Source organism: Saccopteryx bilineata, chromosome X, assembly GCF_036850765.1.
Source record: "Saccopteryx bilineata isolate mSacBil1 chromosome X, mSacBil1_pri_phased_curated, whole genome shotgun sequence".
Lineage (NCBI taxonomy): Eukaryota > Metazoa > Chordata > Mammalia > Chiroptera > Emballonuridae > Saccopteryx > Saccopteryx bilineata.
In genome coordinates this window covers 4,314,216-4,386,304 of record NC_089502.1, presented here as the reverse complement: position 1 = coordinate 4,386,304, position 72,089 = coordinate 4,314,216, and positions in this window count along the sequence as shown.

Here is a 72,089-nt window from a genome sequence, read left to right as displayed (position 1 = left end):
AAATGCTTGATCATGAATTTTTGCCCACTAAGGCAGTGGTTCTCCAACTTTTTGAAGTCGGGGCACATTTAAAATCCTACAAATAATTGTAGGCACACTATATATAATTTTTTTAGAAATATATTATAATAATTAAGTCAAATATTAAAGAAAAAATATAAAGTCCAAGCCTGCTTTTATGGTAATTAAACAAAATAAATATGACAAAATTAAATTTATTCAGACATTAAAAATCATTTTTATGTTACATTTTTTGAGATATACTTTCTAAAATTTGTAAAAAATAGGGGATAAAATAAAAAATGACAAAAAAGTATCTTTATATATATATATATATATATATATATATATAGATACAATATAAGTAAGATTTAGTAAATTCGGCAGGTCCCGGTGTGAATGTGTTTTGTTTTTTTATTATTCTTGTGTTTATGTGAGACATAACCTGATGTGTCCTAGCAATTTCTTCAATGTTTGGGCATATATTTGAAAGGCAAACTGTCATTTCCTCATCAATACATTGAAGAATTTCTCTCTTTTTAATCTTAATTGTTTTGAGTGCAGAAAACCCTCACCATACATACTATCTATTTTTTAATAATTTTATTTTTTTAATGGGGCGACATCAATAAATCAGGATACATCTATTCAAAGATCAACAAGTCCAGGTTATCTTGTCTTTCAATTATGTTGCATACCCATCATCCAAAGTCAGATGGTCCTCTGTCATCTTCTATCTAGTTTTCTTTGTGCCCCTCCCCCTCCCCCTTTCCCTCTCCCTTTCCCCTCTCCCCCCTCCCCCCATAACGACCACACTCTTATCAATGTCTCTTAGTTTCACTTTTTATGTTCCACCTACGTATGGAAAAATGCAGTTCCTGTTTTTTTCTGATTTACTTATTTCACTTCGTATAATGTTATCAAGATCCCACTGTTTTGCTGTAAATGATCAGATGTCATCATTTCTTATGGCTGAGTAGTATTCCATAGTGTATATGTGCCACATCTTCTTTATCTAGTCATCTATTGATGGGCTTCTTGGTTGTTTCCATGTCCTGGTCACTGTGAACAATGCTGCAATGAACATGGGGCAGCATGTGTCTTTACGTATCAATGTTTCTGAGTTTTTGGGGCATATACCCAGTAGAGGGACTGCTGGGTCATAAGGTAGTTCTATTTTCATTTTTTTGAGGAACCACCACACTTTCTTCCATAATGGTTGTACTACTTTACATTTCCACCAACAGTGGATGAGGGTTCCTTTTTCTCCACAGCCTCTCCAACATTTGCTATTACCTGTCTTGTTAATAATAGCTAATCTAACAGGTGTGAGGTGGTATCTCATTGCAGTATTGGTTTGCATTTCTCTAATAACTAAAGAAGATGAGCATCTTTTCATATATCTGTTGGCCATTTGTACTTCCCCCTGGGAGAAGTGTCTGTTCATGTCCTCTTCCCATTTTTTTATTGGATTGTTGTTTGTTTGTTGTTGAGTTTTATGAGTTCTTTGTATATTTTGGATATTAGGCCCTTATCTGAGCTGTTGTTTGAAAATATCATTTCCCATTTAGTTGGCTTTCTGTTTATTTTGTTATCAGTTTCTCTTGCTGAGCAAAAACTTCTTAGTCTGATGTAGTCCCATTCATCAATTTTTGCCTTCACTTCTCTTGCCTGTGGAGTCAAATTCATAAAATGCTCTTTAAAACCCAGGTCCATGAGTTGAGTACCTATGTCTTCTTCTATGTACTTTATTGTTTCAGGTCTTATGTTTATATCTTTGATCCATTTTGAGTTAATTTTAGTACAGGGGGACAAACTGAAGTCCAGTTTCATTCTTTTGCATGTGGCTTTCCAGTTTTTCCAGCACCGTTTATTGAAGAGGCGTTCTTTTTTCCATTGTGTGTTCTTGGCCCCTTTATCAAAAATTATTTGACTATATATATGTGGTTTTATTTCTGGACTTTCTATTCTGTTCTATTGGTTTGAGTGTCTACTTTTCTGCCAATATCATGCTGTTTTGATTGTCGTGGCCCTATAACGTAGTTTGAAGTCAGGTATTGTAATGTCCCAGCTTCATTCTTTTTTTTTAGGATTGTTTTGGCTATTCGGGTTTTTTTATAGTTCCATATAAATCTGATGATTTTTTGCTCTATTTCTTTAAAAAATGTCATTGGAATTTTGATGGGAATTGCATTAAATTTGTATATTGCTTTGGGTAATATAGCCATCTTGATTATATTTATTCTTTCTAACCAAGAACAAGGAATATTCTTCCAACTCATTATATCTTTTTTGATTTCTCTTAACAATGGTCTATAGTTTTCATTATATAAGTCCTTTACATTCTTCGTTATATTTATTCCTAAGTATTTTATTTTGTTTTGTTGCAATCGTGAAGGGGATTATTCTTTTGAGTATGTTCTCAGTTGTTTCGTTGTTGGCATATAGAAAGGCTATTGACTTCTGTATGTTAATTTTGTATCCTGTGACCTTACTGTATTGGCTTATTGTTTCTAGTAGTCTTTTTGTGTAGTCTTTGGGGTTTTTGATGCATAGGATCATATCATCTGCAAAAAGTGATACCTTTACTTCCTCTTTTCCGATATGGATGCATTTTATTTCTTTGTCTTGTCTGATTGCTCTGGCTAGAACCTCTAGTACCACATTAAATAAGAGTGGAGAGAGTGGACAACCCTGTCTTGTTCCTGATTTAAGGGGGAAAGCCTTCAGTTTTGTGCCATTTAATATGATGTTAGCTGATGGTTTATCATATATGGCCTTTATCATGTTGAGATATTTTCCTTCTATACTCATTTTGTGGAGAGTCTTAAACATAAAATTGTGTTGTATTTTATCAAAAGCCTTTTCTGCGTCTATTGATAAGATCATGTGTTTTTTGTTCTTTGTTTTGTTGATATGGTGTATTACGTTAACTGTTTTACGTATGTCGAACCATCCTTGAGATTCTGAGATAAATCCCAATTAATCATGATGTATTATTTTTTTAATGTTGTTGTATTCGATTTGCTAGTATTTTGTTTAGTATTTTAGCATTTGTATTCATTAGAGATATTGGTCTATAGTTTTCTTTTTTTGTGCCATCCTTGCCTGGTTCTGGTATGAGGGTTATGTTGGCCTCATAAAATGTGTTTGGAAGTATTGCTTCTTCTTCAATTTTTTGGAAGACTTTGAGTAGAATAGGAACCAAGTCTTCTTTGAAGGTTTGATAAAATTCGCTGGTATAGCTGTCAGGGCCTGGACTTTTATTTTTGGGGAGGTTTTTAATGGTTTTTTCTATTTCTTCTCTACTAATAGGTCTGTAAGGCTTTCTGCTTCTTCTTGACTCAGTCTAGGAAGGTTGTATTGTTCTAAGAATTTATCCATTTCTTGTAGATTGTTGAATTTAGTGGCATAAATTTTTTCGTAGTATTCTACAATAATTCTTTGTATATCTACGGTGTCTGTGGTAATTTCTCCTCTTTCATTTTGGATTTTGTTTATATGAGTTCTTTCTCTTTTTTCCTTGGTAAGTCTTGCCAAGGGTTTGTCAATTTTGTTGATCTTTTCAAGGAACCAGCTCTTTGTTCTATTAATTTTTTCTATAGTTTTACTGTTTTTTATTTCATTTATTTCTGCTCTGATTTTTATTATCTCCTTTCTTCGGCTGGTTTTGGGTTGTCTTTGCTCTTCTTTTTCTCGTTCCTTAAGGTGTGAAGTTAAGTGGTTCACTTGTGCTCTCTCTTGTTTGTTTATTATTTTTTTTTCCATTTTTCTGAAGCTGGAAACAGGGAGAGACAGTCAGACAGACTCCCGCATGCGCCCGACCGGGATCCACCTGGCACGCCCACCAGAGGCGACGCTCTGCCCACCAGGGGGCGATGCTCTGCCCATCCTGGGCGTCGCCATATTGCGACCAGAGCCACTCTAGCGCCTGAGGCAGAGGCCACAGAGCCATCCCCAGCGCCCGGGCCATCTTTGCTGCAATGGAGCCTTGGCTGCGGGAGGAGAAGAGAGAGACAGAGAGGAAAGCGCGGTGGAGGGGTGGAGAAGCAAATGGGCGCTTCTCCTGTGTGCCCTGGCCGGGAATCGAACCCGGGTCCTCCACACGCTAGGCTGACGCTCTACCGCTGAGCCAACCGGCCAGGGCCTTCTTGTTTGTTTATATATGGCTGAAGTGATATGAACTTCCTTCTTATCACTGCTTTTGCTGCATCCCATAGATTCTGATATGTCGTTTTGTCATTTTCATTGGTCTGTATATATCTTTTGCTCTCTGCACTTATTTCTTCTTTGACCCATTCATGTTTTAAAAGTATGTTGTTTTGTTTCCGCATTTTGTGGGATTTTTTTCCTCTTTTTTGCAATTGAATTTTAGTTTCAAGGCTTCATGATCAGAAAATATGCTTGGTACAACTTTGATTTTTCTGAATTTGCTGATGTTGTTTTTGTGGCCCAACATATGGTCAATTCTTGAGAATGATTCATGTACACTGGAGAAAAATGTATACTCAGTCACTTTGGGATGAAATGTCCTGTAGATGTCTATCATATCCAGGTGCTCTAGTGTTTTGTTTAAGGCCACTATATCTTTGTTGATTCTCTGTATTGATGACCGATCTAGAGCTGTCAGTGGTATATTGAGGTCTGCAAGTATGATTGTATTTTTGTCAGTTTTTGTTTTAAGGTCAATAAGTAGCTGTCTTATATATTTTGGTGCACCTTAGTTTGGTGCATATATATTAAGAATTGTTATGTCTTCTTGACTCAGTGTCCCATTAGCCATTAAGAAATGCCCATTTTTGTCTCTGAGTACTTTTGTTATCTTTTAGTCAGCATTATCAGATATGAGTATCGCTACGCCTGCTTTTTTTTGGATGTTATTTGCTTGGAGTATTGTTTTCTAGCCTTACACTTTGGATTTGTTTTTATTCTTGTTACTTAATTGAGTTTCCTGTAGGCAGCGTACCGTTGGATTTTCTTTTTTAATCCATTCTGCTACTCTGTGTCTTTTTATTGGTGAGTTTAATCCGTTTACATTTAGTGTAATTATTGACACTTGTGAGTTCCCTATTGCCATTTTATAGATTACTTTCTGTTAGTTTTGTGTCTTGTTTGATCTTTCTCTTTCGTTTTTCTATCTTTTGTTTTTATTTGGTTGTATTCCATACATCTTTCCTCTGTTGCTATCTTTTTTATCTCATGTGCTTCTGTGGTGGTTTTTTCAATGGTGGTTACCTTTAAGTAATGAAAAGGGTTCCTACCCTGTTTATTGTAGCACACTATTTTGTGAGTACTTTTGCACTCCATTGTCCTTTGCTACTGTTAATCTCCATCTTCTCCCCCCTTTCTTTTTGTTGTTGTTACAGTTTAAATTTGGTTTTATTGTGTTATTTTTGGAGCTTTTACTTGTGGCTTTAATTTTTTTTTTTGTTCTTTGTATGTGATTGGAGAACCCCCTTTAGGAATTCCTGGAGTGGGGGTTTTCTGATGATAAATTCCCTCATCTTTTCTGTATCTGTGAATGTTTTTATTTCTCCTTCATATTTGAAGGATAGCTTTGGTGGGTATAGTATTCATGGATGAAAGTTCCTCTCTTTCAGGATTTTAAATATTGGGGTCCACTCTCTTCTAGCTTGTAGAGTTTCTGCTGAGAAATCTGATGACAATCTAATGGGCCTTCCTTTATATGTTGTATTATTCTTTTCCCTGGCTGCCTTGAGAATTTTTTCTTAGCCATTGGTTTGTGCCAATTTCATTATGATGTGCCTTGGAGTAGGTTTGTTAGGGTTAAGAAAACTCGGAGTTCTGTTTGCTTCATGAATTTGAGGCTTTAGTTCTTTCCACAGGCTTGGGAAGTTCTCATCTATTATTTGTTTGAGTATGTTCTTCATTCCATTTTCTCTCTCTTCTCCCTCTGATATACCTATTATTATTATGTTATTCTTTCTGATTGAGTTAGATAATTCTTGTAGGGCTATCTCATTTTTTTTAATTTTTGAGTCTATTTCTTCTTCTCTCTGTTTTGCCTCAAGTTGCTTGTCTTCTATTTCATTAATCCTCTCTTCTATCTGGCCTGTTCTATTAGCTAAGCTTGTTACCTCGTTTTTCAGCTCGTGAATTGAGTTTTTCATCTGTGTTTGATTTGTTTTTATAGTTTCAATTTTCTTGGACATATATTCTTTGTGTTTATTGAGTTGTTTTCTGAGCTCCCTAAATTGCCTTTCTGTGTTTTCTTGTATATCTCTGAGAATTTTTAGGATTTCTATCTTGAATTCTCTGTCATTTAGCTCCAAGGTTTCCAATATATTAAATTTTTTCTCCATCGATTTTTCCTCATCTATCTGTGTTACCTCTCTTTCTTTTGTATCCATGATATTCGATTTTCTCTTCCTTAATGGCATCTGAGGGTGGTTTTTTTGATAGTATTAATGAGATTTAATAAAGAATAAGAAGTTAAAAAAATTAAAAATTGAAAAAAGTGTTTTTTTAAATTAATAATGAAATAAAGAAAAATAAAATAAAATAAAAATTTAAAAAAAGGAAATTATTCCCCCCATCCTTTTTTCCTCTTCTCTCCTCTCTCCTCTTTCTTGAGAAAATCCTGTGGTGAACTGTGAATTATATTGTATTTATTAGAACAAACAATGCCTGTAATGGAGGGCCTGAATTGGGCAAAAGTAATAAAGGGGCAAGAAAGAATGAAAGAAAAAGGGTGGGGTATGCATCCACAAAATGCAAATAATGAAAAAATTTGGATCAAGAATAAAATTATTTGCATTTAATTGTTGGTTGTCTAAGAGTTATGATGAGAGGAATAAGACGGAAACAGGAAAATGGGGGGGACAAATTAATAAATTACTATTGTATTTAGTGGAACAAGAGCTTGATAAAATGGAGAGTCAGGGATGGGAACACTGCTAGTGAGTTAAAAAGGTGAAGTAAACCCCCCCCCCAAAATGCCACAAACATAAGTTTGAATCCCAGATAAAATAATTTGTTCGTTATTGAGGTTTGAGTGAGAGGAGACATAAAGGAGAAAGGAAGAAACTATTATAGAGGGATAAAAGAAAGAGAGAGTGAAAAAAAAGAGGGAACCACTAAAAGAAGAAAAAAGAAAACAGAAGGGAGAGAGAGAGAGAGAGAGTTAAAGCTTTTGGAGTGCAACCCTCATAGAGAGAAAGGAAGAGGAAAGAAAAGATAATGGAGATGTAACACTTATGGGTAGTGTAGTTCATGGAGAGAATAGAGTAAGACCAGTAGAGTTAAACAACCAAATTGGAGGAGGAAAAAAAAAATCAAGGATGAAGATAAGAGAAACAAACGAACAAATATAATAAAATGGGATCTGTTATAAAGTCTGTGGATTATTCTTGATTTTGAGAGGTTATCTTCTTGCTTTTTCTTTTCTCTCCCTCTTCCTGGTTGGTGACTCTGTACCCCGGGTTCTGCCTTTTTGGCATGCTCAGGTAGAGGTTTGCAATTGATAATTCTCTATGGTGATGTCATGTTTTGTACTTCAGTCTTATTGGCAGTTGAGGCTCATTAGCATTTATAGGCTCCGACAGTGAGAGAGTCTGTGTTCCTGGAGCCTCTCTTCTAGTCTTTCCTTCCTCTATTAGTAGCCTGATAATCCTGCTATGGGGTTGCTGCTGCCTCTGCCTGGATAGTAAGAGGCTCAAAGAGCTGGCAACTCCCTACTCTATTCTTACTAAGTGCAGGGCTCTGGGTAAGGCTCAGTCAGTCAGAGCTGCTAGCATAATCAGGCGGAGCTTCCACCCACTCAAAGACCTCTGGCTCTGCCACTCTATCCGGTAACATGGGTGGGCACCCACTCCTGGGGCGCTTGGAGTAAACTCTCGCTCACTATCTGTGCGAGCAGACCAGGATGTCAGGCCGGAAGTCTCGCCCTCTGGGTGAAACCACCCGCCCGTACTGAAAAGTTCCAGCATTGGAATTGGCTCTCGCTCCGTCCCCGTGTGTGGCTTTTTCAAGGCACTGGGGCAGCCTGAGATTCCGCTTTCAACCCACACAAAGCCCCCTGACTCTGCCCCTCTGTAGGATAGCACGGGCTGCCACTCCTGAAGTGCTGGGAGGAGTCTCTTGCCCACTCTCCATGCGCGCAGACCAGGATGTCAGGCCGGAAGTCTCGCCCTCTGAGTGAAACCCCCCGCCCACACTGAAAAGTTCCAGCATTGGAATTGGCTCTCGCTCCCTTCCTGTGCGCGGCTCCCTCAGGGCGCTGGGGCGGCCCGAGATTCCGCTTTTTGGCCCACACAAAGGCCCCTGACTCTGCCCCTTTGTGGGATAACACGGGCAGGCACTGCCGAGGCACTCGGAGGAATCTCTCGTTCACTATCTGCACGCGCAGACCAGGATATCAGACCAGCGGCCTCACCCTCTGAGTAAAACCCCCTCCTGCACAGAAAAGTTCCAGCGTTGGAATTAGTTCTCACTCCCTCCCCGTTTGCAGCTCTCCCAGGGTGCTGGGGCTGCCCAGAGATTTTGCTTTTGGCCCACACAAAGGCCTCTGACTCTGCCTCTCTGTGGGATAACACGGGCGCACCCTCCTGGGGCTTTGGAAGGAATCTCTTGCCCACTATCTACGTGCGCTGACCAGGAGATCAGGTAAAATGGCTGCCCCCTGCTTGTCTTTCTTTGTCTGGGTTTGGCACAAGTGTTAGCTGTATTGCCCGGGTTGTCACAGGAACAGTTTTTCCTCGGCTTGGATCTCCGTGCCACAGCCTGGTTCGGCCGTTTGTACCACGGCCTGGATCTATTCACCCCCTTTGCTCGCCTTAGCTTCTATATTCTCAGTTTCTAGTGAAAGCCGTCCTGTTTAGGTTAGTGAGGAAAGCGGAGCATTTCTTAATCCCTATTTCCTTCAGGGTTTGGTTATATATTTAGCCAATTTTTTGCTCGTTCATACCTTTGGGTGTATTACAAAACATCTGGAGGCTCCAAGGATAGGTTTTTCTGTTTCTGGTTGAAGATGTTTTTGAGTTTTGGGGAAGATTTATTGGTATTGCTTCCTACCCCGCCATTACTCTGACATCATCCACATATTATCTTAACTGGACACCAAACAAAAGGTAGATGAATCTTGCCTCCAGTCTTTCCAGGGAACATGGGGGTAGTGTAAACAATCCAGTACCACAGCTTAACAGCCCTTTGCAACCTAATCAGGCAAGTGAGATAGGGGTTTGGGCAGACTGTCAGCTTATAGCCAATTCCCCACATGTCTGTTCCCCAGAAATCTAAACTCTAAATACCCTGTTGCTTTTTTTTGTCCCCAACAGGCACACATTTCTCTGGAATACCATAGGGTGTACCTGGAAATCTTCTAGGGTGCACCAGTGCACCCTGGCACACACTCTGAGAACCACTGCTCTAAGGGATTAGGAAAAGAGCAACAGGGGATTCTTATCCCAATAGAATTGACACCTAGTATCAGGAGGCATTGATTTGGTTATTAAAATTTAGCATAGGGGCTTTGGTAGAGAAATCAGATGATCCTGTTTGGTAGAGAAATCAGATGATCCTGGCCTCTCTGTCAGAGTATCTATAGGCAGATGCTCAATTGATACATGAGCAGTTAGAGCTCGGGCACATTGAACATTCTAATAGCTCCTGGAATATGCCTATATTTGTCAATAAAAAGAAATAGAGAAATTGGAGGCTATTTCAGGATTTGAGAGCAATAAAGAAGACTATAAACATTACGTGTCCACTCCACCCAGGTCTCCTCACCCCTACTGCCATTCCATCTAATTTTCAACTTCTTATTATTGAATTAAAGGATTGCTTTTTTACTATTCCATTAAGCACTCATAATTGCAAGCATTTTGCATTTAGTGTTTCTTCATTAATTTTTAGGCTCCCATAGAGCAATACTAGGTAGAGTTTTGACTCAAAGTATAGCTAAGAGTACTACCTTGTGCCATAAATATGTTGCTCAAGCCATCTTTCCGGTAAAATGGCAGCACACTAAGGCATACATAATTCATTATATGGATGATATTCTTATTGCTCATCCAGATAAAGACATTGTGCTGAGCATTTTGCAACAATTAGAATATTATTTGAAAGAATCAGGACTTTATATAGCTCCTGAAAAGGTACAGCAGTTCTTACCTTTCTCTCATTTAGGACAAATTATTCAGGAATGACAAATTTATCCACAAAATTTAAAAACCAGGACGGATTACTTGCAAACTTTAAATGATTTCCAGATATTATTAGGAGACATTAATTGGCTTGGACCTTCCTTAAAATTAAGTACAGGGGAATTGAAACTACATTTTGACATTCTTAGAGGCTCTGCTAAACTAACTTCTGCTCATTTGGAGTTAACTCTCAAGGACTCCTACCAGGACAACTTTGGCAAATGAATGTTACTTATATACCCTCATTTGACAAAGAATTTTCTGTCCATGTTACAGTGGACACTTACTCTAAATTTATGATATTCTCTTCCAGAACTGGTGAGGCTGCTAAGCATGTTATATCTCACTATTTATATGCATTCTCTATTTTAAGACTCCCTAAGCTGATTAAAACTGATAATGCTCCTGCTTATGTAGGAAAAGAATTTACTACATTTTGTCAGACTTTTCAAATTGAGCTGAGGACTAGTATTTCTTACAACCCTCAGGACCAAGACTATAGAGTGCATGCCCATCAAATGATTAATGGTCAATTAAAAAATAAAAAGGTGGGAGTCATGCCCTATAACTCCAGAAAATCTTCTTTATCATGCTTTATACTTTAAAAGTGTTTTGAATACTGTTATACAGGGCCATTCAGTGGCTGAGAGACTCTATAATCCAACAAGAAAATACTTCTCTAAAGTGCGATAGAAGGACCCATTTACAAGAATTTTGCAAGGACCAGACCCTGTTCTCTTGTGGTGCTGAAGATATATGTGTGTGTTTTACCTAGGTCTGCTGAGGCTCCTCAGTGAGTTCCTGAATGTCTGTTGAGACACCTTGAGCCAGGAGGAGAGACTCACTTCACAAGAGCAACTGTATAAGGCTTACTTTACTATGCTCTTGTCTCTCTCTCTCTCTGTCAAACTTGTCCCACTTATCAAATCCTATTAACACACTCTAAACCTCTTTCCTCATCAAGTTCCAACTGATAATGCTGTCCTTCTGTCTTTTTTCAATCAGCAACATATATACAGACAAAGTTTGGAAAGGCAGAGGGGAGCCCTCAAACCATTCAATGAGATCTCCTGAGCATGGCTTTTAAGTTCTATAATGACTAAGAGGAAGAGGAGAAGGCAGACAGAGCTCAAAGAGATCAGGCAAAGGACCAGGTGTTGGCACATGCCCTTAAAAGCTCCAATGCCCCTAATGGGCTTCATAAGACTCCCATCAGAACCCTGCTTCAAGTGTGGATAGGAAAGTCATTGGGCTTGTAGCCATTTCTGGGTTTTGGTCAGGATTCGCCTTTGCTCTTCAGTGTTGAACAGGGTGAGAAGCAGCTGTCAGAAGTCATCCCAAGTAAGGTGGTGAGCTTGGAAGGTAGACTGTAGGGGGTCAACGAGAACCTGAGGCTTCTTAAAATAGGAAGGTGTGTGGCGCTTCCAGTTCAAAAGATCCCTGGTAGTGAAAGGTTGATAACATAAGATGTGCTGTCCTGGCTGAATACTGCCATCTGTACTTAGTTGCTGAGGTCCTCAGGTCTCCCAGAAAGGATGTCTGCTGGGTCAACCACAAGCATTTCCCAATATGATCTGAGTCTGGCTTTTCGGGCTCAGGCTCACGAGATAGGGAGACTAATGTTGTTGGACTCTTGCAAAAGGTAGCTGGTGCAGGCAGGGATGTTGGAACATAAGGTGAAAGTGTGGGGTACTCTTCTGAGTCTCCATGATAAATGGGTTTCTTTCACCTGGATCCCCCTGGAACTGAGTTTGGGTTGCAAGAATTCTACTCTGTTCTTTTTTATTAATGCAGAATAGAACTCACAGGGGAAGAATCTTGTTCTTTATAGCCAAGAATCTATATAAGGGACCTAATCTGGGTGACCAAGATTTCCCATCACTACTAAGTAGACCACCATGAGTGATGACAAGTTTGAGATTTTTTCTGGGGCAACCTCACCTGAAAGGTGGTCCTTTCAAGTTTACAGAGGGTGCAGAGTTTTGTGGGGGTCAGCTTCATGCCATAGTCATCAAAAAACCTCTTTTTAAAATCTCTAAGAATATAGTCCAAGATGGTGGGTGTGAACTGACCATATCCCATTTCAAATCTAAATATGTCCTTCTGATAACCCCTCTTATGTGCAGAGCCATGAAACCGACAATGGGTGGGAGCCTGTTTTTCAGAGGTCACTCAGTTGCCCACCTGACCACATCTCTCTGAAGAATTTAAGGTGCATCTTGGCTAAGGTGCACCTGTATAAACCTTAACCCTGGGTCTGGTTGTCTGCCAGAAGGAAAGGAGTCACCATTATGCTACATGAGGTTACCACAGAACCACAGGTTAGGGCACAGTCAAACTCCATAGTTAGTGCCATGGAGCCACAAATAATCACTTAGACAATCTTTCACTCAGAAGTTATTATTTTCCCCCTTTTTTCCAGAAACCCTTGTCTGAGGTCTCAATCTTCAGACCCTCGGAGGTGATCTAGCTCCCCTTCTGTCTGGAGATGATTCTGACTCATGAACTGGTCCCGGGATCTTACCTTGTCCTGATGCACATCCCCAAAAGGTTAGTCCCTCTCTCCATTGAGTTCATTCTGGTCCAGTTAATTTCCAGTCATGGCGGTGCTTTGTGGAAGGAGGTCCCGTGGAAAATGTTGGATGGTACCAAGTTTTTTACATGAAATGTCCCCACTGTCTGGTGGTTCTTTTTGCTTGACTGGTGGTGCAAGGCACCAGCACAGTTGGCTTTCTGGTCAAGGAACCAAATGTTCCAGCAGAACAAAATGTCCAAGAAGCCACGTTAGGAGAGTTGAAGAGTTGGTTTATTGTGCAGGCAGGCTCAGAGGAGTCAATTCTCCAAAGTCCGAGCCCTAACTATCAAGGTCTTTAGGGTCTTATGGTCACACCGTTGGGCAGGGTTACAAGGTATGCGGAATGCAGATGCAGGTTTACAGAAGCTAAAAAGGTAGAATTAGTAAAAACACAACAAAGAAGCAATAAGAACCATATTAAGGTGAAGAATTTTGCTTTGTCATCATGGAGTCATAGCCATTCCCAGTCTGAACTCAATACCCACTACTCTTTGTAAACAAATTTTTAAGATGTTTTATTGTTGCATAGGATATGTTTTTCACTTTGATGCTGAATTAAACTGGTTGGGCTGACATACAAAATATTATAGACCAGGCTACTTAAGAAACATATTTTTTTCTCACAGTTTTGGAGGCTAGAAATTTGAGATCAGAGTGCCAACATTTTTGGGTTCTGGTGAATAATGCTTTCCTGTCATGCAGACAGCCAACTTCTCATGTGGAAATATTTGAAGCATGAGAAAGACTTCATGTGCCTTTTTTGGCTTTATAGTTGGAAGGAACCATGTACCAAGGAATGCAGATAGTCTCTAATTATCCCAGGATGACAGCTAAGAATAAAATGAGGACTTAAGACCTACAAACTCAAAAAGCTGGATTCTGTCAATAATCTGAATAAGTTTGGGAAAAGACTATTCTTAAAGATTCCCAATAACACCTCAGCCAATTCACAATATTTCCTTGTTCTTTTGGTTATGAGAAAAATGATACTTGATGATGCTTGTGTTTAGCATGGTTTCTCAGACAACAGACAAAAATAAAATATGTAAGTGAATGGCAACTCATTAAATGACACAAAGTTTTTAACTATGTAAGCATTTCTGATAGGATTGGATCCCCTTTGAGAGACTGTTTCTGTCTCTTGCCTGTGATTTCAAATCTTTCTGTCTGCCAAGTTGAAAGACATAAGAAAAAAGAGTTAGGAGTTGCTTATGGTTTATTAGGGGTAAAACACAAAAAGGAGTTGATTGTGTCCATAAATCATGTGTTCATATACTGCTAGGTACAGTCAAGCACAAATTTGACTGACACATTTTTTGAGGATGCTATTGAATATACATTAAAAATAAGAATCTGTCTGTCCTTAACATGTTCATTGAGTCCAAATTGGCCCCATAACCATGCCAAATCCCTAAAAAATGCAACCAAACCACAGTTCAGTCTGTTAGGAGCTGTCACAGGGAGCAGGAGTCCAGGAAAAGTCCACACAGGAAAAGTCCGCATGGCACTGGAATTGTTGTCACCATTCTATACTTTGTAGCTCATGTCCAAGTCCAAATGACCACTACTTCTAGCTGGTTATGATTCAGGTAGACTGGAAAAGCCATTTGCAGCATGCGTGGATATGGAGCTTCTGTTCTCCTCTGCCTGGAGAGTTGAGACCAGGTTGCTTTTCCATGGAGCTCTGTGACTGTGGCATGGTAAAGAGAACCTTGGGATACACTAAGCTGGGTGACAAAAATAAATTCATAATACAAGTTGGCAAAAGGGGGAAAGAAAGCTCTAAATTAGGAGTAGGTCCCAGCCTGAAATATGAGTGGGACATTGAGGTAGAAGGGATAAAGGAAACACTATATATTAAGCAAAGCAGCAGAAATAGGACTATCAACACCCACAACAGAGATCTTTGAGGGAAGAATAAAAAACCTGACTATTCAGGCAAAACATAGTTAAGTGGTCCTTGTGCGAATGAGATTAGTTTACCTGCTTCTTGGAAGAAATACCCTAGGCTCGTCCACAGTGTCATAGATGAGGCCGATGGCCCTGGGCCCCTTCAGCCTTCAGTGGCAAACCCCAGCTTTCTGGGCAAGGTTAGGTCATAGGTGGCTGGAGCAGGGCTGGAAGAGACTGAACCCTCCCTTAGAGGAGCGAGGTGGAAGCCTACCTTCCAGTGTCCCTGTTTCCTCACAGCAGAGGCATGTAAGCCTGGCAGGCTTTAGCTCAATGACCTTTCTTTCCATTATTAAAGCAGGACCCAGATGGCATCCTATGAGACCCCTTTGGGGCATTGGAGCCTTTAAGGGTGTATCCTAAAAGCTGGTAGTTCCCTTGATCTCTTTTGGGCTTTTTCTGCCTCTAGGTATCTTAAAAACCATGCTTAGAAGATCTCGCTGAGGGGTTTGAGGATTCTCATCTGCCTATATTAATCTTTTCCATATATCTGGAGCTATTTGGAAAAAGACAAAACAGTGTTATTAGCTGGATATAATAAAGAAGGTAGTAGTTTGCAGGCAAAAAAGATTGGCCAAGAGTTTGCTTAAATGCTTTTAATCACTGTAAAAAAAAATAGAAGACTGGATAAAGAAGATGGGGCACATATACACCATGGTATACTATTCAGCTAGAAGAAACGATGACATTGGATCACTTACAGCAAAATGGTGGAACCTTGATAACATTATGTGGAGTGAAATAAGCGAATCAGAAAAAAACAAGAGCTGCAGGAGTCCATACATTGGTGGGACATAAAAGCGAGACTATGAGACATGGACAGGAGTGTGGTGTTTACGGGGGGTAGGGAGAGGGAAGGGGGTAGAGGGGGAGGGGGAGGGGTACAAAGAAAACTGGATAGAGGGTGACGGAAGACGATCTCTCTTTGGGTAATGTGTATCCAACAGAAGTAAATGACAAGATATCCTGGAAATGTTTTCTTTGAATATATGTACCCTGATTTATTGACGTCACCCCATTAAAATAAAAATTTATTTATAATAAAAAAATAAGAATCTTTCTTCTATTCCAGTTTTGATCTTTCATCTTACATCTGCAATTTCTTCTTATGGTTATATCTCATTGACAACTTTCTTACTTAATATTTGCACATTCTTTGAATTTGTCTTGAGAAAAATAAAACAATATCAAGATACAAAGGAAGAGAATACTTAAAGAAAAAAGGGGGATCAGTGACATCAAACTACTCAAAGTTTGAGGAGGATGGATTTGAGAAAAATTAGTACCAAATATGGTGATATAGAACATTGGGAGAGCTTGGTGATTTTTTTCCCAGAAGTTTCTTAGGTCAGAAGTCTATAATGCAGAAGACTGAGAAGTAAATGACACATGGAGAGACTTAAGAAGGGTCCTAAAGTAAAATAGAAAGAAAAGGGAGGAGGGGTCAATTATTCTCCCTCAAAAATAGGGATAGTTAGATGATGGTTGTCAGCAGAGAACTAAAAAGCTAGTAGAGGGAGAAATAAGGTATGTGTAGAAGAGTAATTGAACATGAAAAAGAGAAAAAATAATCTTTTTCTGCTTTAAAATTTGATGGTTTGCCTCATATTTTTGTCTTTAATCTTTTTTTGTATCTACACACTTCTAAATTATTTCAGTCATCCTCAGTTCTAATATTCTTCTTTTTAATTAACAGCTCTACTTTATTAGCTCCACCTTATGCCTTGCTTCAACATTTTAGATTACCTGTTGGGTATGTCCTGACAGTCCTCAAACCCAGTCTCAAAGTACATTTTGCCACATTTAAGCCTGTTTTTTTTCTTTTTACTTCTTTCTTTTTGTGAAATATTCATTTTTTGTTGCAACTGAGAAAAAATTGAGAATAAGTTTTGCCTCATTTATTTTCCTCATTTTCCATATTTAGTCACAAACCAGATGCTGCTAAAACTTCCTTCACAATGATTTTTGAAAATACTTAATTTTTTTAGCTTTATTTCCACTCTCCCTTCCCTAGAACAGCTTCTCATAATATCTCACAGGGATTATTGGTGTTCTGACTCTAATCTCATCTTCCTTAATTTTACCCTCCAAACAACTGTAAGTGCCTTCTTATTTATATACCTTTCTGATCATGCCACTCTTATTTAAAACCAATCAGTTAACCAATCAACCCACCTACCCATCCACTATAAATATCTTCTCTGGTTCCTCAAACCTTGAACAAGTAAAAGTCAATTACTTATCCTGCCAATTAAAGTCCTGTAAAATCTTGTCCTTATTTATTTATTTATTTTTATTTTTGTTACAGACAGAGATAGAAAGACAGAGAGAGGGACAGATGGGGCAGACAGACAAGAAAGGAGAGAGATGAGAAGAATCAATACTTTGTTGTGGCACCCTAGTTGCTCATTGGTTGATTTCTCATATATGCCTCTACTGGGCGGCTACAGCAGAGTAAATGACTCCTTGTTCAAGCCAGTGACCTTGGGCTCAAGCTGGTGAGCCTAGTTCAAACCATATGAGCCCATGCTCAAGTTTTGACCTGGGAGTTTGAAACCTGGGTGCTCCAAGTCCCAGTCCGACACTCTATCCACAGCACCACCACTTGGTTAGGCAACTATGTCCTTTATACTGTGTTTCTCTCCAAAGGAATCTTTGATTCCAAAGAAATGGTCCATTTTTCATCCTTCTACTAATGCTCTTTAGGTGACCTGAAATATAATTCTTGAACTTATTTTTACTATTTACTAACATTACTTACATCTCTTAAGACCCAATTTGACTCCCACTTACTCCAACTACTCTTCTTCCCAGGAATAATGCTGGACATATCATGCTGAAATCAATAAGCCTTTTTATTCATATCTACCAAAATGATCTTATATCTTTCAAAATTCCATAATGCCAACATTGAAAATTCCGTCAAAAAATATGTCAACCAATTTTCTCACTATTCATAAAAGTGGGACCCAGTGAGGATAAGTGTCCTGCAATGGTGACAGTGAGTTTCACAAACCAAAGCATTGACAACTACCCTAGCTGATTTTTTTAACTATTAACCTCTGGTCCTATACATTCCTGTCTCAGAATATAGATGTGCATTTGGTTCCCACATCTTTCGATTGTGCTGTGTTCCAGGAAGGTAAGTAGATGTTATTTCTCTTCTCTGAATTTCCCACAACACGTAATGTATTACTTTGGACAGAGTAGACATTAAGAAAATATGTATTGATTAAATAAGAAATGATACATCATAACTAGATATAAGCCAATTTTTTTATTTTCTCAGAATATTCTATCAAAAAATTAGTAGTTACCTTAGATGTTGAATCATTACAATGACAAAGCGTGATATTCCAAAATAGTCAGGTAAACTTGAAGCCTTAATGTATATTTCTAAAGCCTTTGAAGGGTAAATCTGGAATTGCCCTTTAAAGTCATTTCACATAAAAGTCCTCTCTCTTCCTCCACTTTATTGATAGGAAAATTGAGATTCACAAAGAAACAAGTGTTCACACATTAAGTAAATGGAATAGTCAAGACCAGAGACTGTCTCCAAATTGAGCTAAAGTGTTCCATAACCCAAGAGAGTGGGGTACACACGTTGGTGGTTAAACTGTTAAGAACATGTGATTTGAAGTCTGACTCACTTGACTCTGTTACCTAAGCAAGTTTATTAACCCCAGTGAACCTCAGTTTCTTCATGACCAATAAGCCTGCTTGGAGAGTTCTGAGATCAGGAGAGAACACAATACTCTCTAGAGACTGTAGTGCCTCTTGCATTAGGTTAAAAAGATCCATCCACCAGCTTAGAATCAAAGCCACTGAGGTTTCTGAAGATACCTCTGTCTTATCTGAAGATAAGGGGAGACCATAACCTAGCATACCTATAGACGTGCCTTAGATTTTGTCCATAGGCCTGAGATCAAACAGAGTGCTTCCATGCCTGCTTGGCATAGAGACAAAGATGAGGAGCATTTGGAAGATTAGATGATTACATACTGTGAGACACCAAAAAGTTACCATAGCAGTAATAGGACAACACCCTCAGGAGCTGTCACTCCTCCATGACAGGCCCATTATGAAACTTAACAATAGCAGTTCAGAATCACTGAGTGGAGTAAGACATTTTATTCCCAAAGTATTCAGTTAGATGTGTTTGGGGCTAAGAAAGCCAGAGAGATTCTCAGGTCTTACAAAATTTTCCAACTAAAGTAAGATCTAGGAAATACATAGAGGAATCTTCCAATGATAAGTAGCACTAACCCCTTGAGTAGCTGGGGTTACAGAAAAAGAAATGTAGGGTGAATGTTATGACCTACAGATAGTTCAGAGAGGGCAAGGCTGGGATTATTGGTACTTGGGATACTTAAGAAAAGTCATGGGAGAACAGGTCTGATGGAAATTAAAAAGAGAAACCTATTTGTTGGGCAAATAAAATGTATTATGCTCTCTTTGTTAAAGTGGAGCTGCCCACGTGGAGGCCATTGCCCAGGTGATATTAATGTGTTTGTAGCCTGGGGCTTGGTTTTGGGAATAAGCCTTTCCCACCCATTTTGATGTGGGGTGGTACAATCCAATCATGCCTCAGAGAAGTGACTTTGTATTAGAGACTTCCCTATTTTTTATATTAGATTAAAGGTTGTGAAGCTACACTATAAAATGGGGGCAGAATGGGAGCTGGTGCTCTTGGTTCCTGGGATGATTTAGAGGAGTGAGCAGAGCAGAGAGCGAAGGAGGCCACGTGGAGGAGGCCATGAAAAGCAGCCAAGATGGTGGAGTGCTGAGTGAGATGTCAGTTTGTACAGAGTTTGTATCTGGGATAAGAAAGGAGATGGGGAACTGAGGAGAATAAGGCTGGTGAGCTAGAAACCTTTGATTCTAGGAAACTTGGATAAGTCAGTGGCTTTGTGAGCACTGAATGTGATTGGATTTTGGAGCCCAGTGTGTGTTTTTACTTGCCCGCTGGGTGCAAGCTAGGATTAAAGACTATGGCTCACCAGTTTGTGGCTCCGTTGTTTCTTTACAGACTGTCCGAATCCAATGCGAACCTGCATGGACCAGGCGGCTGCTGTGATGGTGGCCCTGGCTCCTGGCTTTACACTATTCATGACATGGATTCCAGACCTAATAACTATCAAGCACTCAGGTGTCCAAATAAGTGGTAGAAGGAAACTGTCATCCACTAAGTACATAATGGATAGCAAATTATCACAAATGTAGAGACTAAAAAATATTACTCATTTATTATTTCACAGTTCTGTGTTTTGTTTAACTGAGTCCTTTGTTTACAACTTCGTAGGTTAACCAGGGCTGCAGTATTATCTGAAGCTTTGAATCCTTTTCCAAACGTATATGTGGTTGTTGGCAAAATTCATTTTCTTGCAGCTTGCTTCTTCAAGGTCAGCAGGAGGGAGACTTCTGACTCTGATCTCTACATCTTTCCTGATTATAACAGGTATATCTAGAAAAATCTCCTCTTTGATTATCTCAAACTCAAACTGATTAAGAACCTTAATTACATTTTTAAAGTTTCTTTATCTTTACCATGCAAAGTACCTTATTTCCTCATGCATATTTTTTAGAAAAATTTGGGGTCTCAAAACTAGGTGTGTCTTATACAGTGGTTCTAGTTTTTAACTTGCATTTCCTGCTTTTTTGCACTCGTTTTTGCACTCATTGTTGAAGACAGTGATTTGTCATCATACACAGATGAGGACAAGCTAAGGAATGGGGGTTTTGACCATGATGAGAAGTTGTATGAATTTTGTGATGAATAAAACTTGAGTTCAATAACTTTATGTAATGCATTGTTTTTCAAATTTCAGGCCCCAAAATTATGGTGCGTCATACATAGCAGCATCTTATACATGGGGAAAAAGGGTAATCTAAGCACATATATAACATCACCATATTCATAGATTCTATCCACATTCAAAGGAAGGGGTTATTCACTGGGGAATAAAATTATCAGTGGTTATTTTAGAATTTTACTTACCAGCCTGCCCTCTGCTCTCCAATGACAAATCTCTTCAAAGTGCAAAATATGTTTGCAATGTTCCCAAAAGTCTCATCCCATTATAATCTCATCAATTTAAAACAAAGATCTCATTTATATCTCATCAGCTAAAAATTATAATCTCATCACCAAAATTATCTACATATGTCAGGTACAAATAAGGTTTTTTGTTCATAAACTCTTTACATGCATTGTTACATTTAATTCTAAAGACAATCCTGTGAATAAATTTCCATCATCTTCATTTTATAGATAAATGAGACATTGAGAAGTTTGATTTCCCTTGAATAATTTAGAGATTTTCAGCTTAAATTTGAACTCAGGTATGAAAAAATTTGTTACCTACTGTCACTGTCTCTAGAGAAGCATGTTCTGAAACTTTCTTGGCAAGCTGGAAGTCTTAAATGGTCATCAGTGTCTCCAGTAGCTAAACTTTGGTGGCTAGTAAGATTCTCAGACTGAAGAACTAAATGTCAGACAGCTTCATTAACATATTAATGTGGATGAAATTTACTTCTAGTTTCTATGGTGAGAATTAGGTTGAGAAAATAGTATAAATTAATAAAAGGAATGAAACAAATATTAGTAGCTTCAATTTTACAATTTAGGGACCAAAAAAAGAAGAAGGAGACATAAGGATACCAGCTCCAAGGTCATAATTTGATATATAACCTTTGCCAAATAGCTTTTTACTACTTTTGATCCTCAGTTTCTTTTTTTTCTTTTTTTTTTGTATTTTTCTGAAACTGGAAACAGGGAGAGACAGTCAGACAGACTCCCGCATGAGCCCGACCTGGATCCACCCGGCACGCCCACCAGGGGGCGACGCTTTGCCCACCAGGGGGCGATGCTCTGCCCCTCCGGGGCGTCGCTCTGTTGCGACCAGAGCCACTCCAGCGCCTGGGGAAGAGGCCAAGCAGCCATCCCCAGTGCCAGGGCCAACTTTGCTCCAATGGAGCCTCGGCTGTGGGAGGGGAAGAGAGAGACAGAGAGAAAGGAGAGGGGGAGGAGTGGAGAAGCAGATGGGCGCTTCTCCTGTGTGCCCTGGTCAGGAATTGAACCTGGGACTTCTGCACTCCAGGCTGACGCTCTACCATTGAGCAAACTGGCCAGGACTTCAGTTCCTTTTTCTTTGTAAAAGAAGGAGATATGTGTGAATGTTAGATGATGTCCAGGCCATTATCAAAATCTTGCAATTCAAACAAGAGGAACAACCAGCAACGCAGACAAAATGTGATGATTTGGCATTCATGAAAGAAAAGAGATTTGTTTATTTGAATTCCATTACATTGCTTGTTCTAAATCATAAAATACTTACCCATATGAACATGGTGTTACCCTCAGAACCTGTGATACAACCTTATAAAATATTGTGAGAGAAAAGCCCAAGACCTTTAAGAAACAAAGGTGATAGTCACAACATTGATGACCTCTATTCAGGCCATTAAATTTCTGAAAAACAGGGTTCTGGTAAGTGTCAAAGTAAATGGAAAACCATGAGAAGTGGATATATCTGGTTGGAGAAGACCAGAGGGCCTGAATACCTAGTCTGAGGAGATGGAGTTATCTGCATGGAAATGATATAGTCTAGAGCAGTGTTTCCCAACCTTTTTGTGCCATGCCCCACCTTAACCTTTCTAAAATTTTATGTTCCCCCCCTATGTAACATACATAATTTTTAACATTAAAAAATTGATTTGTTCACTTAATAAACATAAATGATAGGTTCTAGGAAAAAATCACTATGAAATTGTTAACAAAACACAGTAAGTAAAATTTCAAAACATATAATGAAAAACAGAAATATAAATTCCAAATAATTTTAATACAGATTTTTCTATATTAATTTATTATTTTAATTTAGTGTGATCCTTGCGCTTGATGCTTGCTGCACAGAGATTTTATATTAGGTTCCAATTTGGTTAGCTTTAGTCTCAAGTCTCCACGTTGTGTTATATCCAGCCGATTTCTTTTTTTTACCAGTAAATCATTTACAGCACTAAATCCACATTCAGCTAAAAATGAAGATGGAAATGGTAGCAATAGTTTTCTCGCACATTTGGTTGAATTTGGGTATTTGATTTATTTTTCCTCACAAAACCATGCCATCGCTCCTTTGATATTAAATAAAGCTTTAACTGACCCATCATTTTGCAGTTCTGCGAGTTTTTCTTGATAATGCATATTTGATATATCAGACAAATCCACTAACATTGGCTGCATCATCCATGTTGGGAAATCAATTTGTTTTAAATCAGAAAATCTTTCTTTTAAATCAGCCGATAGAATATTCAAATGATTGACAATAACAAGTAAAGCAGTATCAGTTACTTCACATTTTTGGAGCCAATGAAACTGTTTAAAGTTTTTGTTGTTAATATGTTTCTGACATAACTCAATCTTGGTAATGAAACCAAATATCTTTGCTTTTGCATCCACAAGAGTTTTATTTGTTCCTTGAAGTTGCTTATTTAATATATTTAGTTTTTCAAAGATATCGGCTAAATAACTCACAAATGCTTTACCATCTATTGTTAACAGATACTTCATTTCAGGTTTGTCACTTAAAAAATCACTAAGAGTATCAAACAGTTCCATAAATCTTTTCAAACAGTTTCCTTTAGATAGCCATCTTACTTCAGTATGAAGTAAAAGTCTCACATGGTCTTCATTTTGTTCTGCACAAAATAGCTTGAAAAGACGCTCACATTTGGCACTAGCTTTAAAAGCATTAACACACTTTATTGCTGTCTGTAATACTTCATTCAGAACAGGCGAGATGTTTTTAGCTACCAAGTTTTCCCTATGAATAACACAATGCACAAGAATCATTTCTGGATTTGCATCTTTCATCAATTTTAAGCAGCCATTTTTCTTGCCCATCATATTGGGAGCACCATCTGCAGCACAAGATGTTATATTTTTCATTGGTATATCATTGACATCTAAGTAGTTTTTTACCTTATTATATATATATATCTTTGGAGGTAATGGTGCTTTCTAATCTTTTACAGAACAACATTTCTTCAGCAAAATGTCCTTTTTCAATATATCTTATGTAAGTTATCAATACTGCCTCACTGTCTCTCAAAGTTGATTCATCCATTTGCAAGGAGAATTTTCTTGTTTTCAGCTTTTCAATAAGTTGTTTTTCAATATCCTCACTCATTTTGGCTATTCTTCTGCTAACAGAATTGTTACTGAGTGGCATAGCTTTTACATCTTTGTCATCTTTTTCAAGAACCGTTTTAAGAAATACTGATATTGACGGTTTTATTAAATTCTCTCCTATAGTGTGATTTTCTCCAGTTTTAGCGATGAATAAAGAAATTTGATAACTAGCCTTAAGAACACGATTATTAGTTGAAGTATGAGTAGTAAATAGAGACTTTAATATTGTTCTTTTTGCAAAATTTTTCTTTAAAGTTTTAATGGAACTCAAATCTGAATTAATATGAGCACTATGTTTTGCCTTCAAATGCACCTCAAAACGACCTTGTTTTATTGATTCGTTGGCCAAGCATTGCTGGCATAAAAGACAAAAAGGAATCCACTCATTGTGAACAACGGGTATGAACCCAAATTTTAAATATTCCTCCGAATATTGATGAGTTTTTTCTTGCTTGCACCACTAATTTTACTATGGGCTATAAGAAATAAAAATAAGATCAATTAAAAACTAATATTAAAATATGTGTTAAAATATATTCAATGTGACATAGAGTAAACATATACTAAAAATTTATATTTATTTAAATATATATAAAACATTTACTACACTACCACCACAAATCAAAAGGTATCTATATTTTTTCCACTTGACAAAATTTTCTGGAAAGTTATGCTTCTAAAATTAAAATTGTCGTGTATGCACTATTATAGCCCCAATAATATTTATAAAATATTATTGCTTTCTAGCCCCGATGCAAGCAGTACTTAATAAAGAGTTTAATATTGATAAAAATAAAATCAAAATCAAATACTTACCAATTATATATATACTATATATATATGTATATTTATTAAATCAACGAGCTTTTACAACAGTTTTGACTGACACTTATTTCAAATTAACACCAACAGAATGATGTGAAACACTACAGAAGTTGCGATGGGCCAATTAGGTGAGAATAACTGCGTTGTTTAGCGAGTATTTAAAACGTCCGGGGTTCCCCATGGCAGATGGCACGCTCCGCGGTGAACCCAGGACGATGTTTACTTGACGACGCCAATCACCCAGTTGATATTTTGGTCTCATCAAACAAAATTATACTTAATAATTATTTACCACAATTATTTTAGAATTGCATTTTTTGTTAAATTTGGCACTGATATCTAGCATTGCATTTAAATGGCCCAGGGCGAAAGAGTTAAAGTCGTGTCGAGTCCATTTTCAAATTGCCCCCCTTAACTATTGAATTGCCCCCCTGTGGGGTGTGGGCCCCACATTGGGAAACAGCGGTCTAGAGTCATTCCTCAATTTTCTACAAAGTATCTGAAACTATTGTATTAATCTTTCAAGGCTTAGGTCCACAACTACATCTTTCATAAAATTTTCTCTGGTAGGTAGTGCTTGCTTCCTTTACTCTTCTCTCCCTTTTTCTGCTATAGGTAAAACTGTGGGGGGGGGCTAGTTTTCATGACAGTTTCCATGAAAACCTACGTCTTCTTTATTTTCAAAAATCTTAAAATGCTATGATAATCTACCTCCTATAGAAACCAGTATTGCACTTTCTGTGGCTATTATAAATACAGTTTTAGTTAGAAGGTAGCTCTTTTCAGCTTTGCTTAGTTCAAGACAGTACTGATGTATTAGCTAAGCCCACACCAACTTTTAGTTTGGGTAAGGAGTAAGTGGAGAGAAAGAAAGTAAGAGGAAAGCAATCTGGAGTCTTAGCAAACCAGGGTAGATTATTCTCCAGAACCCTTGTATTATTGGGATACAATGAGAAATTATCTTAAAGTAAGATATAGGAAGAAAACAGCCAAACAGAATGATTGCACTTGGCTTAGCAACAGGTTTAGGATTGCCAAGTGCTTACTTGGAAATTGTTTTCGGAAAGAGCAGAAGACAGAAGAAACCTTAACCAATATATTCCATTTCCTTGACTACAAAGGACATATCAAACGTACCCAATTCTTTAAACCCACCCTCACTGACCTTTCCCCCCCCTCTCTCTCTCTTCTTTACGTGAGAGGGAGATAGAGGGATAGACTTCCACCTCTGTCCTGACTGGGATACACCCAACAACCCCCAACTTAGGCTAATGCTCAAATCAACTGAGCTATCCTCAGCACCTGGGGTTGATGTTCAAGCCAATCAAGCCACTATCTGTGAGAGAGATAGAAGGGGGAGAGAAAGTGGGAAAGAAGCAGATGTCACTTCTCATGCGTGTCCTGGCCGAAGATCGAACCTAGGACCTCTGCATGCCAGGCCTGCACTTTATCCATTAAGCCAACCAGAGAGGGATGCAATAACTTTCTAACTGGTGTTCTGTTTCCATCCTTGCCCTCTCTGCTAAAAATATGTTCTCAAAAAGACATAGTAATCCTGTTAAACAATTTTCCCAGGTCGTTAGTACACGTTAGAATCACTTGAGAAAAAAACCTAAAAGACCCTATCCAAAAAGTTAAATCAGAATCTCTAGTGTTATATTTTGTTCCAGTGCTCAAATACTTTAGTGTTTTCTTCTCAGAGTAACAGATAACTTCTTACCATAGTCCATATGGTTAGGTGGCTATTGTTGTTGTTGTTTTTTTTGTTTGTTTGTTTTTTGTTTTTTTTTTTGGTATTTTTCCGAAGTTAGAAGCGGGGAGGTAGACAGACAGATTACCACATGCACCCGACCAGGATCCACCGGGCATGCCCACCAGGAGGCGATGCTCTGCCCTTCTGGGGCATTGCTCCATTGAGGCAGGAGCCATTTAGCACCTGAGGCAGAGGCATGGAGCCATCTTCAATGCCCGGGATAACTTTGCGTGAATGGAGCCTTGGTTGCAAGAGGGAAAGAGAGAGATAGAGAGAAAGGAAAGGGAGAAGGGTGGCAAAGCAAATGAGTATTTCTCCTGTGTGCCCTGACTGGAATCGAACCCGGGACTTCCACACACAGGGCTGATGCTCTACTGCTAAGCCAACTGGCCAGGACTGCTGTTTGTTTTATTTTTAATTTTTAATTACAGTTTAGCTTCAATATTATTTTGTATATATTTCAGATGTACATCACTGGTTAGACAATTATGTACTCTACAAGTAATCACCAAGATATTTCCAGTACCTACCTGGTACTATTCATAGTTTTTACAATATTATTGATTATATTCTCCATGTTGTATTTCACATTCCTGTGACTATTTTTTAATTTACAGTTCTCAATCCCTTCCCCTTTTCCACCCAGTCCCCCAACACCCCACCCCTTTGGCCACTATAAGTGTATTTTCTTTATCTATGATTCTATTTTTTGTTTCTTTGGCATTTTAGATTCCATGTATACAGTGAATGAAATTATATAGTATTTGTCTTTCTCTGACTGACATTTCACTTAACATAATATCTTGTAGGTTCATCCATGCTGTCAAAAATTATACTACTTTCTTCTTTTCTATGACTGAATAATATTCCATTGTATATATGCACCACTTCTTTACCCTACTTGTCTGCTGATGAACACTTGGGTTATGTCTGTAGCTTGGTTATTATAAATAATGCTGCAATGAACATAAGGGTGCATATTGCTTTTAAATTAATGTTTTGGATTTCTTTAAATACATACCCCAAAGTGGAATAAGACAGTACCAATTTTAATTTTTTGGGACCTTCTATACTTTTTTCCATAGTGGCTGCACTGATCTGCACTCTTGCCAACAGTGCACAAGTGTTTCATTTTCTTCCCATCATCTCCAGCACTCGTTCACTGATGTTTTGATGATAGCCATTGTAACAAGTATAAGGTAATATTTCATTATAATTTTAATTTGCATTTCTGTGATGATTAGTTGAGTGTCTTTTATTTATTTATTTATTTTCAGAGAGAGAGAGTCAGAGAGAGGAATAGACAGACAAGAATGGAGAGAGATGAGAAGCATCAATCATCAGTTTTTCCTTGTGACACGTTAGTTGTTCATTGATTGCTTTCTCATATGTGCCTTGACCATGGGCCTTCAGCAGACTGAGTAACCCCTTGCTCAAGCCAATAATCTTGGGTCCAAGCTAATGAGCTTTTGCTCAAACCAGGTGAGCCTGTGCTCAACCTGGTGACCTCAGGGTCTCAAACCTGGGTTATCTGCATCCCAGTCCGACACTCTATCCACTGCACCACTGCCTGGTCAGGCCTAGTTGAATGTCTTTTAGTGTTTATTGGCCACCTGAATAAATTTGGATACTTGCTGTTCTACCACTTAAGCTCTTTCTTCACTATATTTCAGGCACACTTTCCAATTTGTTGTTTTTTGAATATGCTTGGCAATCTTCTCTTTCAGATACTTTTCACGTATGTTTCCCTCTGTCTGGACCTCGGTGCAGAGGATCCATGTTTAAAACTCTGAGGTCACTAGTTTGAGGACAGGCTCAGTGGTTTGAGTGCAGGGCTACTGGCTTGAGCTTGGGATCATAGACATGACTTCATGGTCACTGGATTGAGACCAAGGTTGCTGGCTTGAGCAAGGTGTCACTCACCCTGATGTAGTCCCTGGTCAAGGAACATATGTGAAAACAATCAATGAGCAATTAAGGTGACTAAGGAGCTGCAACGAAGAATTGATACTTCTCATCTCTTTCCCTTTCTGTCTGTCTGTTCCTAACAGTTCTTCTCTCTGTCCAACTCTCTGTCTCTGTTATAAAAAATATATATCTGCCTTAAAAAGTTTTCATTAAAAGAAGACTATAAAATGTAGGTACCCAGTATGGTAACTTTTAAAATATCCATCAGCCAATCAAAAATTAATAGACCTACATAATCAGGAAGATATAATGTGTAACTGAGAGAAAAGTTAGTCAAAAAATTAAACCCAAAATAACATAGATGGAAATATCATATAAAGGTTTTTTAAAAGGCTATTATAAATATGTTAAAGATTTTTTAAAAGCATACACATATTAAAAAGGGACTGAATTTCTATAAAAGAACTAAATGAAACTTCAAAAGCTAAAATATACAATGCTCTAATAAAATGTGCAGTATAAAGTTTTAGATTAAACCTTGTAGAAGAAAATATCATTGAACTACATAAACTGAAGCATAGAAAAATAATGACAAAAAAGAAAAGAACTATAGTGATCTGTAAAACAATATCAAGAAATAAAGTAAGTGTTTCATCACATTCCAGAAGCGGGAAAGGAATATATAAAATATTTAAAGAAATAATGAACAAATATTTTCAAAATTTGTTGAAGAATATAAACCTACAGGTATAAGAAATTCAGCATACACAGGCAGGAAAATAAAGCACAAAATAAACCACATCATGGCACATCATAACAAAATTGCTGAAAACCAGCAACAAAAGGAAAATATTAAACTCAGTTAAAAAATAAATTTTTAAATGTTTGACCAGGCAATAGTGCAGTGTATAGAGCGTTGGAGTGGACCCAGGTTCAAAACCCCCAAGGTCGCTGGCTTGAGAACAGTCTTATCTGGTTTGAACAAAGCTCAAAAGCTTGAGCCCAAGTTCGTTAGCTTGAGCAAGGGGTCACTCAGTCTGCTGTAGCTCCCCAGTCAAGGCACATATGAGAAAGCAATCACTGAACAACTTAGGTGTCACATGAAGAATTGATGCTTCCTATCTCTCTCCCTTCCTGTCTGTCTTTCCCTACCTGTCTCTCTCTCTTTGTGTGTCTCTTCAAAAAAATAAAAATAATAAAAATAAATAAATAAAAATAAATGTTAAAATGTACAGAGAGAAAGACAAAAATAAACACTGATTCTCCATTAGAAGCAATGCTGGAAAAAAAGAACCTGTCAATCATCACCGAAAGACCTGTACTGCAAGAAATATTTTACATAATAAGTGAAAAGAATAATCATAAGGTAACATTGTCTACACACATAAATGAAGAGAACTGTAAATTATAAAACTTTTCCCCCTTATAAAAAATGATAATCATTTAAAAAATAATTTATTGTGATATGGATAGCATGTATAAGAAGCAGAATGTACGAAAATAGTGACATAATTTGGAGGGTTATCACAAGTTTCTAACACTATACATGAAGTCATATGTTAATATTCAATGTAGATTCTGAAAATTTAAAGTGCATATTGCACATCCTAGAATAAGAATTAAAAAGTGAAATATTAAAAAAACTCAATAAGCTAAAAAAGGGAAAATATCAGTATATCTATTCTAAATACAAAACAAAAAACCAAACCATAAAACATCCATTTCATAGAATTAAAATAAAATTGAAAAAAAGTAGAAGGGTGGGAATATACAGGTAGAATAAATGCAAAAAAATACATTGATATAGAAAATTTATACCCAGCCATACAAATAATTATACCACACGTAAACAATCTAAGCCATAAATTAAAAATTGACTATTGTGCTCTATCAAGTTGGCTCAGTGGTAGAGCATTGGCCTGGCTGTGGAAGACCTGGGTTCGATTTTTGGTCCAGGCACACAGGGAAAGTAATCAACTGCTTTTCCACACTCTGCCTCTTCTCTCTCTCTCTCTCTCTCTTTCTTTTTCTCCCACAACCAAATCTTGATTGGCTTGAGCATGCTGGCCTTTGATACTGAGTATGGCTCCATAGCCTCTGCCTCTGGCACTAAAATATGGCTCTAGTTGCAACAGAGAAATGGCCCCAGATGGGCCGAGCATCACCCTCTAGTGGGCTTGCCAGGTGGATCATTGTTGGGGTGCGTATGGGAGTCTGTTTCTCTGCCTCCCCTCCTCTCACTAAAAACTAACAAAACAACAACAAAAATTGAATGTTGTATCACTAAAAATAAAAGACAGATCTGACCATATGTTCTCTGTAACAGACATGCTTTCAATATGCTGACATAGACTAAAAGTAGAAGAATAAGGAAAAGTTATATCTCATAAATACTAATCATATTAATATCAGACAAAGTACACTTCAAAACAAGGAATATTGTCAGTGATAAAGAGGGAATTTTAGTAATTATAAAGTGATAAACATATCAGAAAGAATAATAATCATAAGTGTTAATGTATTTAATTTTATAACAAACTTTACAGAACTGAAATAAAAATTAGATGATAGCACAACCTTAGTTGGATTTCAACTTTGTGGAAGACTTCATCATTTTTCTCTCAGTAACTGGTTAAGCAAGTAAAAAAGAATCAGTGATTTCACTCATATGTGAAATCTAATGAACAAAATAAACCAGCAAGCAAATTAGAGACAGAGCCTTAGTAAGAGAGCAGGCTGACAGCTTTTGTGGGAGAAGAAACTATCTGAGGGAGGTGGAAGAAGAGAGAAAAAAAAGACAGAAAACAAAAACAACTCATGGACACAAACAACAGTGTGACAATTGCCGGGAGGAGGAAAGTTGAGGAGAGTATGTGGGTATAAATGGTAATGAAGACTTAACTGGATGAGAGGGGGTGGTGAACACACAATACAGTGTACAGAATTATGCTGTAGATCTGGGCACCAAAACCTGTATAATTGTCACCCTAATATATTCAATTTAAAAGATAAATGAATCAGTGAGGACATAGAAAACTTGAGCACAATCAAATAACTTGACCTTACTAAAATATATAGACCACTATAAGCATTAGCAAAAGTATAATACATTCCTTTCAAGGGCATATAGAATATTCATTAATGGACCATAGTTTAGTTTATGAAGCAAAGCTAAATAATTTTTAAAATACTAAAACAATACAAAGTATGGTTTTTTCCACAAATTAAAAATCAATAAAAAATATTTGGAAACAAATAATACATGTTTAAAAAACCGTAAGTCAAAGAAGAAATCACATGGAAAATTTGAAATATTTGAAATGAATAAAAATAAAATCACAACTTATCACTCTTTGTGGGATGCAGCTAAAGCAGTTTCTAGAAAGAAGTGTATAACCTGAATGCAATATTTTAGAAAACAGTAAAGTTTCCAAGTCAGTGATCTAAGTTTCCATCTTTTGGAAGCTAGAAAAGAAAAGTACATTAAACACAAAGTGAATAGCAGGAGGGAAAATAAGGGGGAAGGCAATAAAATAAAAAAAAAGGATGAATAATTAAGAAAATTGATGAAATCAAGAGTTATTTTTCTGAAAAGATTATTAAAGTGACAAACTTTTAGTTGTCCTGATAAAAAAATAAAAAAAAGATACCTTAGATTCCCAATATCAGAAATAAATACAGAAACTCACAAAAGAGTCTGCACATATTAAAAAGGAAAATGAGAATATATTAAGAACAAATATATACCAACAATTTTAGCTTGGATGAAATGGAAAAACTTTGTAAAGGATACAAATAACAAAATCTGACACAAGAAGAAAGAGAAAATGTGAATATCACTATGTCCATTATTTGTAATTTAAAACCTTCCAACAAAGAAACTGTAGCCTGCTGGTTTCATTGATGAATTACATTAATTTTAATGAATAAATAATACTAATCATTTAAATTATTTCGGAACATAAAAGAGTGAACATTTTCCATGTATTTGTGAGGGCAGAATTGCCTTTATAAATAATAAAATTAGATAAAGACATTAGAAGAAAAGGAAACTACAGACCAATATCTGCTCTATACAGATGAAATCATCCCTTCTCTAAAGAATTTTCAATACAGGTATAGTGGTTAAATATATACACAGAGGAGCCTGATGAAGTGGTGGGACAGTGAATAAAGCATTGGCCTGGGATGCAGAAGACCCAGGTTCAAAACCTCAAGGTCGCAGGCCTGAGCACAGGCTCATCTGATTTTAGTGCATGGTCACTGCCTTGAGCGTGGGATCATACACATGACCCCATGGTCACTGGCTTGAATGCAAAGGTTGCTAGCTTGAGGCCCAAGGTCACTGGCTTGATCCCAAGCTCTCTGTCTTGAGCACATCATCACAGGTTTGGCTGTAGCTCCCCTGTCAAGGCACATATGAGGAAGCAATCAATGAGCAACTCAGGAGCTGCAACAAAGAATTGATATTTCTCATCTTTCTCCCTCCCTGTATGTTCCTATTTGTCACTCTCACTTAAATACACACACACACACACACACACACAGAAAGAGAGAGAGAGAGAGAGAGAGAGAGAGAGAGAGAGAGAGAGATGAGTATATAACAAAGTAGAATGAAATTATCACTGTAAAAACCTCCCTAAGCAAGGTGAAGTTGTTTGACGGTTTTTAATTTCTCTATATTCTCACTCATTTCAAACAGGCACATAAAGGAGGAAGCTAAGAGATCATTAACCCAAAGTCTGGAGAATTGAGCAATTATTTCTGTCCACATCTAGGCTTTCTAGTTTTATAGTATTCTCAAAAAAAGACAGAGAAACTCTCTTTTTCAACTCTGTCTACCCAGTGTTCATCATAAGGCTGACACATAGTAGGTACTCTAATAACTTAATACTTTAGAACAAGAATCAGCAAACTTTTTTTAAGTAAAAGAGCCAGATAGCAATTATTTTAGGTTTTACTGACTATATTTTCTGTTGCAATTACTGAACCCTGCTGCTGCAGAGCAAAAACATCCATAAACAATATATAAATGAATGAACTTAGACATATTTTGATAAGTATATACTTACAAAAACAGCTGGAGGGCAAGATTGAAATCACAAGCAAAATCTACTGTTTTAAGACATGATACAGAATATGCCCAAGACTGATCCTGTATCACAAAGCTAGTGATACAATCCAAAAGATATCTCCCAATTATTGATATTACTGGTACTTATACTATTATAACAGCAAACTATTGGAAATAGTCTATATATCCAACAATACAATAATAATTGAGTGCTGTAGACATAAAATGGAATGCTGAGCTTCTTTTAAAATGGTAAAGATTTATAAGTGTTTGACATGAACATGTGTTCTGTGCACATTAAGGGAAAAGGCAGACTGTAAGTTTTGCCTATATTATTACCATATGCTTTTAACTGGTTTCCTTAACTCCAAACAATCATACATCATTTAGCCCTTTGACTGATATTTTAAACATCAATATCAACAAATATATGGTAACAGAGAATGATTTAATTTTCAGTGATGGGTACACAACAAAATCAACAGTTCAAATGCTATAGAAATGTTTACATAAACCCTGTATACTATTATAGATCAATGTCACCCCTTTAAATTTAATTTTGTAATAAAATTAAAAATGATATCAAACTGTTCACTCTCCTTTTTCAAACCCTTGGATGACTTTCTGTCATATTTGCTAAAATTTTTATGTGATCTGCCCTTCATCTATCTCTCTCATATCATCCTTAATGACTATTTCCACTGCCACTGATAATCTACCATATTTCTCCATGTATAGGATGTAACACTTTTCAAAAACTTTGGGATCTTTTAGTTTTTCTAGGTGCATTTTATACATTGGTTCTAGTTCTTTTTTTGTTGTTGTTGTTGTTGTTATTTTTTGTTTTGTTTTTACTTGCATTTCCTGTTCTTTTATGCTTGTTATTTTTGCGCTGTTTTGCACTTTTAACAGGTATATTACAATAAGTTACTTTTTGCCACATTCTGCCCAGAAATCACTCAGAAAAAAATTCTTGTACAGTGCTGAATTCCAGTTATAAGTGATGCAGTTTGCAAAAGTAAATGGAAATTGTGCTTTTGAACATAAGTCTGGTCCTCCTCCAACTGAGAAATCAATCTGAGACTGGCTGTGGGAAGAAGAAACCCTACTGAAAACGCTACAGCAGAAGAAGGTCATGAGAGGCTAGTCAGCAAAATGGCCTGATTTAGAGAGGGAATTGAAGATATGGATTGAAGAGCAAATGACAGTTGGAATTCCTGTGTCCAAAAAGATGGTTCAGCATGAAACAAGAATTGCTGATGAAAGAAAAAATACTGATTTTAAAGGAGGACACAATTGGTGCTTTAGGTTTATGAAATGGAATGGACTAAGCATGTGTACATGCACCAGAGATGCCTAAAAGATGCCTGAAAGCTATGAGCACAAGGTCCTTGAATTTCATCATTTTGTCTTTCAATGTCAGAAGACACATGAGTTTGAGTGGGGACAGATTGCAAATATGGATGAAGTCCCCCTTCAATTTGATGTCCCAAGTAAAAGAACTATTGTTAAGAATGGGGTGAAAACTATAACTGTGAAGATAGGTGGACATGAAAAGATTCAATATGCAGTTATTCTAGCTTGTGCCAATGGAACCAAGCTGCCTCCTATGCTGATTTTCAAACACAGAACAATGCCAAAAAAAGACATTCCTCAAGGAGTGATTGTCCATGTTCATGACAAGGGTTGGATGAATCAGGATGGGATGAATATCTGGTTTGAGTAAGTTTGGAGAAGAAGACCAGCTGTGGTCTTATGAAAACTTGCCCTATTGGTGCTTGATCAGTTCAGGGCACACATAACAAAAAACACAAAAAAGATTGCTGCAGAGCATAAAACAAATCTCACCATCATGCCTGGAGTCTTGACATCCCAGCTCCAACCACTTGATGTCAGCATTAGAAACCCTTCAAAGCTGCCATGAGAGATGAATGAAACCAATAGATGAAGTTTTCTGGGGACAATTTGACACCAGCAAGAAGAGTGCAGAAATTAACTATAGGAGAAGTTTGTACCTGGGTGAAAAGATCCTGGGATTATATCAAAATTGAGATCATTGTCAAGTCATTTAAGAAGTGTGGCATTTCAAATGCCATAGATGGAACTGAGGATGAGGCAATATATGAAGACAGTGATTAATCGTCAGACAAAGATGAGGACAAGCTAATGGATGGGAGTTTTGACAGTGATGAGGAGTTGTATGAATTTTACGATAATGAAACTTGAGTTCAATAATTTTATGTCATACATTCTTTTTTCTAATTTTGGGCCCCAAAATTAAGGTGTGTCATATATACATGGGGTCATCTTGTACAAGGGGAAATATGGTATCTAGTTCCATCAATTTTATTTATGTTCCTTGATATCATTCTCTAGCTCAAGATATTTGTGCTTGCAATTTTCTTTACCTAGAATACCTTCGTTATTTATATCTGTTTTATTTTTTTTATTTTTTTGTGACAGAGACGGAGACAGACAGAGGGACAGACAGGGGCAGACAGACAGGAAGGGAGAGAGATGAAAAACATCAATTCTTTGTTGCAACACCTTAGTTGTTCATTGATTGTTTCTCATATGTGCCTTGACCGGGGGGGGGGCTACAACAGAGTGAGTGACTCCTTGCTCAAGCCAGTTTCAAACCTGGATCTTCCGTGTCCTGGTCCAATGCTCTATCCACTGCACCACCACCATGTCAGGCTATATCTCAGTTTTAAAAGCACCTTCCCTTTTCATTATTTATTATTAAATTATAGTTGACATAAAATATTATATGAGTTTCATGTGTACAACATAGTGATTAAATATACTTTGCAAAGTGATCACTATCTAACAAACATCATCCCTATGCATTCTTTCTCAAGTTAGCTTCCCAAATTGCTTGTTTATGTATTTTTGAGCTTTTTAAAAATACTTTAATTATTCTGTTTATTTATGTGTTTATTGCATGCCTTCTGAATTAGTATGTAACATAAGCACCAAGAGAATAGGTGTTGTAGTCTAGCATAGTCGACACATTGTTTGCTGAATAAAAGAAACACATTTATTGTGCAGAACAGAATATGAAAATAGCACAGACTGGAAGGATGTTAGAACATGCAAATACTACCAGAGTTCTTATCTTTCTCCTCCTCCTTTCTCCTTTTCTCATCCTTCCTTTCACCATTTCTATCCCCTCCCATTCTCTGTATCTCTTATAAATGGCACACAGTCAAATTACATCTTGATTATAGCTTCAGCAAACTTTCACTTAATTATTTAATGCTTAAATGTTTTTAAATGTACCGAGTGCACTTTAAAGATATTCAGGATTTTTTGAGAATGTAAATAATGAGCCATTTATTTTTTCCTCCTTTTCACAAAACAGATCAGTTATTTTCCACTGGTAAACAGGAAAAAAAGCTTTTCATTAAATTTTTAGAACTTTTACCCCCAAAATGATAACCTCTTTGCTGAAAGTGAAGTTTGTGGTATTTAAAATTTATTTAGAAAATTAAATTCAATGGAATGACATTGAACAATAAAAGTACATAGATGTCAGTTGAAAATATATGTACAGCATTTGAACTGTTGGTTATGTTGTATACCCATCATCCAAAGTCAAATCATTTTCATCACCTTATATTTGTTTCTCTTTAAACCTTCCTCTAAACCCCATTTCCCACAACTTCCTCCTCCTGGGAAACAGTTCATTGTTATCTATGTCTATGAGTCTAATTTTTATATCTAAATATGTGTTAAATCATATAGTTCTTTGCTTTTTCTGATTTGCTTATTTCACTCAGTATAATGTTAACAAGGTCCATCCATGTTGTAAATGATCCCATACATCATTTCTTATGGCTGAGTAGTATTCCATAGTGTATATGTGCCACATCTTCTTTATCCAGTCATCTATTGAAGGGCTTTTTGGTTGTTTCCACTGTGAACAATGCTGCAATAAACATGTCACTGCATGTGTCTTTATGTACTAATGTTTTCGAGATTTGGTGGTAGATATCCAGAGGAGAGGGATCGCAGGGTTATAGGTGGTTCTATTTTTCATTTTTTGAGGGACAACCATATTTTCTTTTTGTAAATTTTATTCTAAAAATTTAATTTAAAAGGATGACATTGATCAATAAGAGTATATAGGTTTCAGGAAAACGTTTCTATAGCATTTGAACAGTTGAATAAGTTACATGCCCATCACCAAAAATCAAATCATTTTCTATAAATATATATATATTTTTACCCACACAACATTTTTCTGACTCCATTTCACACATCCACCTCCCCCTGGTAAGGACTTCACTTTTATCTATGTCTATGAGTCTCAGTTTTATATCCCACTTATGTGTAAAATTCTCACATCTTTTTTATCCAATTCTCTTTCAAAGGACATGTGGGTTGTTTCCATGTCTTGGCCATGTGAATAACACTATGATGAACATGAGGGGTGCACATGTCTTTATGTCCAATGTTCTAGAATTTTGAGGGTAGTTGACCAGAAGAGATTGCTGGGTTATATGGTAGTTCTATTTTTAATTTGCTGAAGAACTACCATAATTTCTTCCATAAACATTGTATTAATTTACATTTCCACCAGCAATGAACAAGGGCTCCTTTTAGTCCACAACCTCTCCAACACTTATTACCTGTCTTATGGATAATAGCTAATCTAACAGGTGTGAGGTGGTATCTCATTGTAGTTTAAATTTGTATCTCTTGAATAGCTAGAAAACCTCAGCATCTTGTCATATATCCGTTGGCTATTTGTATGTCCTCTTGACAAAAGTGTCTGTTCAGGTCCCCCCCTCATTTTTTAATTGGATTGTTTGCTTGTTTTTGCTGAGCTTTGTGAGTTCTTTGTATATTTTGGATATTAACTCCTTATCAGAGCTCTTGTCTGTTAATATGATCTTCCATTTGGTTCGCTGCCTGTTTTGTCAGTTAATTTTTGCTGTAAACGAGCTTTTTAAATTTGATATTGTACTATTTATTGATTGTTGCCTTTACTTCTCTTGCGTTTGGGTTCAAATTCATAAACTGTTCATTACAGCCAAGATCCAAAGGTTTAGTACCTATTTTTACTTCTATGTTATTTATTGTTTCAGATATTATATTTAGGTCTTTGATCTATTTTGAATTAATTTTTGTGCAGGAGGACAAACTATAATTAAATTTTATTCTTTTGCATGTAGTTTTCCAATTCTTCCAGCACCATTTATTGAAAAACTTCCTTTTCCCATTGTGTTCTTGGCTCCTTTGTTGAAGATTATTTGTTCATATATATGTACTTTTATTTCTTGGCTCTTGGTCTTCCATAGGTCTATATGTCTGTTTTTCTGACAATACTACACTGTTTTGATAAAAAAAAAAAAGTCATTTTGATTTGGCTGGAGATTACATTAATTTATATATTGCTTTGGGTAATATAGCCATTTTAACTAGGTTGATTTTATTTATTTATTTATTTATTTATTTATTTATTTATTTATTTATTTAAAGAGAAAGAGAGTCAGAGAGAGGGATAGACAGGGACCGACAAACAGGAATGGAGAGAAATGAGAAGCATCAATCATTAGTTTTTTGTTGCGACTCCTTAGTTGTTCATTGATTGCTTTCTCATATGTGCCTTGACCACGGGCCTTCAGCAGATCCAGTAACCCCTTGCACGAGCCAGCGATTTTGGGTTCAAGCTGGTGAGCTTTTGCTCAAACCAGATAAGCCCACACTCAAGCTGGCAACCTCAGGGTCTCAAACCTGGGTCCTCCACATCCCAGTCCAACGCTCTATCCACTGCACCACCTCCTGCTCAGGCAACTAGGTTGATTTTTTAAATCTATTAACATAGAATATCTTTCCATTTCATTGTGTCTTTTTCAATTTCTTTCAATAATGTTTTGCAGTTTTCAGTACAGAAGTCCTTCACATCTTTTGTTTTGTTTATTATTAAGTATCGTATTATTTATATTGCAACAGTAAAAGAGAGCTTCTTTTTAGTTCATTTTCTGAAATTTTATCATTAGTGTTTATGAAAACAATAGACTTCTGTATGTTGACACTGTATCCAAAGACTTCATTGGTTTATTGTATCTAATAGCTTTACAGTGGAGTCTTTGGGGTCTTCCATTGGGGTCTTCTATATTCAGTATTATGTCATCTGCAAAAAGTGATACATTTACTTCTTTCCTGATAAGGATGCCTTTTATTTATTTGTTTGTTTGCTGATTTATTTATTATTTATTTATTTATTTATTTTTTATTTATTGCCTGATTGCTTTGTCTAAAACGCCTAGAACTCTGTAAGAGTTGAGAGAGTGGGAAGTCTTGTCTTTTTCCTGATTTTAGAGGAAAAGCCATGTATTTTTCACCATTTAGTATGATAATAAGTGATGGTCTGTCATAGTTGGCCTTTATTATGTTGTGGTATTTTTCTTCTTTTTTTATTTTATTGACTTTTAAAAATAAAGGGATGTTGCCTGGTCTATAGTGGTGCAGTGGATAAAGTGTTGACCTGGAATGCTGAGTTCACCAGTTCAAAACCCTGGGCATGCCTGGTCAAGGCACATATGGGGAGTTGATGCTTCCTGTTTCTCCTCCCAACCTTCTCTCTCTCTCTCTCTCTCTCTCTCTCTCTTTCTCTCTTTCTGTCTCTCTTCTCTAAAATGAATAAATAAATAAAAATAATTAAAAATAAAATAAAATAAAGGGATGTTGTATCTTATTGAATGCCCTTTCTGCATCTATTGAGATGATCAAATGATTTTTGTTCTTTGTTTTGTTGATGTGTGGTGTGTTAAGTTCATTGATTTGCATATGTTGAACCATCCTTTGCTGCTGGAATGAATCTTACTGTATCGTGATGTATTATTTTTAATGTGTTTTTGTATGTGCTTTTTTACTATTTTGCTTAGGATCTTTGCATATATGTATTAATTACAGATATCGGTCTGTAGTTTTCTTTTTTTGTGTTGTCTTTTTCAGGTTTTGATAAGAGGTTTATGTTATTCTCATAAAATGTGATGGGGAGTATTGCTTTTTCTTCTATATTTTGGAAGACTTTGAGAATGATAGGTACCAAATCTTTGAATGTGTATTAGAATGCACTATAGTAGCCATCTGGTTCCTGGACCTTTTTTTTGAGGGGGAATTTGATAGTTGTTTCTCTTGCCTTCCTGTTTATAACCCTATTTAAGTTTTCTACTTCCTTGTGACTCAGTCTAAAAAGATTATATAGTTCTAAGAATTTATCCATTTCATCTAGGTTGTTGTATTTGGTGGCATATAGTCTTTCAAAATATCCCACTGTGATCCTTTGTATATCTATAAATTCTGTGGTAATTTCTACTCTTCATTTTGGATTTTTTATATGAGTACTTTTTATTTTTACTTTAGTGAATCTAGCCAGTGGTTTGATGGTCTTATTGATCTTTTCAAAGAATAAGGTATTTCTTATATTATTTTTTTTAGATATTTTGTTCTCTATTTAATTTGGTTTTACTTTAATTTTTACTATTTCTTTTCTTCTCTTGATTTTGTGTTGACTTTATTCTTATTTTTCTAGTTCCTTAAGGTGAGATGTTAGGTTTTTTACTTGGGAGCTCTCTTGTTTCCTGAGGTAAGCTTGTAGTAATATAAATTTTCTTCTTATTACTGCTGAATCCTAGAAATTACTCACTGAATCCTAGAAATTTTGATATGTCATATTATTATTTTTCTGTGTGTATCTTTTAATCTCTGCTTTTGTTTCTTCTTTGACCCAGTCATATTTTGGAAGTATGTTGTTTAATTTCCACATTTTTGTGGATTTATTTACTTTTCAAAGTTGAATTTTAATTTAAAAGCCTTATGGTAAGAAAATATACTTGGTATAATTTCAATCTTTCTGAAATTGTTTATGTTGGTTCTGTGGCCCAACATATGGTCTATCCTTGAGAATTTTCTATGCTCACTGGAGAATAATGTATAATACTATCTTTTGGGATAAAATGTCTTATAAATGTCTTTTATGTTCATTTGGTCCATTGTGTCATTAAATCTGATGTTTCTTTATTGAATTTCTGTTTGGATGATCTATCTAAAGGTCTTAATGTTATGTTGAAATCTCCAAGTATGATTGTGTTTTTGTCTGCTTCTATTTTAAGATCAGTTAGTAGATGTCTTATATATTATATTTTGGTGCTCCCTGTTTTGGTGCATATATATTAAGTAGTATTACGTCTTCTTGATTCAGTGTCCCCTTTATTACTATAAAATGTCTATTTTTTTATCTTGTTACTTTTGTTGTCTTGAAGTCAGCATTGTCAGATATGACTATGGCTACAGTTGCTTTACTTTGGATATCATTTTCTTGGATAACAGATTTTCAATCTTTCACTTTGAATCCACTTTTGTCTTTGCAGCTTGTCTTTGTCTCTTGAAGGCAACATATGTTTGGGTTTTGCTTTTTGATCCAATCTACTACTTTGTGCCTCTTTATTGGTGAGTTATGTCTATTTATATTTAGATTAATTATTGACACATGAAGATTTCAAATAATCATTTTATGTTTTGTTTTCTGGTAGCTTTCTGTTTTGCTTGCTTCTTTTATTTTTTGTTTCAGTTGTTTTTGTTTGGTGGTATTCCATACTTTTTCCCCATGTTTCTTCTTTTTTTAATCTGTGTGTTTCAGTAGTGGATTTTTTATTGGTGGTTACCATTAGCTCATTAAAAGACAATTGTTCATATGTACAAGAGCACTTTGTCTTATGTGTGCTCTTGTACTCCAATCTCTTTTGCTACTTCAGATTTTTTTTCTTCTACCCTTTTATATTTTTATTGTCATAGATTATCCCTGTTTTTATTGTAACCTTGTTGAAGATTTTACCTGGAGTTTTGGTTTGTTTTGTTGTTTGTGTCTAGTGAGTAGAAGTTTCAGGTGATGCATTTCTTCAACTTCTTTTATGTTTGTAAGTCATTTCATTTTTTATTTATATTTAAAGGAAGTCTTTGATGGATGTATTATTTGGGACTGGTATTTTGAATATTTGTATCTTCTCTCCTTTGTCTGGTAGAGTGTCTGCTGTTGAGAAATCTGATGTTAACCTAATGGCTTTTCTTTACATATTATGTTCTTCTTTTCTCTAGTTGCCTTGAATATTTTCCTTGTAATTGATGTTTTATTATAATGTGTCTTGGAGTAAGTCTGTTTGAGTTGAGGTAACTTGGCTTTCTGTTTGCTTATTGAATTTGAGGCTCTAATTCATTCCATAGGCCTAGGAAGTTCTCATCAATTATTTATTTGAATGGCTCTCCATTCTCTTCTCTCTCTCTTTTTCTTCTGATATGCCCATTATTCTTATATTGCACATACTGATGGGGTCAGACAATTCTTGTAGAGCTCTCTGTTTTTTGAAATTCCTGAGTCTCTCTCCTGTTCTCTCTGTATGATTTTTAGTTGCCTGTCATTGATGTCACTAATTCTTTTCTATATTTGGCTTTTACTATTGATCAAACTTGCTACCTCATTTTTTCAGTTTGTGTAGAGTCCTTCTTCTCTGTATTTAAAATGTAAACCTCCTTGATTAGGTGTTCATTTTATTTTCTGAGTTCATGAAGTTGCTTATTTGTGTCTTTTCACATCTCATTGAGTATCTTCAGAACTTCAATTGAATTCTCTATTATTTAACCCTAAGGTTCCAAGTTATGTAGATTTTTTTCTTGAGATTTTTAATTTTCTATATGAAATACATCTCTGTTTTGTGTAGCTATGTTATTTAATTTATTTTTCCTCAATGGCATTTGGGAGTGGTATAATTAAAAACCCCAACAAAAAAACTAAAAAATATTTTAAAATACAGCAAAAATTTAAAAATTATGCCAAGTAAAAAAGACAAAGCACAGGGAAAAAAAAGCAAAAGATCCAGAAAAAATAATAAAATATATTAAAATTAAAGAAAATAAAAATCAGAAAAGAAAAAAGTATAAGAAAGAAAAAATGAAAAAAAAGGAAAAGAAATTTTGGTTTTGAGGGTTTTCTTCCAATAGGTGTCACTGTATTATAAGTCAAAAAAGCTCTGTGGAGTTCTTGGGCAGTGTTCTGCTGAGATGTTGCTGTCACAAAGTTGCAGGAAGAACTGTAGTTGTCTGGTTGGTGGAAGATGTTGTGAAGGCTTTAAGACTTCAGTTTACTGGCTTGACAGCTTTAGCAATGGCTATATAAGGTTTCTGTGTATTTATTTCCATATATCAACACACCTAGGGACCAGATGTGGAGCCTGTGCTTTCTTCCTCCCCATAGTCCAACAGAGAAAAAAAAAAACACAATGCTGGCTTGCCTCCTCCCCAGAGCTGGCCATGAATGGGTTTTATCTTCCATCCCCCTTTTAACTCATCCCATGTTTAACTCATTTTATGTGTGAATCTTTCAGGCAGACCTGCAAACCCAGCGAGAATTCTTTCTCTGTGTTATAGTTGTTCAATTTGTTGAAATTTCAGAGGAAGAGATTAGGAATGTCTCTGAAACTGCCATTACTCTGACATATAAATAACTTTTATTTTTAATTATTGTGTTGTCATGATTTTAAGTGTTCCACTAAATATAACACCATCAACCCCCCACATAATGTCCCCCATGACTCATGCAAAGTCTCTTTCCATTCCAATTTCACTTCTTTTGCACTATCCTCCATCTCCTCTGACAACTGTCCAGGTGTTCCCTGTGACCTTAACTCTGTTTCTTTTTTTGTTTTTCCAGTTTATTATGTTCATTGGATTCTACAAAAAGAGTGAGATTATATAATATTTGACTTTCTCCATCTGGATTATTTCCTTTGGCATAATAATCTCCAGGTCCATCCACACTGTTGTAAAAGATAATATTTGTTTCTTATTCACTGTTGTGTGGTATTCCATTGTGTAAATGTACAACAGCTTTTACTATTATTATCCAATGAGAGGAGGGGAGACAGAGACAGACTCCTGCATGTGCCCTGACTTGAATCATCCAGCATACCCACCAGGGGGCAGTGCTCTGCCCATCTGGGGTGTTTTTTTGTTGTTCAGCAACTGAGATATTCTTAGCACCTGAGGCAGAGGCCATGGAGCCATCCTCAGCACCCAGGGTCAACTTGCTCCAATCAAGCCAAGGCTGCAGGTGGGAAAGAGAAAAAAGCATGGGAGAGAAGCAAGAGGGAAAGAGATGGAGACACAGAATGGTGCTTCTCCTGTGTTTTCTGACTGTAAAACAAATCCAGGACATCCTCATGCTGGGCCAACACTCTACCACTGAGCTAACTGGCCACAGCCTAGATCACTGCTTTTCAATTTTCTCATTCACTGGCAGACATATGGGCTGTTTCCAGGTCTTCACTACTGTGAATAATGCTACAATAAACATGGGGGGCATTTCTTCTTTTCAATCAGTGATTTGTTATTTTTAGGATATATTTCTCTGGGTGGAGCTCAGAGCACATTCCTAGCAGCTGTGGCTGATGCAATGCTGTGAGAATACTCCAGCTCCCAGAATCCTCCTGGGCATACCCAGAAAGGGAGCTTGCCCACAGTAAGGAAGTGACTTAGCGCCGACCACGCAGCTTCCTGATCTTTTCAACCATTGGCTTTGAGGAACACACTGTAACACCCTATAGGCTGAACCTGTGTGTATAAGCTAGCTTACTTCCTGAATAAAGCAGATCTGTGTCACTGAACAAGGTCCCCGGAGTCAGGTCTTTGCATCTCCATCACCCTCACCTCTGTTAGGACTTGTCCACATCTGGTGCCCAACATCAGGCAGGGACCTAACTGGCATCCAAAGGATGGGTGAGTGACCCTATGCAATGGGAAACCTTCTCCCCTACTCTGGAGCCCTGCAGGCTCAAGCCCTGCATGCCCTATTGCAGAGTAGGTAAATTAAAGTTTGTGAAAAGGATCCCTGTACTTACTGGGAGATCCTCTCTGGTTTCAATCTCTGGATTAGGTATGTGCCTCTCTGGAACCTGGATACTTGAGCCCGAGCTCTCCAATGCGTTTGTTTGGCCAAGATGCATGGGTGGCAAATGTTCCATCTCAGCCTCACTCCTGCCTCATTGGTAATACACACCTGCTTGACTGGTGCTCCCACTGGGGACACTCCGCTGGTCTCTAAGGTTCTACAGGCTACTCCTCTTTCAGAAGAACCCATATCTTCCTATTCACCTCCCACCACTGAGGAGGAAAGTAGTTTAGCCTCCAAGTTTGACAAAATTATGGCTGAGCACGCTGAAACAAAACCAACCAAATTGCTAATTGCACCATCAGCTCTGCCTCCAGAAAAAATGGAAGTCGCTACTTGCGCATTCCCTGCCAGGACTCAAAGCCCCACCCCAGCCTCTCAGATTTCATTTCCTACCCCAGATTTAACTCCAACACATGTTCCTGCTGCAGACCCATGGGCCAGGATATACTCTCCCATGTGTCTTTTTTCTTTCTATCTGTCTGCCTTGTCTATTTTTCTGTATCTTTCACTCTCTCTCTCTTGCCCCTCTCTCTGAAATGATGCTGGAAGGACCCAGCCACAGCTCAGTGGCAGGGACTGAACCCTCTTATAACACAAGGCAGAGGTTATGCTTGTGTTTTTCAGCCAATTTGGATCCCAGAAACCCCCCAACCTGCTTCACAGGGTTTCTTGGGCACCCACTAAGTGATTCAGTCTTCACTCATCCAAAACCACAGCCCTGGCCTTTTTCACACCAACTATGCCTGAGGGAAAGAGGTCCTCAGCACTCCAGAAGAAGACCTCACAGCCAGCATGCACATCCTATCACCTGGGAAGATGTGGAGGCTTTGGTGGGGTGGGCCCATAGAATTGCCCTGATGGGCCCCCAGGCCCTAGTGCTCTGTTTTTGCTTATATGTGCTATAGTAAGCACTGACTCCCAGACACAGGCGGTGGCAGTCCGGGGCTGAAGCCTGGCAGTGCAAGCTGTTGTTTTCAGTTCATCTTTGGAGCATGAGGAGAATTGGGCTGGAATTGCGATTCACAGACTCCAGAAGGTAAACAGCGGCAGCTGTGGTAGGAGGGTGAACTGAAGCCAGGTTTGCATTGCCGAGTGGCTGCTGGAATGGCAGGGACTGCCTAAGCTGCTGGTGGGTTCACTGACATTTTGGGATATAGGGGTGGATGCCATCATGCTTTCCAGAGCAGAGATGGAAATGCTGACTGCCATTGCCATGTGCTCCTCCTTGGGACAGTGTAAGACTTGCCAGAATGGCAGGAATGAGGGAGGTGGCTGACACCTCGTGTGCATGGACTGATTTCCTGGACTACGACCCGAGTGAGCACTAGCTCCTTTGTTGGATAGACTTACAGATTTTGGACTGTGTGAAGTACCTGATGGGGTGGGGGGCGGCTTTGTTAGAGGCCCTTTCCCTGCCCTGGGAAGCTTTTCCCATGTCTAGGAAGAAGGCCGAGGACATTATGTGCTTTTGGCAAAGTGCTGAGAGACTGGTGAAAGGTACCTTTGTAATTGTTGAAATTGTATGATTTGTCATGTTGTTGTAATTTGTGTAATGTGCCTTGTAACCATATGCAGTACGCAGCCTGCGGCAAGCCATTTGTTTCATGTTTGGATGCTGGGACCTGTGTGGGAAGGGGACATGCATGGACCTACATCCATTTTTTACAATAAAAATAGAACTGTGTTTAATGGCACCTAGAAGGTCTCTGTAACACAATGGGAGAGAAATGACATCTGAACCCTAGGAGGAATCCCCTGTTTAAGACTCCTGTTCTATTTCCTAACTAGTCAAACATTACAGAAGCTTGCCTCATTGTTTAATCCAGATAATCTATTAGCAAGTAGTATAATAGGTATTATAGTTGTTTTAGTTCTACTAGGGTTCCTTTGCATAATGTGTAGCATTCAGAAGCTACAACAGCAAGTTGTCATTCATCAAGTCCAATTGCCTTTATTAAAAGAGAAGGGGGAGATGTGGGTGGAGCACAGAGCGCATTCCTAGCAGCTGTGGCCGATGCAATGCTGTGAGAATACTCCAGCTCCCAGAATCCTTTTGAGCATATCCAGTAAGGGAGCTCGCCTGCATTAAGGAAGTGACTTAGCGCCAGGCACGCAGCTCCCTGATCTTTTCGGCCATTGGCTTTGAGGAACATGCTATAACACCCTATAGGCTGAATCTGTGTACATAAGCTAGCTTAATTCCTGAATAAAGTGGATCTGCATCACTGAACCTGGTCCCTGGAGTTGGGTCTTTGCATGTCCATTGTCCTCACCCGCAGCAGGACTTGTACACATATTTCTAGAATACTTGGTTATAAAAATACCATTTTTAATTTTTGGAGGAAATATTATACAGTGTTCCAGAGTAGTGCAGAAGGATTCCATTTTCTCTAAAGCTTTGCCACACTTGTTGTTTGTTGATGTGTTAATGAAAGACATTTTAGTCACTAATGATTAGTGATGCTGAGTAATTTTTCAATTGCCTATTGGCCACATGCATGCCCTGTTTGGAGCAGTATCTTTTTAGGTTCTTTGCTCATTTTTTAATTGGATTGTTTACCTTCTTGTTGTTGAGCTTTAGTAGTTCTTTTTGAATTTTGGTTATTAACCACTTATCAGACTTGTCAGCAAATATTTTCTTCCATGGAGTGGGTTGTCTTCTATTTTATTAATGATATTTATCACTGTGTAAAGCTTTTTAATTTGATATAGTCCCATTTGTTTATTTTGTCTTTTATTTCACTTGCCCATGGAGATATATTGGCAAGAACATTGCTATGAGAAATATCTGGGAATCTACTGCCTGTTTTCTTTCCAGATACTTATGGTTTCACAGCTGACATTTAAGTTTTGTATCCACTTTGATTTTGTTTCTGTGAATGATATAAGTTGGAAAGCTACTTTCATTTCTTTTAGGTACCTGTCCAATTTACCCAACACCATTTTTCGAAGAAACTGTCTTTACTTCATTGTATACTTTTGTCTCCATTGTCAAATATCAATTGACCAAAAAGAAGACATGGGTTCATTTCTGGGTTATCTGTTCTATTCCATTGATCTGTATGTCTGTTCTTATACCAGTATTAAGCTCTTTTTATTACAATGGCCTTGTAGTATAACTTGATATTAGCAAGTCTGGAAGCTTTCACTTTGTTCTTCATTTTCAAATTTGCTGAGACTACTCAGGTTTGTTTCTGGTTCCATATAAATTCATGAAGTATTTGTTTGATATGTGAAATATGCCATTGGTATTTTAATAGAATTTAATTAATTCCAAAGAGTATTTTGAGTAGTATGGATATTTTAGTGATATTAATTCTTCCTATCCATGAACACGGTATATACTTTCACTTGTTTCTATCTTCCTTGATTTTTTTTTAGTGTCATAATTTTCCAAGCACAAGTCTTTTACCCCCTTGGTTAAATTTATACCTAGGTAATTCATTATTGTGAGTGTGTGTGTGTGTGTGTGTGTGTGTGTGTGAGAGAGAGAGAGAGAGAGAGAGAGAGAGAGAGAACACAGGAGGATTCAGAATCATCAACTCCCATATGTGCCTTGAACAGAAAGTCAGAGATTTTGAACTGGTGAACTCAGTGTTCCAAGTCAACACTTTATCCACTTCATTACCATAGCTCAATCATTATTTTCCTTTCTTATAGAAGGCACTTTAACATTTCTTGTAGTACTAGTTTGTTGGCAATAAACTCCTTAAGCTTTATTATTTTTTCATTCAAGGGAACTTTATATTATCCTATTTTAAATGTCAGTTTTGTTGGATAGGGTAGTCTAATTGCTTTAAAGAAGTTTTTAATTATTATTATATTGATTTTAGTGAGAGAGAGAGAGAGAGAAGAACATCAGTTTTCTCTTGTATGTGATTTACTGAAGATTGAACAAGCAACCTCTCTTTTTCAGAACGATGTCTTAACCAACTGAAATATCTGGCCAGCTTTGGATATAGTAACATTGGTTGTTAGTTCCTGTTTTGCATCACTTTAAATATTTCATGCCAATAGCTTCTGGCCTGAACTGTTTCTGTTAAGATGTCAAATGAGCCTGACCAAGTGGTGGAACAGTAGATAGAACATGGAACTGGAATATGGAGGACCCAGGTTCAAAATCCTGAGGTCATCAGCTTGAGCATGGACTCATCTGGCTTAATGCAGAATAGCTGACATAAGCATGAGATTATAAAAATGACCTCATGATCTCTTGCTTCATCTCAAAGTCACAGTATTTATTTATTTATCTATTTATTTATTTATTTATTTATTTATTTATTTATTTATTTATTTATTTTTACTAGGGTGACATCAATAAATCAGGGTACATATCTTCAAAGAAAACAGGTCCAGGTTATCTTGTCGATTAATTATGTTGCATACCCATCACCCAAAATGAGATTGTCCTTCATCACCTTCTATCTAGCTTTCTTTGTGCCCCTCCCCCCTTCTCCTCTCCCTCCCCTCTCATAACCACCACACTCTTGTCCATGTCTCTTAGTCTCGTTTTTATGTACCACCTACGTATGGAATAATGTAGTTCTTGATTTTTTCTGATTTACTTATTTCACTCCGTATAATGTTATTAAGACCCCACCATTTTGTTGTAAATGATCCTATGTCATCATTTCTTATGGCTGAGTAGTATTCCATAGTGTATATGTGCCGCATCTTCTTTATCCAGTCTTCTATTGCAGGACTTTTTGGTTGTTTCCATATCTTGGCCACTGTGAACAGTGCTGCAATGAACATGGGGCTGCATGTGTCTTTACGTATCAATGTTTCTGAGTTTTGGGGTATATACCCAGTAGAGGGATTGCTGGGTCATAAGGTAGTTCTATTTTCAGTCTTTTGAGGAACCAACATATTTTCTTCCCTAATGGATGTACTACTTTACATTCCCACCAACAGTGAATGAGGGTTCCTTTTTCTATACAGCCTCTCCAGCATTTGTTATTACCTGTCTTGTTGATAATAGCTAATCTAACAGGAGTGAGGGGGTGGCTCATTGCAGTTTTGATTTGCATTTCTTTAATAACTAATGAAGATGAGCATCTTATCATATATCTGTTGGCCATTTGTATTTCTTCCTGGGAGAAATGTCTGTTCATGTCCTCTTCCCATTTTTTAATTGGATTGTTTGTTGTTGAGTTTTATGAGTTCTTTGTATATATTGGATATTAGGCCCTTATCTGAGCAGTTGTTTGAAAATATCATTTCCCATTTAGTTGTCTGTCTGTTTATTTTGTTGTCAGATTCTCTTGCTGAGCAAAAACTTCTTAGTCTGATATAGTCCAATTCATTTATTTTTGCCTTCACTTCCCTTGCCTTTGGAGTCAAATTCATAAAATGCTTTTTAAAACCAAGGTCCATGAGTTTAGAACCTATGTCTTCTTCTATGTACTTTATTCTTTCATGTATTATATTTAGATCTTTGATCCATTTTGAATTAAGTTTAGTACAAGGGTACAAACTGTAGTCAACTTTCATTTTTTTGCATGTGGCTTTCCAGTTTTCCCAACACCATTTGTTGAAGAGGCTTTCTTTTCTCCTTTGTGTGTTGTTGGCCCCTTTATCAAAAATTATTTGACCACACTCTTGTCCATGTCTCTGAGTCTCATTTTTATGAAAGAGTGTGAGGTTATGGGGTGAAGAAGAGGAGAGGAAGGGGTTGGGGGAGGGGAGGAACACAAAGAAAACCAGTTAGAAGGTGACAAAAGACAATTGGACTTTGGGTTATGGGAATGCAGCATAAGCAAATGGCAAGATAACCTAGAGCTGTTTGCTCTGAAAATATGTACCCTGACTTATCAATGTCATGCAATTAAAATTAATCAAAAAATTATTTGATGATATATATGTGGTTTTATTTCTGGATTTTCTATTCTGTTCCATTGGTCTGAGTGACTATTTTTCTCCCAATACCATGCTGTTTTGATTGTAGTGGCTCTATAATATAGTTTGAAGTCAGGTATTGTAATGCCCCCAGCTTCATTCTTTTTCTTTAGGATTGCTTTGGCTATTCGGGCTTTTTATAGTTCCATATAAATCTAATGATTTTTTGCTCCATTTCTTTAAAAAATGTCAATGGAATTTTTATGGGAATAGCATTAAATTTGTATATTGCTTTAGGTAATATGGCCATCTTGATTATATTTATTTTTTCTATCCAAGAACAAAGAATATTCTTTCATCTCATTGTATCTTTTTTGATTTCTCTTAAATATGCTTTATAGTTTTCATTATATAGGTCCTTTAATTCTTTGTTATGTTTATTCCTAGGTATTTTATTTCTTTTGTTGCAATCATGAAGGGGATTATTTTTTTGAGTTTCTTTTTTAATGTTTCATTGTTGGCATATAGAAAGGTATGGACTTTTGTATGTTAATTTTGTATCCTGCGATCTTACTGTATTGACTTATTGTTTCTAGTAGTCTTTTTGTAGATTCTTTGGGGTTTTTGATGTATAGGATCATATCATCTGCAAAAAGTGATACCTTTACTTCTTCTTTTCTGATATGGATGCCATTTATTTCTTTGTCTTGTCTGATTGGTCTGGCTAGAACCTCTAGCACCACATTAAATAAGAGTGGAGAGAGTGCACAACTCTGTCTTGTTCCTGATTTAATGGTGAAAACCTTCATTTTTGTGTCATTTAATATGATGTTAGCTGATGGTTTATCATATATGGCCTTTATCATGTTGAAATATTTTCCTTCTATACCCATTTTGTTGAGAGTCTTAAACATAAATTTTTGTTGTATTTTATCAAATGCCTTTTCTGCATTTAGTGATAAAACCATGTGGTTTTTGTTCTTTTTTTTTGTTGATATGGTGTATTATGTTAACCGTTTCACATGTGTTGACCCATCCTTAAGATTTTGGGATGAATCTCACTTGATCGTAATGTATTATTTTTTTAATATGTTGTTGTATTCGATTTGCTAGTATTTTATTTAGTATTTTAGCATCTGTGTTCATTAGAGATATTGGTCTGTAGTTTTCTTTTTTAGTGCCTTCCTTGCCCGGTTTCGGTTTGAGGGTTTTGCTGGCCTCATAAAATGTGTTTGGAAGTACTGCTTCTTCTTCAATTTTTTGAAAGACTATGAGTAGAATAGGAACCAAGTCTTCTTTGAATATTTGATAGAATTCACTAGTATAACCATCTGAGCCTGGACTTTTATTTTGGGGGAGGTTTTTGTATTTCTTCCCTACTAATTGGTATGTTTAGGCCTTCTGATTCTTCTTGACTCAGTCTAGGAAGGTTGTATTTTTCTAGGAATTTAATCATTTCTTCTAGATTGTTGAATTTAGTGGCCTAAAATTTTTCATAGTATTCTACAATAATTCTTTGTATATCTATGATATTTGTGGTGAATTCTCCTCTTTCATTTTGGATTTTGTTTATATGAGTCTTTACTCTTTTTTCCTTGGTAAGTCTTGCCAAGCGTTTTTCAGTTTTGTTGATCTTTTCAGAGAACCCACTCCTTGTTCTATTAATTTTTCTATGTTTTTTTTGTTCTGCATTTTATTTATTTCTGCTTTGATTTTTATTTTCTCCTTTCTTCGACTGGTTTTGGGTTGTCTTTGTTCTTTTTTCAGTTCCTTAAGGTGTGAAGTTATGTGGTTCACTTGGGTTCTCTCTTGTTTCTTCATAAAAGCCTGTAGTGATATGAAGTTTCCAATTATTACTGCTTTTGCTGCATCCCATAGATTCTGATATGTTGTATTGTCATTTTTATTTGTCTGTATATATCCTTTGATCTCTGCATTTATTTCTTTTTTGACCCATTCATTTTTTTAAGGTATGTTGTTTAGTTTCCACATTTTTGTGGGGTTTTTTTTCCTCCTTTTTGCAATTGAATTCTAGTTTCAAGGCTTTATAATTAGAAAATATGCTTGGTACAACTTAGAATTTTCTAAATTTTCTGATGTTATTTTTGTGGCCCAACATATGGTCAATTCTTGAGAATGATTCATGTACACTGGAGAAAAATGTATACTCTGTCACTTTGGCATGAAATATCCTGTAGATGTCTACATATCCAGGTGCTCTAGTGTTTTGTTGAAGGCCAATATATTTTTATTGATTCTCTGTTTGGATGACCGATCTAGAGCCGTCAGCAGTGTATTGAGGTCTCCAGGTATGATTGTATTTTTGTCAGTTTTTGTTTTAAGGTCAATAAGTAGCTGTCTTATATATTTTGGTGCTCCTTGATTTGGTGCATATATATTAAGAATTGTTATGCCTTCTTGATTCAGCATCCCCTTCATCATTATGAAATGACCATTTTTGCCTTTGTGTACTTTTGCTGTCTTGTAGTCAGCATTATCAGATATGAGTTTTGCTATGCCTGCCTTTTTTTGGATGTTATTTGCTTGGAGTATTGTTTTCCAGCCTTTCACTTTAAATTTCTTTTTATCCTTGTTGCTTAGATGAGTTTCTTGTAGGCAGCATACCGTTGGATTTTCTTTTTTAATCCATTCTGCTACTGTGTGCGTTTTCATTGGTGAGTTTAATCCGTTTACATTCATGTAATTATTGATACTTGTGGATTCCCTATTGCCATTTTATACATTTCTTTCTGTCAGTTTTGTGTCTTTTTTGATTCTTGTCTTTTGTTTTTCTATCCTTTGTTTTTGTTTGGTTGTATTCCATACTTCTTTCTTCTGTTGCTATCTTTTTAAATCATGTGCTTCTGTGGTGGTTTTTTCAAGGGTGGTTACCATTAAGTAACAAAAAACGTTCCTACCCTGTTCATTGTAATGCACTATCTTGTGAGTACTTCTGTCCTCCATTGTCCTTTGCTACTGTTAATTTCTGTCCTCCCCCCCTTTTTTGTTGTTTTGTTGACACAGTTTAAATTTGGTTTACTGTTTTCTTGGTGGAGCTTTTACTTGTGGTTTTGTTTTGTTTTGTTCTTTGTATCAGGTTGGAAAACCCTCTTTAGTAATTTCTGGAGTGAAGGTTTTCTGATGATAAATTCTTTCACCTTTTTTGTATCTGTGAATGTTTTTATTTCTCCTTCATATTTGAAGGATAGCTTTGATGGGTATAGTAATCTTGGCTGAATGTTCCTCTCTTTCAGCACTTTAAATATTGAGGTCCACTCTCTTCTAGCTTGTAGAGTTTCGGTTGATAAATCCAATGATAATCTAATGGGCATTTTTTACATGTTGTATTCTTCTTTTTTCTGACTGCCTTGAGAATTTTTTCTTTGTCATTGGTTTGTGCCAAATTTATTATGATGTGCCTTGGAGTAGGTTTGTTGGGGTTAAGAAAACTCAGTGTTCTGTTTGCTTCTTGAATTTGAGGCTTTAGTTCTTTCCAGAGGCTTGGGAAGTTCTCATCTATTATCTGTTTGACTATGTTCTCCATTCCATTTTCTCTCTCTTCTCCCTCTGATATACCTATTATTCTTATGTTATTCTTTTTTGATGGAGTTAGATAATTCCTGTAGGGCTTTCTCATTTTTTTTCATTTTTGAGTCTCTGTCTTTTTCTCTCTGTTTTGCCTCAAGTTGCTTGTCTTTTATTTCACAAATCCTACCTTCTATCTGGTCTGTTCTATTAGCTAAGCTTGTTACCTCATTTTTCAGCTCATGAATTGAGTTTTTCACCTCTGTTTGATTTGTTTTTATAGTTTCAATTTCCTTGGTAATATATTCTTTGTGTTCATTGAGTTGTTTTCTGAGCTCCCTAAATTGGGTTCTGTGGGGTTTTTTTGTATATCTCTGAGTATTTTTAGGATTTCTATTTTAAATTCTCTGTCACTTAGCTCCAAGGTTTCCAATATATTAAATTTTTTCTCCATAGATTTTTCCTCATCTATCTGTGCTACCTCTCTGTCTATTGTATCCATAATATTTGATTTTATCTTTCTTAATGGCATCTGAGGGTGGTTTTGGTGATAGTAGTAATGAGAATTAATAAGGAATAAAAAGTTAAATAAAATATAAAATAATTATTTTCTTTTTTGGGGGGCTCCTCTTCTCTCCCCTTTTCCTTGAGAATATCTTGTTGTAAACTGTGAATTATATTGTGCTAAATAGAATAAAAGCTACCTATAATGGAGGGCCAACATTGGGGAAAATTGATAAAGGGGCAAAAAAGTGGGGTATGGACCCCCAAAATGCAAAAAAGGAAAAAAATTGGGTCAAGAATAAAATGGTTTGCTTTTAGGTGATTGTTAACTAAGAAATATAATGAAAGGAATAAGAGAAAAGCAGAAAAATGGGAATAAAATTTAAAAATTACTATTGTATTTAGTGGAGAAAAAACTAGATAAAATGGAGAGCCAGGGTTGGGAGCACTACTAGTGAGTTAAAAAATCAAAGTAAAAAACCCCCAAAGTGCAACAAAGAAAAAGTTCAGTCCCAAATAAAATATTTTTTTCATGATTTAGGATTGAATGAGAGAAAATTAAAGGAGAAAAGATGAAACTGATATAGAGGGAGAAAAAAAGAAAGAGGAAAAGACAAAAAGAAGAAAAAACAAAAGGAGAGAGAGAGAAAGAGAGAGTTAAGGGTTTTGGAGTGCAACCCTCATAGAGAGAAAGGAAGAGGAAAGGAAAGATAATGAGAGATATAACACTTATGGGTAATGTAGTTCAAGGAGAGGAGAGAGTAAGACCAGCAGAGAATTAAATGACCAAATTGAAAAAGAAAGTAAATAAAACAAGAAGTTAAGAGAATCAAATGAACAAATATAATAAAATGGGATAGGTTATAAAGTCTGAGGATTATTCTTGATTTTGAGAGGTTATCTTCTTGCTCTTTCTTTTCTCTTCTCTTCCTGGTCAGTGACTCTGTACCCCAGGTTCTGCCCCTGTGGCATACTTAGGTAGAGGTTTGCAGTTGATAAGTCTCTATGGCGATGTCATATATTGGGCTTCAGTCTTGTTGGCAGTCGAGGCTCATTAGCATTTGTAGGCTCCAACAATGAGAGAGTTTGTTTTCCTGGAGCCTCTCTCCTAATCTTTCCTTCCTGAATTAGCAGCCTGATGATCCAGCTATGGGGTTGCTGCTGCCTCTGCCTGGAGAGTAAGAGGCTCAAAGAGCTGGCAAATCCCCACTCTATTCCCACTCAGCACAGGGCTTTGGGTAAGGCTCAATCAGTCAGAGCCTCTAGTATAATCAGGCGGGGCTGGGAGCCAATTGTTTTTAAGGTGCCTTTTTATGTGCCTCTAGGCATGTCCCAAATGCCTCAGCACTCTGTGGGTCCCCTTTTCCCAGGCTTTTGGCACATTGTAACCTGTTTTGGCTGGGTAGGAGATGCCCTAGTCACTGTTTTCAAAGCAGGAGGACTTACAAGCTGCCAAATCCACTTTTTACCATATAGCCCTGAGCATGCAAGCTCTGCCAATCAGAGGTTTCCCCCACCCCTATGTGCATAACATAAGAAGAGGTACTAAAAATATCTACCCTCCTGTCTTAGATTGCTGACCTGAGAGAGATCTTATCAGTTAGGGTCACATAGGTCAGTTGGGAGGTGATCAGACTGTAGGTTAAGCTAATCCTTCACCAGTCTGTTAGCTTGTATGGGTGGGTGAGGCACCCCACCCGCCTAAAGTAGTTCAGGTATAGGAAATCTTGCTTTCGCATGCCGCTCTTCAGGACGCAGAGTCAGTGACACTGAGACTCCGGTCACAGCCCATGCAAAGGCCTCTGACTCTGCCCCTATGTCTGGAAACATGGGCACCTACTTCCGGGGGAATCTCTTGCCCACTGTCAGCACTCACTGACCAGGATTTTGGGCCAGCTGCCTCTCGTCCTGGGTGATGCACCCTGCCCGCCGGGAGAAGTTCCAGCATTGGGAATTTTACTCCCACTTACTCCTTGCACGCCACTTTTCAGGGCACAGAGGCGAAACTGAGACTCTGGTTTCAGCCCACACAAAGGTCTCTGACTCTGCCCCTTTGTCCGGTAACATGGGCTCCTACTCCCGGGACTCTAGGAGGAATCTTTCGCACACTATCTGTGCGTGCCAACCAGGAGATCGGGGCGGATGACTACCTCACTTGTTTTTCTGTGTCTGGATTTGGCGCGAGCATTAGCTTGTGTTGCCTGGGTTGCCACAAGCACAGTTTTTCCTCGGCTTGGATGTCCATGCCACAGCCTGGTTCAGATGTTTGTGCTGCAGCCTGGTACTATTCACACTCTATGCCCGCCTCAGTTCCTATACTCTCAGTTCCCAGTGAAAGCAGCCCTTATTTAGGTTAGTGAGGAAGGCAGAATGTTTTTTCCTCCATCTTATTTCCTTTGGGGTTGATTATATATTTAGTCAATTTTTCACTCGATCATACCTTTGTGTTTACTGTGGAACTGCTGGAGGCTCCAAGGATAAATTTTTCTGTCTCTGGTTGAAGATCTTGTTGAATTTTGGGGGAGATTTATCGGTATCGCTCCTTATGGCACCATTTCTCTAAACTCAAGGTCACTGTCTTGAAGATCATTGGCTTGAGCAAGGGGTCACTTTTTCTACTGGAGCCTCCAAGTACAGGCATATATAAAATAGCAATTAATGAACAACTCAGGTGCTGCAATAAAGACTTGATGCTTCTCATTTCTCTTTCTGTCTGTCTGTCCCTATCTGTCCCTCTCTCTGACTCTTTGTTTATCTCTATAAAAATAATGTCAGATGACTATCTTATATGGGTTACTTTGAAGGTAATTAATTGCTTTTGCAGCTTTTAGTATTCTTTATTTTTTTCTAAACTTTGCCAATTTAATTATGATGTGTTTTGATGTAGGCTTCTTTGAGTTGATCTTTAATGAAATTCTTTGTCCTTCCTTAACTTGTGTGACTTTTTCATTTATTAATTTATAGATCTTTTTTGGTTACAATTTATTCAAACAAGTTCTCTTTCTCTTGTTCATTGTCTTCTCCTTCAGGAACCTCTATGATGTTGTTTCCCTTCATGTTGTCAGAAGTTTCTTAGAATTTCCAGAGCCTTTTTGAGCTTTTTTCTTTTACTGCTGTACTTCATTGCTTACATTTATCTTGTCCTCTAAATTGCTGATTTTATTGCCTTCATCCAACATGCTGTTTATTCCTTCTAATGCAGTCTTTATTTCTTATATTTTATTTGCCATTACTGATTGGTTCTTTTTTATGGTTTCAATGTCCTTTTTAATGCTTACAGTGTTCTCACTTTGATTATCCATTCTTACTCTAAGCTCCTTGAGCACGCTATTAACCATTATTTTAAATTCAACATTTGGTATTTTAGTTACTTACATTTTATTTATTTCTTTCAGTGGGATTTCTCTTGATGATTCATTTGGGTCATATCTCTTTGTTTTCCCATTTTTTCTGTATATTAGTTAGCTCTTTTTGACTCCCAAATATCTTTATTCAATATTTGATATCTTTATGAAGAAGATGGGTTCAGTGGTACTAACTGTGATGCCACTTGAGTTCCTAGCTCTAGGAATTCTTTTTACCTTCCCACTATACATGAATCTTGAGTTCTGTTGGCCTTTTTGTGGATCAAGTTCTCTGTTAAGACTGGTTGGCTCTAAGTTTCAACTTTAATTATGTGTACTAAATGTTGTACAGTGTCTTTACTCTGGGGTGTAGTTATTTTCAGGAGGTCTTGTTTCTTCTGGACTTTTGTGGGTGTGCCACTTCTGTGAGTAGCTTAGTTTAGCATTGGTATGGTTTACCACCCACTGCTGATTGTGTTTCTTTTGGGTCCTCTTTGGTGGGGCTCAGGTATGGGTTGATATCAGATGGTGTTTATAACCCAAGGTAGGCTAATTGTCTGGAGCTACTTCTCCACTCATTGTTTGTGCCATATTTCTGTGACTGGGTGTTTATGGGAAGATCAATCATGTATATAAGAACCGGGTACCTCATGTTTAGGGATGAAAGCAGCTCTATAAAAGGGCCCAAGTTCTTTATAATTTGCTACCACTTTTTAGCTGTTCCATCTCTTCTTGAAGTTACCTGTTCTTCTCACAGAATCTTCTGTAGAAAGTCTTTAGAGTGGGCAATGACTGGTCTCACCCCACTAACCCTTTTAGAGGTTGAAAACCTTGCATTTTAGAGCAAGTGAGGTTGAGATGATGATCTTAGTGGAACTCCCTACTTTATTTGTCTCTTAGTCAAGAAATCAATACAGAGAAAGTGTCCCTTACTCCGGACCCTAGTCCCTTAGCCATTACTGGATTATTTCCATTATATTACACCATAGCAAGGTGAGAAACTAGTTCAGATTGGGTGGGATTGATATTCTCCTATGCAGAAGGTTTTTCAGCTAGGGGGCCGCTGGTTTTAGAAAGGAAAATTAAGAGAACCTTCCACTGGGAATAATTGTGCCTCTCAGAAGGTGAAAAAGCCCCTTTGCCAGTCCTAAAAATAGGTTCCAAGTAACTCACACTTTGAATGTTTGTGTTATAAGTTTCTCTCCCTTCCTCCCACAGAACTTAACTCAGTGGGACAAAATATCCAGGACTTAGAGCAGCTGACTCTGAAGCTCTACCTTGTCCAGTGCATGTGAGCTGCTGTGCAGATGTTGACCATAGTAAGCAGAATTTACCTCAGCTGGTATTGGTGCCTGATGTGCTCTCCTTTTTATATATGCAGCTAGTAAGCATAACTGGGTTCTTCTTTCTGTAGCTTGCCCCTGGATATCTTGGTTATGGCTTCTTAGAGGGGAACCTGGTGCAGGCCAGTGTAAAACATTGCCTGTGGTTAGAATTCAGCAGCCTCTTTGGAGCTATAAGCAAACCAGAGTTTATGGATGCCTTACCTGGGCTTAGGTGTACATGGAAAGACCAAGATGCACAGCTAGTTTGGCTTTTACTGGCTTCAGGCATGGAGTCAAGTCAGCAAAAGCCCAAGGTTTTCTGAGAATCACCTCCTGTTGCCTCTGTCTGCTGGATACTTGTTGGAATTGGCCACTGAATATATCTCTAGTAGAGTGTAGAGCCAGAAGCAATTCAGAAATCTGAAAAGGGGGTGGGTGTGACTGTACTCCATAGCCCCAGGTATCAGTCTATCTTGATTTTTTTCATAGACTTCAGTACAGTATGGGCACAGGAGTACAGTTTGTTTGGCCTCTGACACTCAGAGATTTGGTCTGCCCAATGGACAGACAGTTTTACAGAATGTCCTGTGACATTGATGCCAAAGTCATGTTTTCAGGATAGTGTAGTGGAAAGCTCTGATGTTAGAACCAGATAACTAAGTCACTTCCCACCTCCTGCTTTCTGTCCAAGGTTGCTTATTTCTCAACAGGACCTAATCTCCACAGAGTTGGGTATAAAAAATTTGTAAGAATAGAACAATTGCTTTCCCCAAGTCTGATGTTGCAAAAAGCAGTGCTCTACTCAAGAAAGTTGGCAACTGCGGTACTGACAAATAACTCAGCACAGGGGGTCTGGTGGCTGTCCTCCACTGAATGTCTCCTCAGACTGCCAAATTCACACTTTTCCCTCATGGCTCCAGTCCTCTCAGCTGTCCCTTCACCTTAACCAAAGACAAGTGGTTATGAATGGTATTTTTTGTGTTGACCCTTTAAAGGGGGTCTGCATCTCTGAGAAACTGTCATTTCTTTCTTGCAGACAGAAACTTTACCTCTTTTTATTGCCAAATGCTATGTGGGCAGCCATTCTAGGCTCTGGTATTCTAGGTTAGGGCTCCAAGACTGGAGCTTAGGACCCACACCTATCAGGAAAAAAAAAGACTGAGAGTCCCTTTAGACCTTCAGCTGCCACTTGATCCTGGGATCAGGAAAAACCCTTTTCACATTTTCACCCTTACTACTAATCTCGATGTGGCTTTTATGACTCCTTTTTTATGAACTCCCCTTCATTCAGTCTTAAGTTGGTTTTCCAGGGTAACTGTTCTTAAATTTATTTATAAATCCAGTGTGGTCTTAGAAGTCAGCAGTTGAAATATCCGCCTACTCTATTGTAATCTTGGAATCCTCCACAAATATTTTCTTAAAATCAACTTTATTGGGGTGTCAATGGTTAATAAGATAATATATGTTTCAAGTGTATGTTTGTATCATATATGATTAGTATGTTCCATTGTGGGACCAACACCAAAAGTAAAATTATTTTCTGTCAGCATATATTGGAAACTTTTGCTCTGAATTTTCTTCCATGTGGTAACCATCATAATATTGCCTGCATCTACAGTGGTACCTTGAGGTATAAGGAGACCAACATACATTTTTTTAAGATATAAGCTGTGAATCAGTCCACATTTTTGTTCAAGATCTGAGCAAAATTTTGAGATACGAGTCATGATTCAAGAAGCTGCCACTAGTTGGTACATTGGTGCATGGGTCCATTATTGGCAGCACAACACCAGCATCTCATCCTTTCTCATGTGTTACCCACAGAATCAAGTCGAATCTAGTGCACTGTACTCATTCTTGCATCATTTTTGCAGTTTTTACTAACTTTTTTGTGTGCTATCATGTGACTGATGAAATTGAGTGTAAAGGACTGGTGAGAAGAAGAAGAGAATGATGTTGATAGAAGTGAAGCAAGAACTAATAAAAAAACATGAGCATGGTGTACGAGTGATTGAACTGTCAAGGCTGTACAATCAAAATACATCTACAATTTGTACCATCCTTAAACAAAAGGATGCCATCAAAAGTGCAAATCCAGTGAAAGGAACTACAGTTCTGTCCCAATTAAGGACAAATATCCATAAAGAAATGGAAAAGCTTTTGCTGGTGTGGGTGAAATAGAAAAAGCTGGGAGAAGATATAGTGATAGAGACTGTAATATGCAAAAAGGCATGTATTATTTACAGTGACTTGAAGAAGAAAGAACCATCAACCTCAAAAGAGGCAGCAGAATATATTTTTAAGGCAAGTCATGGCTGGTTTGAAAATTTCAAGAAGAGATCTGGCATCCACTCGGTGGTGAGGCATGCTGAAACTGCGAGTGCTAATGTTAAGGCAGCTGAGGAGTACATTGCATGTTTTTTACACTTATTGCAAAGGAAGGCTACATCCCCCAACAAGTGTTCAACTGTGAGGAAACAGAATTGTTTTGGAAAAAAATGTCCCAGAGGACTTTCATCACGGCAGAGGAGAAGAAGCTGCCAGGCCATAAACCCATAAAGGTCTGTCTTACCCTTGCATTGTGTGTAGATGCTAGTGGTGACTGTAAAGTAAAGCCACTGCCAGTGTATCATTCCAAAAATCCTCGAGCCTTTAAGACTCACAAGATTCTTAAAGAAAAACTGCAGGTTATGTGGTGCACCAAAGCTAGGGCATGGGTTATTCAGCAGTTTTTATTGAATGGGTAAATCTCGTCTTTGGTCCTGCAGTGAGTGAAGAAATACAATATCTTCAAGAAAATAAACTCCCAATGAAAGCATTACTAATTCTTGAAAATGCTCTAGCTCACCCACCTGGTCTTGAAGATGACATTCTCAATGAGCTCAAATTTGTGAAAGTCCTCTACCTCTCACCCAACACAACTTCAATCTTGCAAGCTATGGATCAGCAGGTCATTTCCAACTTTTTTTTTTAAAGATTTTATTTATTTATTACAGAGAGGGGAGAAAGAGTGAGAGAGAGAGAGAAGGGGAAGGAGCAGGAAGCATCAACTCCCATATGTGCCTTGCCCAGGCAAGCCCAGGGTTTTGAACAGGCAACCTCAGCATTTCCAGGTTGATGTTTTATCCACTGCACCACCACAGGTCAGGCTCATTTGCAACTTTTAAAAGCTTTACACAAAGCACTTGTACCACCACTGCTTTGAGGTGACTTAGAATACAAATCTAACCCTTTGAGAGTTTTGGAAAGATCATTACAACATTGTGATATGTTTATGTATTATTGAATTAGCATGGAAAGAGGTTACAAGAAGAATCTTGAACTCGGCATGGAAAAGTTAAGGCCTGATGTTGCAGACAGGGTCTTCAAAGGATTCGAACCAGAGACCGAGACTGAGGTAGAAACGTTGGAGGAGATTATGTCCCTCAGAAAGTCAATGGGTCTGGAAGTAGATGAGGGTGATGTAAATGAACTCATTGAGGAATATGAGGAGGAACTCTCAACTGAGGAGTTGAAGGAACTACAGATGATACAACATGCAGAGTTTCTTCAAGAGATCAGTAGTCAGGAGGAGGTAGAGTCGGAGGATGTGATTTCTACAAGTGAAATTAAAGACATACTGGCAATGTGCGAGAAGTTTTCAAGTTTTATTGAAAAGAAACACCCAGAAAAAGTTTCAACTGATCTTGCTTCAGCACTTTTTAATGACACTTGTTTGTCACATTTCTGTAACATTTTAAAAGGCAGGTAAAAGCAAATGTCTTTGAGTCAATTTGTATTCAAAAGTACTGCAAGTGAAAGTGCCAACAGTACAGCCAAAAAGGAAAAACAGGTGATTATTAAATGAAAAATACATAATGTTAAGCTTAGGTTAAGTTTAAAGTTAAGAACGTGCTTTTTTTTTTTACATTTAAGTTTTTGTGGTTTCATTTTAAGTAAAGAAAGTGCAGTTTTAATTTTGTTAAAGTAAAGAAAATGCAGTTTTTATCAATAGTTTACATTTAGTGTTAAGAAAGTGCAGATTTAGTTTAAATGTCTACAGTGCCTGCATCCCTTCCTCCCTCTCTCCTCCTCTGCCATTCACCTCCATTGACCACATTTGTCTGTCTCCAAGGTACTAAATAACACTTTTTTCTTTTACTTCATATATTTTGTTATGCATTGGTAAAGTATAAATGTGTGTTTCTTAATTAAAAACATGTCTTTTTCATAATTTAGAATGGTTTGGGGATATTTTGCATGGCTGGAGCAGATTAAATCTACTTTAGTTACTTTAAATGGGAGAAATTTGTTTGATATACGAGTTGACTGACTTAGGAGTTCAGTTACAGAATGAATTAAATTCATATCTCAAGGTACCACTGTATAAGTTTCAGTTTTATATCTCACATATGAATGAAATCATATGGTTCTTAGCTTTTTATGACTGGTTTATTTTGCTTAGAATAATATTCTCAAGGTCCATCCATGTTGTCACAAACAGCAGTATTTTATCTTATTTTATGGTTGAATTGTGTTCCATAGTATGATATATATCTTATCTTCTTTATGTAATCCTCTATTGAAGGCCACTTTGTCTCTATGTCTTATTTACCATGAAAAATGCTGCAATGAATATAAGGGTGCATGTATATTTGAAAATAAATGTTTTGAGGTTTTTGAGTAGATACTCAAAGAAAGATTGCTGATTCATACAGAAACACTATTCTTAATTTTTTGAGGAACCACCATACTGTTTTTCATAGTGACTGTACCAGTTTACTATCCTACCAACAATGTACAAGGATTTTCTTTTCTCCACATGCTCTTCAACACTTGTTATTTCTTGTCTTTTTGTAAATGTCATTCTGACAGGTATGAGGTGATATCTCATTCTGGATTTCATTTTCTTCTCTTTAATGGTTAGTGATGTTAAACATTATATGTGAAATATAAAATAAAAGAGAAAGAAAAAAAAGAAACAAAAACATAAATGACTCATGGACATAGACAACAATTTGACAGTGACCAGAGGGAAAGGAGCAGATGGGGAGATTAAAATGGGTAAAGAAAATCAGTTGTTTGGTAATGACTAGAACTAGAATTTTGGTAGTGAGCATACTCTAATGTATAGAGGTATCAAATTATATTGTTGTACACCTGAAATTTATATAATTTTGTTAATCAATGTCACCTCAATAAAAAGAATTAAAGTGAGAATGGGACTTAAAAAAACATGAGTGACTGTTGAGGACTACAGTAGGTAAACAGATATTTATTAATCATTGCACATTCAATTTTTGTTTTAAGTATCTTAGCAGAGACTGATGGCAGTATTGCTCAAGGATAGGAAAGTTGTTTCAATTGCCTCTGCTCATTATGCCAGTTGAGTGACTAGAAATAAAATAAGAATTTGCCATCTTTGTCCACTAAAAGAAAATGTCATATTATTTTTTGAATATGCTGTATTAGAAATTCTGGGAAACCTCTGGATGTAAGCTATAAAGAGATAATTAAATATAGAAAAATGTTCTTCTTGCCAGGGAAATATTTTTAAAAATGAGAGTGGCTGTTGGTTCAGATGATATTTCAAATAATGAATTGGTTGGTAAAAACACAGAAAGGGTTTTCATTTTCTGATACCAAATCCCTGAGCTGAGCGTTTTTGTAAGGCTTCTTAAAATTCAAATAACTTTTGGTAGAGACTTAAAAAAATGTCACAGACTGCTTTTTTTAATGAAATAATGTAGAATAATGGGCAAACACATAAGTGAAGAAATATAGAAAGGCAACAGACATTTTATTTGTTTATTAAGATAGTGAAAAGTCAGAGAATAAAGTGGTTTTTTTTTTTTGTATATTTCTGAAGTGAGAAGCAGGGAGGCAGAAAGACTCCCACATGCACCTGACCATGATTCACCTGGCATGCCCACCAGGAGATGATGCTCTGCCCATCTGGGACATTGCTCAATTGAAACCTGAGCTATTCTAGCACCTGAGGTGGAGGTCGTGGAGCCATCCTCGGTGCCCGGGCCAACTTTGCTCCAATGGAGCCTTGACTGTGGAAAAAGAAGATAGAGATAGAAAGAAAGGAGAAAAGGAAGGGTAGAGAGGCAGATGGGCATTTCTTTTGTGTGCCCTGTTCTGAAATCAAATCCAGGACTTCCACACAGTGGGCCAATGCTCTACCACTAAGCCAACCAGCCAGGGCCTGAGAGTAAATTTTTTTTTATGGTGTGCTTCCTGAGTTAAGAAAGCCATAAACTCTCTGTATCTATATGCCTGCCTCTTTTTTGTTTTGACAGACAGTTTTAAGGTGTGTTGCATGAAGTACCTACCTGATAGGGAATCAGATAAATAGCTAAAGGTTACTCTTAAATATTACATTGAACATTTATTTTTATGTTTGCTTTGCAAAAGTGCTTACCAAGGAGATATGTGCCAGAAAGCACTATTGATTCAAGAGTCCTTTGCTTCATTGAAATATGTACTCCCATTAGGCCAGCATCTGAAATATGAGGAGCTCTCTTCCTGAAGCAGGAACTATGTGAAAATAGCCAAGAAAAATAATGTACTACTGACATCACACCTTGGTTTTAACTTTTCCAATACTGAGTAAAATTTCCATTGGCCTTGGTCTGTAGTACTCCAGCCCACTGGGGACTACCAGTGTCACTTGGAAGAAAGCTACTCAACACACAAACATATCTCAAGAGGAAGCGAGGGAGGCAAAGAAGACCTGAATTTCCTTCTCCCTCAGCTTTTATTGATCATAAACAGAATAGAGGTAACAGGATTACAAGGTAATCCTGGGAAAGGATGACTAATAGCCATTTTGCTGACATGGAGAAAGGGCTATTTTGGTCAGTACATTCTTTTTCTTTTGCTCATTAACAAGCGCAAAGGAAGAAGCAATCTAGAACCTCTAGGCTAGTTTTCTAAAGCCCATTCACATGCATTTCTTTGTGTCTGCACAAAGGTCACTCACACACACAGTGTTTGAGAGAGAGTTAGGTGTCCTTCTTTACTGGGTTTATTTCCAGAGATGAATTCATTTTTGGCTTCTGTATCTTTAAAACCAGGTTGCTTTTTAGGAGCTGATGCCAATTCATGATGAGGCTTCCTATTGCTCATTCCTTGCAAGTATCCAAAGAGGACCTGTTGATGACAAAATTGAAATATACCCTTGCCCTCAAGTTAGCAATTTGATTGGCTTTTTTCACTCTTGACCCGCTAATATTCTGGTAGAACATGAGAGGCTTAGGCTGTCACTCAGGTGTTATAAAATGCCTCTTGTATGCAGTAAGTCCAGAGGAGAAATTGTTCAAAAAATTAAGAGTAAAATAAGCCTTATATAATTGTTCTTGTGGTTTGTGTCTCTCCTCCTGACTCCCCTTTTTTGTTTGTGAAGATAGGTTTTTAAGGTGTAATGAACACATTCAATACAGGCCTGTCCTGTTGAACTATAAAGGATACCTATAACATTTTTAATATTCCAGTTTTGTAAACCTATTTAGAATGTCTTTAAAGTATAGTAAGGTCTGTTGTCTGTTTTAATTACTTCAGGGCACCCAGGAATGGAGATGGGTTCTAAGAGGAGAGAAACAGCATAATGTGCTACTTCCACCATAGCAAAAGTGGCATGGATTATGAGTGAATATGTATCTATAATAACATGTAATTACTTAAAATGACTAAAGAAGTGTTCATGAGTGACATCAGTTTGCCATATACCATTAGCAGTAAGAACTCTGGGATTCCTGTCATGTCCTAAAGACTTTTCTGAATAAAGTTAAGAAGAAAGATAAGTCTTCATGATTTCTCTGGCTTGTAAAAAAAAGGAAAATTTTTCTTTAATGATTTGGTGTTTTGATGGCAAAATTGATGAGCTGTACCAGCCTGTTGAAAGGAAACTGAACAAGTAGCAACAATATTATCAGCTTGTTGATTACCTGTAGAAAGCAGGCCAAGCAAGTGGGGAAACAAAAGAAAAAGATGAGTATGGTTATTAAGAAGGGACTGTACTGTTAAAAATTGTGAAAATATCCTGACCTGTGGTGGCGCAGTGGATTAAGCATCAACCTGGAAATGCTGAGGTAGCCGGTTCAAAACCATGGGCTTGCCTGGTCAAGGCACATATGGAAGTTGATGTATCCTGCTCCTCCCTCCTTCTCTCCCTCTCTCTCTCTCTCCTCTCTAAAATGAATAAATCAAAATTTTTAAAAATCCTAAAAAATTGTGAAAATAAAGATTTACTTGGGACATCCTTAATATGTGCTGTCTCTATATGTAATACAGTATGGACAACATAACATAGATCAGAAATGATATTGAAAGGCTGATCAAGAAACATCTTCAGAGCTAAAATTACAGCTCTAAGCTCTGCTTAATGAGTAGTGTCAAACCAGTTTTTATACAGGATTGCCATGTTGAATCATATTTCCACATGTATAAGATGCATCCTTTTTCAAAAAAAAATCTAGGGTCTAAAAACTGGGTGCTTCTTATACAGTGATTGTAGATTATTTTTCTTGCATTTCCCACTTTTTGTCTTTCTGTTCGTTGTTTTGCACTTGTTACAGGTATATTACAGTAGGTTATGTAAGTAAAATGAGCCCATGCTTAGGCCTGCAACCTTGCGGGTTTGAACCTGGATCTTCTGCATCCCAAGCCAATGCTTTATTCACTGTCCCACCACTTCATCAGGCTCCTCTGTGTATATATTTAACCACTATACCTATATTGAAAATTCTTAAGAGAAGGGATAATTTTATCTGTATAGAGCAGATATTGGTCTGTACCTTCCTTTTCTTGTAATGTCTTTATCTAATTTTATTATTATAAAGGTAATTTTGCCCTCATAAATACATGAAAAGTGTTCACTCTTTTATATTCTGAAAGAATTTATCTGATTAATATTATTTCTTCCTTAAAAATTAATGTAATTCTGACCTGACCTGTGGTGGCACAGTGGATAAAGAGTTGACCTGGAAATGCTGAGGTTGCTGGTTTGAAACCCTGGGCTTGCCTGGTCAAGGCACATATGAGAGTTGATGCTTCCAGCTCCTCCCCCTGTCTTTCTCTCCTCTTTCTCTCTGTCTCTCTCTCTCTCCTCTCTAAAATGAATAAATAAAAATAAAAAAATTTAAAAAATTAATGTAATTCATCAAAGAAACCAGTTACAGTTTCTTTGTTGGAACATTTTAAATTACAAATAATGGACATAATGATATTCATATTTTCTCTTCTTGTGTCAGATTTTGTTATTTGTATCCTTTATGGAATTCTTCACTTTCATCCAAGCTAAAATTATTCATATATATTTGTTCCTAATATATTCTCATTTACCTTTTTAAAAAAATTATTAATTTTAATGTGATGACATTGATAAATTATGATACATATGTTCAGAGAAAACATCTCCAGATTATTTTGACATTTGATTATGTTGTATACCCCTCAACCAAAGTCAAATTTTCTTCTGTTATCTTCAATCTAGTTCTTTCTGCCCCTCCCCTTTCCCCACCCCTGCCAACTTTTTCCTCTCCCCCCATTACCATCACATTCTTGTCCATGTCTCTGAGTCTCATTTTTATGTCCCATCTATGTATGGATTCATATAGATTTCTCTTCAGATCGCATAAATCTTTTGCCTTTCCATTTACCTTTTTAAAATGTGAAGACTCTCTTGTGAGTTTCTGTATTTATTCCTGATATTGGAAATCTAAGGTTTCTCTTCTCTATTTACTGAGAAAAGCATCTATAACTATTTCTTTTACTTGTTTATATTAAATAACTATAGTAGAGATAGCTCTTATCTAAGGAGGAAGCCATTTTTTATTTTATTATTTTTAATTTTTATAAATTTTAATGAGATGACATTCATAAATCAGGGTACATATGTTCAAAGAAAACATGTCCAAGTTATCTTGTCATTCAATTATGTTGCATACCCATCACCCAAAGTGAGATTGTCCTCCGTCACCTTCTGGGTTTTTTTTTGTGCCACTCCCACTAGCCCCTCTCCCTCCCTCTCCTACAGCCCCCCAGTAACCACCACACTTTTGTCCATGTCTCTTAGTCTCTTTTTTATGTCCCACCTATGTATGGAATCATGCAGTTTTTGGTTTTTTTCTGATTTACTTATTTCACTCCGTATAATGTTATCAAGATCCAACTATTTTGTTTTAAATAATTTGATGTCATCATTTCTTATGGCTGAGTAGTATTCCATAGTATATATGTGCCACATCTTCCTTATCCAGTCATCTATTGAAAGGCTTTTTGGTTGTCTCCATATCTTGGCCACTGTGAACAATGCTGCAATGTACATGGGGATACATATGTCTTTATGTATCAATGTTTCTGAGTTTTTGGGGTATATACCCAGTAGAGGGATTGCTGGGTCATAAGGTAGTTCCATTTTCAGGTTCATGAAAAACCACCATACTTTCTTCCATAGTGCTTGTACTACTTTACATTCCCACTAACAGTGAATGAGGGTTCCTTTTCCTCTACAGCCTCTCCAAAATTGTTATTACCTGTCTTGTTGATAATAGCTAATCTAACAGGTGTGAGGTTGTATCTCATTGTAGTTTTAATTTGCATTTCTCTAATAACTAATAAAGATGAGCATTTTTTCATATATCTGTTGGCTATTTGCATTTCTTCCTGGGAGATGTGTCTGTTCATGTCCTCTTCCCATTTTTTAATTGGATTGTTTGTTTCCTATTGAGTTTTATGAGTTCTTTGTATACTTTGGATATTAGGCCCTTCTCAGAGCTATTGTTTGAAAATATAATTTCCCATTTAGTTGGCTGTCTGTTTATTTTGATGTCAGCTTCTCTTGCTGAGCAAAAATTTCTTAGTCTGATGTAGTCCCATTCATTTATCTTTGCCTTCACTTCTCTGGCCTTTGGAGTCAAATTCATAAAATGCTCTTTAAAACCAAGATCCATGAGTTGAGTACCTATGTCTTCTTCTATGTACTTTATTGTTTCAGGTCTTATATTTAGGTCTGTAATTCATTTTGAATTAATTTTAGTACAAGGGGATAAACTGTAGTCGAGTTTCATTCTTTTGCATGTGGCTTTCCAGTTTTCCCAGCACCATTTGTTGAAGAGGCTTTCCTTTCTCCATTGTGTGTTGTTAGCCCCTTTATGGAAAATAATTTGACCATATATATGTGGTTTTATTTCTGGTATTTTTATTCCATTCCATTGGTCTGAATGTCTATTTTTCTGCCAATACCATGCTCTTTTGATTGTCGTGGCTCTATAATATAGTTTGAAGTCCGGTATTGTAATGCCCCAGCTTCATTCTTTTTCCTTAGGATTGCTTTGGCTATTCAGGGTTTTTTATAGTTCCATATAAATCTGATGATTTTTTGTTCCATTACGATAAAAAATGTCATTGGTATTTTGATAGGAATTGCATTAAATTTGTATATTGCTTTGGGTAATATGGCCATTTTGATTATATTTATTCTTCCTATCCAAGAACAAGAAATATTTTTCCATCTCATTGTATCTTTTTCGATTTCCCCTAACAATGCTTTGTTGTTTCGTTATATAGGTCCTTTACATTCTCTGTTATGTTTATTCCTAAGTATTTTATTTTTTTGTTGCAATCGTGAAGGGGATTATTTTTTTGAGTTTGTTCTCAAATGTTTCATTGTTGGCATATAGAAAGGCTATAGACTTTTGTATATTAACTTCGTATTCTGCGATCTTATTGTATTTGTTTATTGTTTCTAGTAATCTTTTTGTGGAATCTTTGGGGTTTTTGATGTATAGAATTATATCATCTGTAAAAAGTGATAGCTTTACTTCTTCTATTCTGATGTGGATGCCTTTTATTTCTTTATCTTGTCTGATTGCTCTGGCTAGAACTTCTAGCACCATGTTAAATAAGAGCGGAGAGAGTGGACAACCCTATCTTGTTCCTGATTTAAGAGGGAAAGCCTTCAGTTTTATGCCATTTAATATGATGTTAGCTGATGGTTTATCATATATGGCCTTTATCATGTTGAAATATTTTACTTCTATACCCATTTTTTGAGTGTCTTAAACATAAAATTGTGTTGTATTTTTATCAAATGCCTTTTCTGCATCTATTGATAAGATCATGTGGCTTTGTTCTTTGTTTTGTTGATATGGTATATTATGTTAACTGTTTTAC